General features: G+C 42.5%; 1 protein-coding gene and 1 long non-coding RNA gene across 5 annotated transcripts; one reads left to right on the forward strand and one right to left on the reverse strand.

Annotated features, from left to right (window-relative positions):
* Nucleotides 1-11,591: 11,591 nt before the first annotated feature.
* Nucleotides 11,592-34,079, reverse strand: LOC311253769 (uncharacterized protein). 4 transcript variants are annotated; one of them, XM_084384247.1, is made up of 4 exons: nt 15,629-17,279; nt 14,332-14,477; nt 13,155-14,209; nt 11,592-12,792 (listed from the first exon to the last, which is right to left on the reverse strand). In XM_084384247.1, exons 3-4 carry the CDS (start codon nt 13,248-13,250, stop codon nt 12,265-12,267), a joined length of 624 nt encoding a protein of 207 aa, XP_084240373.1. In that variant the 5' UTR covers nt 13,251-14,209; nt 14,332-14,477; nt 15,629-17,279; the 3' UTR covers nt 11,592-12,264. The 4 variants fall into 4 exon arrangements, 3 of the variants coding, with proteins under 3 accessions (XP_084240373.1, XP_084240372.1, XP_084240371.1); XR_014621887.1 differs by having other exon boundaries at nt 13,098-14,477; nt 15,629-17,302; XM_084384246.1 differs by lacking the exon at nt 15,629-17,279 and adding an exon at nt 34,067-34,079 and having other exon boundaries at nt 13,155-14,477.
* On the forward strand, nt 33,266-37,059 carry LOC311253773. The gene is made up of 3 exons (XR_014621889.1): nt 33,266-33,337; nt 34,777-34,920; nt 36,902-37,059. It is a non-coding gene; the product is annotated as an uncharacterized lncRNA (long non-coding RNA).
* Nucleotides 37,060-70,770: the final 33,711 nt, after the last annotated feature.

Genomic DNA, 70,770 nt, shown 5'->3' on the forward strand with positions numbered 1-70,770 from the left:
GATGTGTATTTCTACTATGTATTTCTACTGTGATTTGTATTTCTCTGTGTATGTCTATTGTCTCCTCCTTTTTTCTACTGTGTATTTCTATTGTGATGTGTATTTCTACTGTATATTTCGACTGTGTCCTATGTATTTCTAGTGTATTTGTACTGTGTGCTGTGTATTTCTACTGTGTATTTCTATTGTGATGTGCATTTCTACTGTGTATTTCTATTGTGATGTGTATTTCTACTGTGACGTGTATTTCCACTGTGTATTTCTATTGTCTGCTCTGTATTACTACTGTGATGTGTATTTCTACTGTGTATTTCTATTATCTGCTCTGTATTTCTAAAGTGTATTTCAACTCTGTGCTGTGTATTTCTACTGTGTATTTCTACTGTTTATTTCTATTGTTGGCTCTGTATTTCTACTGTGTATTTCTCTTGTCTGCTCTGTGTATTTCGACTGTGCTGTGTATTTCTAGTGCATTTGTACTGTGTGCTGTGTATTTCTACTGTGTATTTCTACTGTGATGCGTATTTCTACTGTGTATTTCAACTGTGTGCTATGTATTTCTAGTGTATTTCTACTGTTTGCTGTGTATTTCTACTGTGTATTTCTATTGTGATGTGTATTTCTACTGTGTATTTCTACTGTGATTTGTATTTCTCTGTGTATATCTATTGTCTCCTCCTTTTTTCTACTGTGTATTTCGACTGTGTGCTATGTATTTCTTGTGTATTTGCACTGTGTGCTGTGTATTTCTTCTGTGTTTCTACAGTGATGTGTATTTCTACTGTGTATTTCTATTGTGATGTGTATTTCTACTGTGATGTGTATTTCTACTGTGTATTTCTATTGTGTATTTCTATTGTGATGTGTATTTCTACTGTGATGTGTATTTCCACTGTGTATTTCTATTGTCTGCTGTGTATTTCTACTGTCTGCTGTGTATTTCTACTGTGTATGTCTATTGTGATGTGTATTTCTACTGTATATTTCGACTGTGTCCTATGTATTTCTAGTGTATTTGTACTGTGTGCTGTGTGTTTCTACTGTGTATTTCTATTGTGATGTGTATTTCTACTGTCTATTTCTACTGTGATTTGTATTTCTCTGTGTATATCTATTGTGTCCTCCTTTTTTCTACTGTGTATTTTGACTGTGTGCTATGTATTTCTTGTGTATTTGCGCTGCGTGCTGTGTATTTCTTCTGTGTGTTTCTACAGTGATGTGTATTTCTACTGTGTATTTCTATTGTGATGTGTATTTCTACTGTATATTTCGACTGTGTCCTATGTATTTCTAGTGTATTTGTATTGTGTGCTGTGTGTTTCTACTGTGTATTTCTATTGTGATGTGCATTTCTACTGTGTATTTCTATTGTGATGTGTATTTCTACTGTGACGTGTATTTCCACTGTGTATTTCTATTGTCTGCTCTGTATTACTACTGTGATGTGTATTTCTACTGTGTATTTCTATTGTGATGTGCATTTCTACTGTGTATTTCTATTGTGATGTGTATTTCTACTGTGACGTGTATTTCCACTGTGTATTTCTATTGTCTGCTCTGTATTACTACTGTGTGCTGTGTGTTTCTACTGTGTATTTCTATTGTGATGTGCATTTCTACTGTGTATTTCTATTGTGATGTGTATTTCTACTGTGACGTGTATTTCCACTGTGTATTTCTATTGTCTGCTCTGTATTACTACTGTGATGTGTATTTCTACTGTGTATTTCTATTGTGATGTGCATTTCTACTGTGTATTTCTATTGTGATGTGTATTTCTACTGTGACGTGTATTTCCACTGTGTATTTCTATTGTCTGCTCTGTATTACTACTGTGTGCTGTGTGTTTCTACTGTGTATTTCTATTGTGATGTGCATTTCTACTGTGTATTTCTATTGTGATGTGTATTTCTACTGTGACGTGTATTTCCACTGTGTATTTCTATTGTCTGCTCTGTATTACTACTGTGATGTGTATTTCTACTGTGTATTTCTATTGTGATGTGCATTTCTACTGTGTATTTCTATTGTGATGTGTATTTCTACTGTGACGTGTATTTCCACTGTGTATTTCTATTGTCTGCTCTGTATTACTACTGTGTGCTGTGTATTTCTACTGTGTATTTCTACTGTGTGCTGTGTATTTCTACTGTGTATTTCTCTTGTCTGCTCTGTATTTCTACTGTGTATTTCTATTGTGATGTGTATTTCTACTGTGATTTCTATTTCTCTGTGTATGTCTATTGTCTCCTCCTTTTTTCTACTGTGTATTTTGACTGTGTGCTATGTATTTCTTGTGTATTTGCAGTGTGTGCTGTGTATTTCTTCTGTGTGTTTCTATTGTGATGTGTATTTCTACTGTGTATTTCTATTGTGATGTGTATTTCCACTGTGTATTTCGACTGTGTCTTATGTATTTCTAGTGTATTTGTACTGTGTGCTGTGTATTTCTACTGTGCATTTCTACTGTGTATTTCTATTGTGATGTGTATTTCTACTGTGACGTGTATTTCCACTGTGACGTGTATTTCCACTGTGTATTTCTATTGTCTGCTCTGTATTACTACTGTGATGTGTATTTCTACTGTGTATTTCTATTGTCTGCTCTGTATTTCTAAAGTGTATTTCAACTCTGTGCTGTGTATTTCTACTGTGTATTTCTATTGTGATATGTATTTCTACTGTTTATTTCTATTGTTGGCTCTGTATTTCTACTGTGTATTTCTCTTGTCTGCTCTGTATTTCTACTGTGTATATTGACTGTGTGCTACAGTAGGTACTACTTCGTTGTGGCCGAGTTCACGCGTGATTCTCGCGTGAATCACACACCTTTTTAGTGGCGGATAAATTGTGTTTTCATGAGAAGCGGCAATGTGCCCAAACAACCACCAGGTGGCATCTGTGAGCAGGAGGACGACAACATGCAGCAGCAGGGAGCAGTGACCATGAACGGGAATGGACAGAGTTGCCTGATTTATGTTTCTGTTCATTGTTGCTTAAATACAAGAATGTAGCTAATAATACCTCACCCACTCCACACCTCATTCCAACTCCTTCCTTCAGCCTGTCGCTACAGGGTCCCTCTAGCAAGGACAAACTTAGTGAGTTGTTGATGATGTTGATGGCGGATGAGATGAATGATTTTTTTTCACTATGAAGCCTTTTAAATTACGCACAGCCTACAGAAGTTTCAACGTCCATATAAGCATTTAAGAAATGATTCTTATCAGTTCCATAATTCAGAGAGGATTTTTACTCAACGAAAAAGTGTATAAAGATCAGCTTTTAGGTTGAAGACACGACAGCAGCACGTATGTCCAGACGCTGGTGTGTCAGCTGGGGCAGCGGGTCGGTGAAAGATAAGGCACATGAAAACATTGTGACTGACGTATAGCTCCCCTGGTAGAGTAGCTCCCTCAGTAAGCAGAATCACCCGCTGATACGAGTTCGAATCTCTGTGTAGGCTGTAACTTAAGTTAATGTGTTTTCTTTTCTCATCATCATTATGATCACATATGGCTCCAAGTTTGCGCAAATAAATGAGCAAATGAGCATTAATTCTCCGCCGGCCGCGGCACCAGCTTTCCTGCTTGTGTACATAGATTCTGACACCACAACTGTAGCGTACCGAATATCAATAGATGATAACCAGAAAAAAAACGTTCTATTGATCTGATTCACCGGCTTCATGGACGTCGGAACTATTTTCTGAGAGGGGGGGCGGGGGAAGCACGCACTTTTATCAATGATTAAGGATTTGATTTGAAGTTATTTTATAATGGCGTGCAGTTATAAGAGAACTAGATGGATGAACACGGCATCTTTATTGTTAAGAAAATGAAACTTTGATCACTAAATCAAGCCATTTAAGGAACATAACGGCATTATGAAAAAAAGAAAAGTCTGCGCTCCTGACTCAGGGCTTTCATGCATATCCAAAAGTGGACCTTCTCTCAGTTGACCCACTGATGAAGATTTTAAGCAGGGTCGAGACATCGCTTTCATCCATAAGGTCACTGTGAACGTTCATAACGGTCAAATGTGTTGGTCTCTCCTGCGTCATGGTGTGCAGCCAGGTTTTCAGCCTGCGCAAGGCTGAGAAAGAGTGCTCGGATGCCGCGACAGATATTGGCAGGGCCAGGCACAGCTTAATGAGCTTCTCCACCTCTCTCGTGGAAAGGGGGTCAGTTCCGAGGAACCCACATCCACTCGTTTCCCCTGAGCCGCCTCAAGAACTGCCTGCTCTCGCCCTGCAGCTATGCGGAGTCCTTCCTGATCAAAACGCCGCTCCGCCTCGGAGCGCACCAGGTCCATATGCACATCCTGGATGGTGCTTACTTCTCGTATCTTCCCGTGGGTAGGGTGGCTGATGGGGTGCGTGAGTTCCGACGTCTATGACCGGCTTTCTTTATTTCAGTTGTGGTGTCAGAATTTAACACAAATATTTGTGCTTTCTATTCCTTATATTTTCTACAACAGGCTTATAGAAAGAAGAACGACGCCACGTCATGTCAGACAGTTTTCTCTAGCTTTATTAAAATACATAATCAGCAGCTTCACAGTAGTCGGATATACAGAAGGTTATTTAAAGCGGACTGAGTCCCTGAAGCCGTCTCCCTGCAGGAGGAGATCCCTTGGCCAAGTGATCAATGTATTTGTTGCAGACCTCTTTGCTGTCCTCAGCGCGCGGGGGTGGGGGTGGGGGCGCTGGCGTAGCAAGCTTTTCAAAAGTGTGGGGGATGGATGTGGTCTTTCCAGTTAAGCAACTTGTTCCAGATGCCTTAACATTTGCATTCCCCCATACTGAGGAATGTGTGTAGGGGACGAGAAGTAAGCACCATCCAGGATGTGTCCATCCTGCATTCGGAGGTGGAGAAGCTCATTAAGCTGTGTCTGGCCCTGCCAATGGCCGCGTTTCTCAGATTCGTTAAGGAGCTCTTAAGTGCTAAGATCTTCTTAGGAGCGCTCTTAAGAACGCTGTGAAAGAAGGATGTGTTTTCCAGAGTCGCTCTTAGCTTAAGAAGATCTTTCACTAAGAAGGAAATGTAAGATCGAGCTGACCCACTCTTAACAGCCTTCTTACAGCCAAATGCTCAGTGATCAAGCCGCGTCAGGGAAATTTACATCCTCCACTTTTCGAAATAATAAAACAATGCTCAATGTTGAAATGCGCTCATAGCTGTGGACCACTGGCGCAAGAAACATAGGCTAATAGAAGAAGAAGAAAAAACCTTGTTATTGAATTACACGTTTAAGTTTTCCACACATATCTGCATATGAGTTTATAGTAGGCTGCTACACATAAAAATACAACAACCCTGTGGCATTTCACAGATATCAAGGAAACAGATGTAATTAAACTCAACTGAACCTCATCCAGAGAGGCTTCACCTGCTACTCTACAGTATATAAATGCGTTGCCAAAGTCCGCGCGTGTGAGAAACGATGGCTACAATACAGCACATTCTCGCTGCGAACCAACAGCGTCGCCGTGCGCGAAGCCAGACGGTTTACATAAATGCATACGTGCGTCAGCACTTCTCCCCACTGGACGTGCTGTCAGACCGGGCTGTCCAGGCAAAGTACCGGCTGCCCCGTGCGGAGATCCAACGGCTGATCACTCTGTCTCCACACATCCAGAGAGCAACCCGCTGCAATTTTGCCCTCAGCCCGGAGGTGCAGCTCCTGGCTGCGCTGCGTTTTTACGCAGTGGGGAGCTTCCTGGAGTTTCATTTTCTTAACAATAAAGATGCCGTGTTCATCCATCTAGTTCTCTTATAACTGCACGCCATTATAAAATAACTTAAAATCAAATCCTTAATCATTGATAAAAGTGCGTGCTTCCCCCGCCCCCCCTCTCAGAAAATAGTTCCGACGTCCATGAAGCCGGTGAATCAGATCAATAGAACGTTTTTTTTCTGGTTATCATCTATTGATATTCGGTACGCTACAGTTGTGGTGTCAGAATTTAATGTATTTTATGTACACAAGCAGGAAAGCTGGTGCCGCGGCCCGGCAGAGAATTAATGCTCATTTGCTCATTTATTTGCTCAAACTTGGAGCTATATGTGATCATAATGATGATGATGATGAGAAAAGAAAACACATTAACTAAAGTTACAGCCTAAACTGAGATTCGAACTCACACTAGCGGCAGATTCTGCTTTCTGAGGGAGCTGCTCTACCAGGGGAGCTATACGTCAGTCATAACACACACCAGCGTCTGGACATACGTGCTGCTGTCGTGTCTTCAACCTAAAAGATGATCTTTATAAATTTTTTCGTTGAGTAAAAATCCTCTCTGAATTATGGAACTGATAAGAATAATTTCTTAAATGCTTGTATGGACGTAGAAAATTCTGTAGGCTGTGCGTAATTGTTTCTGCCTCCGCTTATTAGCCATGGCTGCAGCGAGCGAGCAAGCGAAATCACAACCTCAGATGTCTTTAGGGTATCAGATATTTTTATTGGCTATTCTTATATTTAAGCAACATCCAGTCAGGCCGTGATATATGCTCACGGGGGCGGACTGGGACAATAATTCAGGTCGGCAATTTTACCAGTAAACAAATGTTCCTTAAAAAACGACTAATGTAGTTTAGCTCTACTGTAAAACAAAGAAAGCACAAGTGATTATCCAAGGTCACCCAGATAACTGAGGTGTCCCACCGCTGTGAAACAATCAGTCTGAATCAATATGATACGGTTTAGCAGTCCCCCTCTCCATTCACTCTACCTGTAGCCTAAAACAGTGCCACTCTCCATTGCAGCTACATTGTGGTCAAATGTGGAATTGTCCCAAAATCGTTTCAGCTGCAATTCAGTACTATGCTTCCACCTAGTGGCTACAGTTGTCACTGACATTTCACGCGTTGCGTGAATCTCGCTCCCCGCGAGTGAAATGGCCACTTTGAAGTAGTACCTACTGTATGTATTTCTATAGTATTTGTACTGTGTGCTGTGTATTTCTACTGTGATGTGTATTTCTACTGTGATCTATATTTCTATTGTGTATTTCCACTGTGATGTGTATTTCTACAGTGTATTTGGACTTTATGATGTGTATTTCTACAATGTATTTCTACTGTCTGCTATGTATTTCTAGTGTATTTCTACTGTGTGCTGTGTATTTCTACTGTGTATTTCTACTGTGTGCTGTGTATTTCTACTGTGTATTTCTCTTGTCTGCTCTGTATTTCTACTGTGTATTTTGACTGTGTGCTATGTATTTCTAGTGTATTTGCACTGTGTGCTGTGTATTTCTACTGTGTATTTCTATTGTGATGTGTATTTCTACTGTGATTTCTATTTCTCTGTGTATGTCTATTGTCTCCTCCTTTTTTCTACTGTGTATTTTGACTGTGTGCTATGTATTTCTTGTGTATTTGCAGTGTGTGCTGTGTATTTCTTCTGTGTTTCTACAGTGATGTGTATTTCTACTGTGTATTTCTATTGTGATGTGTATTTCTACTGTGATGTGTATTTCTACTGTGTATTTCTATTGTGATGTGTATTTCTACTGTGATGTGTATTTCCACTGTGTATTTCTATTGTCTGCTGTGTATTTCTACTGTGTATTTCTATTGTGATGTGTATTTCCACTGTATATTTCGACTGTGTCTTATGTATTTCTAGTGTATTTGTACTGTGTGCTGTGTATTTCTACTGTGTATTTCTACTGTGACGTGTATTTCCACTGTGTATTTCTATTGTCTGCTCTGCATTACTACTGTGATGTGTATTTCTACTGTGTATTTCTATTGTCTGCTCTGTATTTCTACTGTGTATTTCTATTGTGCTGTGTATTTCTACTGTGTATTTCTATTGTGATATGTATTTCTACTGTGTATTTCTATTGTCTGCTCTGTATTTCTACTGTGTATATTGACTGTGTGCTATGTATTTCTATAGTATTTGTACTGTGTGCTGTGTATTTCTACTGTGATGTGTATTTCTACTGTGATCTATATTTCTACTGTGTATTTCCACTGTGATGTGTATTTCTACTGTGTATTTCTACAGTGTATTTGGACTTTATGATGTGTATTTCTACAATGTATTTCTACCGTCTGCTATGTATTTCTAGTGTATTCCTACTGTGTGCTGTGTATTTCTACTGTGTATTTCTCTTGTCTGCTCTGTATTTCTACTGTGTGCTGTGTATTTCTACTGTGTATTTCTCTTGTCTGCTCTGTATTTCTACTGTGTATTTCAACTGTGTGCTATGTATTTCTAGTGTATTTGCACTGTGTGCTGTGTATTTCTACTGTGTATTTTGACTGTGTGCTGTGTATTTCTACTGTGCATTTCTATTGTGATGTGTATTTCTACTGCGTATTTCTATTGTCTGCTCTTCATTTCTAAAGTGTATTTCGACTCTGTGCTGTGTATTTCTACTGTGTATTTCTACTGTGTATTTTGACTGTGTGGTATTTCTAGTGTATTTGCACTGTGTGCTGTGTATTTCTACTGTGATGTGTATTTCTACTGTGATGTGTATTTCTACTGTGTATTTCTAGTGTCTGCTCTGTATTTCCACTGTGTTTTTATATTGTGATGTGTATTTCTACTGTGATGTTTATGTCTGCTGTGTATTTTTATTGTCTGCTCTGTATTTCTAAAGTGTATTTCGACTGTGTGCTGTGTACTTCCACTGTGTGATGTGTATTTCTACTGTGCATTTCTACTGTGTGCTCTGTATTTCTACAGTGTATTTCTACTGTGATAAGTATTTCTACTGTGCATTTCCATTGTCTGCTCTGTATTTCGACTGAGTATTTCTATTGTGAGGAGTTATTCTGCTGTGATGTGTAATTCTACTGTATATTTATACTGTGTGCTGTGTATTTCCACTGTGTATTTCTACAGTTTTCTGTATATTTCTACTTTGTTATGTGTATTTGTACTGTGTGCTCTGTGCACTGTACAGTAGCATAAGCTGTATTTGACTGCAAAAAGGTTTCTCAAGCAAGTTTCCTAGCCTGGACTGGCTACTATTGTTCTGAAATGCTAAAAATTGACATAAGCCAGTTTTCACCCTCAATGAATTAAAGATCAGGTAAAACCTTGTTTGTCATGAAATAGATCCACATTCAACCAGTTCAGGCAAGGAAACTTCAGTGAAAGACCTTTTTTCAGTCAAATACAGCTTATGCTACACTGTAAACCCGAACGTTCAAATTAATTAAATAGATTAAGTACTGCATACTCAATGTTTTAAAAAAGTTCTACTAACTTAATTATGTCAAGTTTGTGTAACATGTTCTTTCTTTTTGAGTAATTTATACTAATAATGTTTGATTAAATTGAAATATTTCTTTATTAAGTAAGCATAAATTAAAAACACAACTTAAGTACAAGTTAATAGAATTAAGGCCTACATATAAGAATGGTAAAGTCTTCTTATTTCTATTATTTCAAATAGGTGGAATTTAATAATAGGCCTTGTACATGCTAAAATGCAATAAAAGGGGGGGAGCACCGAAGACAGGCAGCACGGAGGACTGCAGAAAGTTGGACCTACGTGGCAACAGTCAGCCTCACTGGACTTACTGTAAGTTTTGAATGTTCATATATTGTTAATATACTAACATTTAGTTGTATTTTGGGTGCGTGTCGAAAAAAATAGCAGAAATGGCGGGTCCCTATTTTTTATGTGCTTTGCCACGCTTCCAGAAGGAAACATTGTGCTAGCAAGCCTAGCAGGTGTTCAGTTGTGTGTTACCTGTTTTAATGAGGCAGTTTAAAATGTTGGATACTTGTCCTAGAGGAGGTTGCAGGGCCGGCTCTTGGCATAGGGGGTATAGGCAGTCGACTAGAGCATAAAACAAAGTGTTTTAATCTTTATAAAATGTAATTGAATCCCCCCCTCTCATGTCTCATGGTGCAACCAACCCCGCTGTGCCCGCAGTCACACACACAGCAGAGGTGTGTGCAGTGAGATTGTTTTCAAGCCGTTTTCTTGTTAGAAATGCCAGCCCCACATAGCAAGCGGGTCAGGGCCAGATCCGGCATCAAGCCGGCACCTCTGGCCTACATCTGGCATGGCAATAGTATGTTAGCCAGATGTGGGCCAGGTCTGGCAGTGATGGCACCGTTTATGAAATGGCATGCCAAATGTGGGCCAATTGTGGTTAGGTGTATGTGGCCCAGGTCTGTACAGTAGCAGACAGGTCTGGGCCAGATCTGGCATCAAGCCGGCACTTCTGGCCTATTTCTGACCTGGTAAATAGTATGTTAGCCAGGTGTGGGCCAGGTCTGGCAATGATGGCACCGTTTATGTAATGGCATGCCAAATGTCGGCCATTTGTGGTTAGTTGTATGTGGCCCAGATACGTAGCAGACAGGTCTGGGCCAGATCTGGCATCAAGCCGGCACTTCTTGTCTATTTCTGACAAGGCAAATAGTATGTTAACCAGATGTGGGCCAAGTCTGGCAATGATGATACCGTTTATGTGATGGTACGCGATACATGGGCCAATTGTGTGTGAGTTTATTAGACCCTAGAGTGACTTTGACTAGGGTCAAAGGGGACTATTTAAGGTTAAAAAAAAAAGAGACAGGTTTTACACATTTGAATTGGTTTTTTTTTAAGTATATTTTTGGGGCTTTTATGCCTTTAATTGATAGGACAGTTCAGAGAGTGACAGGAAATGGGAGGCAGAGAGGGGGAATGACAGGCAGGATAGGGCCGCTGAATGTGGGATTCGAACCAGGGCCGCCTGCTCTACACATGGGGCGGGTGCTCTACCAACTGAACTAAACACCGCCCCAACACATTTGAATTTTAAAAAGGCAGGACAGTCCCTTTTCTTTAATAAATGATCAAAGCTTTGTCCGAGAAGGCTGAAATCCTGACATGGCCTCTGCAGTTTGTAAAGTCCCCAGCCCATACAACCTTCAGAAACTTGAAAGGTCATCCTGGTGCATGTGAGGTCTTCAAATAAACCCCTTTATTTTTATAAATTTTCACATTCTAAAAGACTTAAAGAGCATATTGCAGGTTAGACCCCCCCCTTAAACCAATGCTTAGAAATATAATGTAGGAACAAGTTTTTCTTAAAATTATATTTATAAATATAAATTTATAAATAAGACTTCCGTTTTTGGGAGAAAATTTTACTTCCGCATCGAAAAACCCTTAACGGAAGTGACGTAGGCAGAGGGAGAGCGGTCGGTTTGAACAATAGGAAAACAATGGATTGTGGTGCTGGTTCTGACCCCGAGGGAACTTTACATGTGTATAATTACAAATACGACAGACCACAACCGTATAACTAGGAGTCCATTATGCACATTAGAGAGCAGAGAGACACCAGGAGGAGAATTGATGGCCAGAGGAGAGAGAAATTGAGCTGTGGTGTCAGGACAGTCAGTGCAGAGTTGGTCAGAGACTGGTGGCTTAGCTTACTGTATACGCATTAGCTACGGATATGCTTACATCACAACATCGTACAGATTACTACCATGTATCATGCAATAAAAAAACTAGTATTGATTATCTAATACATGTCGGAGTACTGATACTTACCAATGACAGAATATATAGAATATTTAGATTGACTACAGTAACATTATGACACAAGTTTGGTGAGAGAACATACATTTTATTAAAAACTGACTCATGAAAGTCATGACGTCAATTCTTCCCCTCAACAGCCAGCAGATGTCACTATTTTGACTGTATCGAATGCTTCGAAGCAGTGCATCATTTTCCAGGCAACTTTGTCAAAGTGGTTCAGTGCTTCAGAAAGCTTCGGTTTCACCACCACTAGGCAAAAGTTGCAATGATGGCTAAGGTGACCCATTCAATGGGTAAAATAATAATAAATAAAAGTCAGATAGCCAGCTTTACAGTGTCACATTTCATTGATTAATTTGGTGTTCCTGTTCAACCACTAGATGGCAACACCAGACATAAAATATTCATACTATTCAGTATTTTTTGTATAGCTAGGCTATTTAAATGTCTCAAATACAATAAATTTGGTTCCACAATAAAACACACATTAACAGATACATTGTCATCTAATAGTTTGCCCATGAAATCACATTTAGCACAGTCTACAATTTATAGCCATCATGGATGCCATAGCGATAATCAAATCAAATTACACTATCATCAAAACTGTAATTAATCAAAATTTTCCAGAACATATTCAGTTTATATTTGGCTGGCAATATGCAATCAATACAACTATTTACAATTCAACATTTGGAGAGTACAACATAACACAACTCACCATTTAAGAACACACTCACTCATCACTTGTATTGGAATTTAGCTCGCCTCTCTTTCAAGCAAGCAAAGCGATCAATCACCCTCTCATTGAAATCAGGCATGTTCCTGACAAGTTCCCTCTCCATGGAAAGCAGGCCCAATGCATTCAGACGTTCCTGTCCCATTGTATTTCTCAGGAATGTCTTGAACCTCTTTAAGGTGGAGAAACACCTCTCAGCTTCAGCTGTTGTCATTGGAGTGATTATGAGGATGTTCAACAGCGCCACAGTCTCAGAGAAGGTTTCCTGGAGGTTGTAGCTCTGTAGAACCTGGTACAGAGCCAGTGCACTGCAGGAGCCCCTGAAGTCTGGACTTTCGTAGATGAGAGAAAGCTCAGTCCTGAGCCTCTCCTTGTGTAGCATGGGGTATGCCCTCATGGTGGTATTCAGAGCCTCTTCAGGGAATGTTTTCAGATGCCGGTCAAACAGCTCTGCCTCTAGCAGCACGGCACTCACAAGGTAGCTGGTGAAGGAGAACCTGTCTTTGGCATGGCCCAGGATTGTTTCACAGATCTGTTAAAATGATAAAAATGTATAGTCAGTAACACACAATTGTAAAAAAAAAAATTCTACTGGTGTTGGCATGAATGTGGCCATGATCTACTGTATCTACTGTCTCACAGTTCCAAAGTATGCATTTTATTATTCATGCAGACTTATTACTGTATCCTTGTGTGAGTATAATGGACAAGTAATGGGTGAGTAAAACAAATGACTACCATCCATTACTGAATTACTGAAAAAGAGATTGTGACTTTATCACTTGGTTCCAACACTTGAGTATGCCTACATCATTGGTCAGTAGTGAATGCAGATACCTCTTTTGACAGCCTCTGCTACTCTTGTTCATAAGGCTCTCCTTGATCTTGTGGTACCTGGTGCTTCTTGCTGCTGCTGTTGAGAGGAGCTTTGGTCCCTGAAGGGAGACAGATCAAAAGTGTGAGAATATGATGACAGTATGTCAATGCCATTATCAATAATTACTCTCTTTAAAAAAAACAGTAATACTAGTAAGTAATAAAAAATTGCCGCGAAACTCTTTCATTCACCAATATTTTGTTATGATACGCTAGTGCTATTCCCCTCTGAGTCCGGGGGTTAGCGGTTATCAACACCCGGGGTCTGTAGGTTGACCTACTGACCTCTGACCTGGACGATATCATCTCCGACCGCTGCCCGGCTCATTCTGATAATAATCATTCCGCTTCGGCATTCGGGTCCATTTTTAGTGCAACTAGCCAGAGCTTTAGTAAGTCTAGGTTGCGGAGAGGAAGCTGAACTTCGTCCAGCTGCTCATTTTGTTCAGACAAGTCGGACACACGCAGAAACGAACCGTAGCATTAGCGATAGCAACAAGGCGCGCCGCAGTCGGAGATGACATCATCCAGATCAGAGGTTAGTAGGTCAACCTACAGACCAACAGCTAACCCCGGACTCAGAGGGGAATAGCAGTAGCGTATCATAACAAAATATTGGTGAAATTAACGAATTTTGCGGCAGATAATGTGTTATTTAGAGGCTACATTGCACTGCCCTGTGTACTTGCATTATACAGATATACGCGGCTCTCAGCTGGATCTAATTTCGTTGGAACGACTTGTAATGACACCAAAGTTATCTGGGTGAGTAAATGATCGTATTTTATGCTAGAAATAAGGTCCAGATTGTAAAAAACGGTTATTATCCATTAATAATCAAAAGAAATATACCATCTGACCCATTTAAAAAAAAAAAAAACAGTGTTATGAGTATGAAAAGCCTCAGAGTTATCAATGTCCTGTATCAAATCATGAATGCTGGCAGTGAATATGCCAACAGCTTCCTCCTTGTTGATCTTCTGGAGGGATCTGGAAAGGGGAGCCGCAGCAGACGAGGACAGGACAGTGCTGCACTCTCGCACTCTCAGAGAATCCATGAGGAGCCAAAAATGCTGACAGACATGAAAGACATATGTGAAAGGCAGAAGATTACAGTACATAAATAACACAAGATATACAAACTGAAATACAAGTTATGATACTTTTTCATCAGAAATCACAAGAAGACCCTTACCTGCTTTATTTTTGCACAAGTTCCCTCCTGCGTCTCAATGTTTCTTTCCGTTGGAGTTACTTACTTCAGTTTCTCCACAACAGGCTGAGCAGTTAGTAAATAGAGACATAAGCTGGCTTTGGCACACAATGAACTTGTCAGTAGCCCTGAAAAAAGAAAATTACCTATTAATTTGCACCATGACACATCTTGGGCTGTGCCTGGAAAGCTAGGATAATAAGAGGTCAATCTTTATACAAATATGTAACTTAATACATTCAATGGTTGGTTTACTACATATACCCTTGTCCAACCTGCAATCCCATACAACAGCTCTGTCACAGAATGTGTTCAAGTGTGTTAAAAATGGAGGTCAGATAGTGTTGGAGTTGTACCGCCTGTATGCATATAGATAGCATATATAACTCGAAAAATTGTATTTCCTGCGAAAATACAGCGTGAATGCTGACGGCTGAAGTGATTTCGGAAATCTGCTGAATGTGCTGGAAAACACTTGCCTAATGCATAAAAAATGCATACAACTATGAGAATGAATGGTCAAGAATTTGCAGAAAAAGCTGTCTTTTTTCAAAAGCTGAAAAGTCAAAGGCGGAAAAGTAATAGGTTCAAAGAGCTTAAAAAGCTGAACATTTTGATAATTGGATGGTTTCTCTAGCTGAACATGAAGCTGAATATTTGAAAAGGATGAAAAGGCTGAAAAGCTGAAAAGTAATAGGCTGAAAGAGCTTAAAAAGCTGAACAGTTTGACAGCCAAACAGTTTCTGTAGCTGCATATGCTGGAGCAATAGCAGAACCAAAGTTGAAAATGTCCCCATAAGAATGAATGGGAAAACACCTCCCAAACTCCTGCAGGTTTAGAAAAAAGTGTAATGGTTATGGCCAAAATATGTATACAGTGAGTAACAGGAGACATTGCTGAACCATGTGATGTCTTTTTTATTTCTGTAAAGTGAAAAATGAGGGAGCCAGAGCGAGAGACAAAACCGGTACCGTCTGCTCCACTCCAGAAATTTAGGCTCAAAGTTAACACTGCAGCTTATGGGGGAGTTGCTGGAGTGCTTGTCGCTCGAGGGCTTCTACAGCCAAAAGTTTAAGTCCTACATCTGAAATAAGAACATCACCTGAAAGCCAACAAGATTTCCTACATTTCTATGTATATATTGTCTATGTGAAGTAAAAGCTGTGGGACCCAAATCAAGATGAAGAGAGTTTTTTCTCAAGTTTTTGCAGCTGCTCTCCACTCTAGCGATGATGTCACCCACTCTAGCTCACGCAAATGTTATAAAACAAGACTTACAAGTGGCTGTTCACGTTCAGCTGAGTCTCTGTCTGATCCGTTACTGTCTCCTGCCGGGGCGGCAGCACCAGCAGCTGCTGACAGACAGCGGTCCGGATGAGGCTGTCGGCACCGAAGGCACCGCACCGCACCGGGGGTTGGAGGGGAGAGGGGGGCGGGGGGTCGCACAGTTCTTGCTTCGGAATCCCAGTTGAACTCCATCAGATCGCTGGAGTGATAATCCTCTGGTTTAAACTGAGCGACACACAACCGAGTTTTTCGTAGCTGACGCAGAGGTCAAGCCCCGTCTCTTCAGCTGCACAACACGCACCCAGGCACGGAAGATAGCACCGTTTTTTTTCTGGTGGACCGGTGGACTCGATGTCGTGACAGGCTGGAGTTTGTGAAACCACCACAAACTGAATAATTTACCATGTCCATGATAACGCAATCCAAACCTGCTGTAAACACACTGACTCACGATAAGACGACCGCTCTGACAAATAGCCATCTGCTCCCACACTAAGCTATGGCAGCTGCTAGCATACAACTCCCTCTTGTGACGTAATATGACGCGATGTTGGAAAAAAAAAAAGAGAGAGACAGAGAGAGTTTTTAGGCGCTGTGCTCACTTTTTCGGTTAAATTTGTGCTCTTGTGTCTTGAAAAAACATTTCAAATCCTCACTCAACTTTTCAAATGGTATTTTTCACACATTACATTTATTTTGTAAACCAGTATAACCTGCAATATGAAAAATCCTTAGGCACACTTGTATTGGGGGGTCAACCACCGTGCAAAATTTAGGGTCTCTAGGGTCAAAGGGGGCCATTTAAGGCCAAAAAAGACATGTAAAACTGTTTAACAAAAATATCAAAACTTTATTCTAAATGAATACGATTTGAGTATGTTGCTCAGCTAAAATTGTAATACAAGAACATTTTGGTCCCATAATTGGAGCGTTCTTCGCTTTCCTAGTGGCCAGCAGTTGTGAGCTTTTGGAATAGATAACAAGTTTCAAGTCATTCAGTTTGTTGGAATGGTGAGCCTCATTTGGTTTAAAAATGTGAAAGTTTGAAGGCCCGCCTACCAAAAAGTAGATGTTTAATCAAAGCCAAACCAATGCTTATCTACTCATCTGGGGCTACAGAACAACATATCAAAAGCTCAGACTTCCACGACCTCTATAAAAAAAATGCTATAAATTTGTCAGTATGTCAGAGGGTGTAACACCCTTGGGTTTTTGAAAAGGACCTTTTTTCTAAATGACTTATATTTTGCTTTCGTATTCTTGTGTAGGGGCCCCAAGACAACCTCCATGCAAATTTTGGGGTCTCTAAGGTGAAAGGGGGCTGCATGGCAGCCAAAGAGACAGGGGGTATTAAAGGTGAAAAAACAGGATTGAAGGGATTTAGCCAGATTTTTATGTTGCTCACTTATAAGTGTCATACAAAAATATTTTTGTCCCATAATGATTAGAGCTTTCTAAAGCTACTTAGCTTTCCTATTCAAAACACTCTGTACACATTCAGGATGACAAACTCTGTTATTCCTCTTAATCTGCACACAAATGCACCAGTCTGCTTCGAGTCGGATTATGCTGACCACTGGGGCATACCTTTTATGCAAGAGTGTTACTGTTCTGTGCATGTTTAAAATACTTTTATTAAAACATGTTACTGTATATCCTACTGTATAGCCTCCCCTTTCACCCCCTCCATGCCCCCGGCTTTACTGTGCGGTCCCGGCCGGTGGAGCCCCCGCTGCACCATCCACCGGGCCGCCGGTAATGCTCCACTGTCACACCAACTGGGGTAAAAGTCCTCGCAGACATTTCATGGGACACATAAATAATCAAAGTGCACGTGCAGCTAGTGGAAACGAGCCAGGAAAGAGCATGCATGACAGCGTGACGTGAGCATTTCCTCAGAATGATTGACATGTTGGAGGACAAATAAGATGATCCACCCGGGGTGCTGCATTTGCAATGTTATAAAAGGTTGGCCACCAGAAAAATATCTATGACCCAGTAGGATTACAACCTATATGGACAAGCAAGTTAATTTTTTGCTGGAAATCCAATATGGCCACCACAATATTAGCCCCTGTATAATTGAGGTGAATAGGGCAAAAATTTAAACTAAGAGATATATCCATGAAACTTCACAGGTTGATCACTGACATGAATAAGAACATCCTTTGTATTGGAGGTTTCCATGAATATATATTTAAATATGCAAATAGGGCATTATTTGATTACATTTGCCTTAGCCTAACCCTAACACTGTAAAGTAACTCGGATTAATGGGTAGTCGGACTTTTGGGTGGTCGGACTGACGTATGCTCCCCCAATTCTGTATGGAGGCAATTTCCCGAGCAGCATCAGAAATCTCTCTAGTGAGAGGGAGAAGACAGACTTCAAAGCTAAGGCTGTTAAGAGAGGACTCAGGGTGGGGGAGGGGATGCCACCATAGGATGCCACTCAACAGGCTTAGAAACTGACCTTCAGTGTCACTACAATGAGCTGCCAGAGCTAAAATATCAGTCTTTCCTAAATATTGTCTCAATATTCAGCCTTCCATGATAAGTCATTTCTTACAAGTTACAAAATTTAATAGAAAAGAAAAATTCTAATTGTATTTTTTATTTTATTTTCAATAGTAATTTAAATATACATATCTGGTATAAAATATGTGAAAATCCCTATTAAAGATAAACAGCATTTAAAAAGTTCAGACTTGTGCTGCTCTGTATCTCAGATTGAATAAGTGCCATACTACATGCTCCTCTGAAAGTTCACAGTCAGGTCAGGTGCAAGTCAGGGTGGGGGAGGGGAGCTTTCAATGCACCTGCACCTCCAAACTCCCTCCAAAAACACTGCTGCGTTCAAGGCAGGCAGGAATTACTGATTTCCTGGAACTGAATAAATAATGATTATTAATACATGTTTAACTTCTTAATCCCTTTATGATTTGAAATTATTTGAAGATAAAAAAATATTTTAACTCATTTTTACTAATCAAAACCATCCCATGGCTTGCATGACTGAGAATATTAAGATTATTTCATTTTTAATAGGCAGTTTTCGTAGTATTCACTCTGCTTAAAACTATATTTGAAGTAATTATTTAATATGGGAGTAATTACCTCAATCTGTAGTATTTTTGCATTGAAACATTTGATAAAAGTTTCCTTTCAATTTGAGGCCATAACAGTAGTGAAGTTTCCCACTGCCTGTGAATGCAATCGGAGAAGCGGATCGTGCAGAGAAGTTGACTGAGGACTGGAGGTATGTTTGCGATACTATTTTTTTTAAATTAATTTTTGCATGTTATCTTGTCGACATTCAAATTACCCCATTTACTAAATGTTTGAAACCTTAATTACTATCGTCTATTGTATCCTCGTAGCATGAAGTCCGCGAATAAAGCCAAGCCGTATTAGGTCGATTGTAAAGTTACAAAATACATAAATTACGAGATTGAAACAAACAGTGAAAGTGATTCAGATTTTAATGATTAACATCTGTGATAGACTGCCATGAGCTGTTCTGATGGCACAATCCTTTGTGCATATGGTGGCATGCAAGGTTAGCCACAACCACTAGCCACAGCTGTAGTCACCATGGATTTTATTTCAACCAGTATGTAACAAATTACATTTCCATGCTCAACGCTTTTTTTTTTAATGTCGACTTACTCGATTGTGATTTTATACAAAGACGTATTGAAAATGTCAAGATTAAACTCTGCAGGGGACGTCAGCGCCGTTTTGGGAGGAACGCGCATAGTCAAAAATGACCTCCTAGTGTTTACCAAACCACACCTTGACCTTGTTGGAAAGCGTCATGAGGTCAAAGAAAGATGTGAATGAGAATTCAAAAGGACTGAACTGTCTGCGGTGCTCAGAGAATCCGACTACACTATGTCTTCGGGTGTTATTGACATGGTCTGCGAAGGAACAGAAGCACATGGCTAATTCATATGCAAAATAATGTCATCAGACTGTTCGGACCTTCTCTTGAATTATAAACTGTAATTATAAACTTGAGAGGCAGAAGAAACTTTCCTGGAGAAATATACTTAACCATGGGCGAAACTTTAGTTTCAGAAGTGGGGGGGACACAAGTAGGAACGGCAAATTTGTGTACGCATAGCGCGTGTTGTGTTCTGTAACGCTGTTACGTTGGAGTGTCACTAGATGGCACCACTGAATAAGACAGGACTATGTATGTAGGTGAAGAGAAGAAGAAGGAGCTGTTGTTATGAAGCTGTACTTCCTGCTGAAGATGTTGAGTAAAGTCCCTTGAGCTTACAAGTTGGTTTTCATTCTTCACTACACCACAGTGCGCTCGATTTCTGCCTGCGTAGAGCTTAAATCATGCCATTTCTATTTAACCCTAGCCTACTATTTTGTCATTAGCCATACTGCCAGTGGTGGAGCGTGGGTCTCAGCACAGAGAGGGAGGAGCATTCTCGATGGGCCCTTGTGATAGTTATTTAAACATTGCATTTATTCCATTATTTAAACATGCTAGTCACACTAAATATTTCTGCAGAAGACAATGCCACAGATCACCCCCTCTGACACACACACACACACAGGTCACTGTCTGAGTCAGTGGCTACCATGTCTAAGCCATGTAGCTACCATGTTAATTGTAGACTGTCTGTGTCCATTTAATGTTTGTGTTGTACCAAAGACATGGTAGCTACTGACTCAGCCAGACATCAACCTGCTTGAGCTTTCAGCACCATAGACAGTGTTGGTCACAGACTGACAGTCAGACACAAATCAACTCAACTCAGTAACCAATCACACAAGCAGCTCCATGGCTCCATGTTGTCCCTGTGTGATGTTCAGGACAGGTGAGGACAGTCTGAGGACAGAGAGCTCTGAGGTTGAAGTTTATAATTATGAAATGCACCGTGAGACTGTGACAGGTCTGTACGTCTTGACCACATGTCAGCTGTTCAGCTGTAGTAGAGGAAACTCCGCTGTTCTCAGCTCCACCGCAAGGAGCGCTTTTATTTTTATTTTTATTTATTTTTTTAATTTAGCTCCGGTAGCGACCCGGCTGAAATGCATGAGGATGCGCGGATCCGGTGTATTTATCAAGGCTTGGTCATCCTGCTGAGGCACCGGGTTGGTTTGAGCTGCGTTCATGAAGCCAGTCTTTAATCTCGCGTCTCCAACTTGTTCAGAACGCTGCTGCCCGATTTTTAACAGGCACGTCCAGGTGTGAACACATTACCCCTGTGCTGTCGTCACTCCACTGGCTTCCAGTTCGTTTTAGAATTGATTTTAAACTTTTATTGTTTGTTTTTTACTCCATTAATGGCCTGGCTCCCTCCTACCTGTCAGAGATTTTAACTGTCCGCGATCATGGCAGGGCCCTCCGTTCTTCCGGCCAGCTCCTGTTAGAGGTACCAAGGTCAAGACTTAAACAGTGGGGCGATCGTTCTTTTGCTGTCACAGCTCCCAGGCTGTGGAACAGACTGCCCCCTGACATTCGCACCACTACTGACCTCAGCCTTTTTAAATCGAAGCTGAAGACACACTTTTTTAGATTGGCATTTAACTCTGACTAGGGTAGTCCTGCTCTTAGGTGTACTTATTTTGCCTGTTTTTTACTTAATGCACTTTTGGAGGGCCTTTAACACCCTGCAGCACTAGTAGTACTTTCTTGTGTTTTCTTGCAGCACTGTAGCACTTTCCTGTGTTTTTTATGTATTGCTTTTATGTATTATTTTATTGTTTTGATGTAAAGCACTTTGGGTACCGTCTGGCTATTGTAAAGTGCTATACAAATAAAATGTGATTGATTGATTGATTGATTAAGTTAGAGGCTACTTTCAAACTCGTTACTCACTGGTCGTCAGCGTTTTAGCGATCGTACAGCCTGAGGCCAGTATACAACAGGTAACGGTGTTGTTGTCTCTTTTCACCTCCTCTCTTCCTTGTGTGATCAGTGCGCTGCATACACGTTTTAAACAGAGATGGCTAAGCGCCTGGTTTAACATATTAGTTAGCTAACGTTAGCTACAATAGTGTATAGAGTAAAGTTAGAAATACCAGTAATGACTAATCAACTCACATTTTCTTTCTTCCTTTTTAGTCCCGTTCCAAATAAGGACTTTAAGTTGAGCTGTCGGCTCCTTTTCATCTTTTTGCTGCTGTGCCGCGTCCTGTCTGTGTCTTTGATTGAGCACGTAGTGTGAGGGGGGCTTCCGAGCGGTCAGTTTACGCAGGGTTTCTTGTTGTTTTGCAATTACAGCCTGTGCCTACTGTTAGTTTTCAAAGTGTAAAAAGTGGGGGGGACAAAAACATGATTTTGAAAAGTGGGGCGGACATGTCCCCCCTGTCCCCAGTGGAAATTGCGCCCTTGTCTTCATAGCAAACAAGTTTTTACCTGGAATTTAATTCATTAAGGGTGAAAACTGGCTTATGTCAAAAATGAGCCTTTCAGAGCGAGAGGAGCCTATTTTTGTCTAAGCTGCATTTCACTGAAAAAAGGTCTTTCAAAGAAGTTTTCTAGCCTGAACAGGTTGAATTTGGATCTTCTTCATGGCAAAGGAGTTTTTACCTGGAATTTAATAGATTAAGGGTGAAAACTGACTTATGTCAAAAATGAGCATTTCAGAGCGAGAGGAGCCTGTTTCTGCACTGTACAGTAGCCTAAGCTGCATTTCACTGAAAAAAGGTCTTTCAAACAAGTTTTCTAGCCTGAACTGGTTGAATTTGGATCTTCTTCATGGCAAAGGAGTTTTTACCTGGAATTAAATTCATTAAGACTGAAAAGTGGCTTATGTCAAAAATGAGCGTTTCAGAGCGAGAGGAGCCTGTTTTTGCACTAAGCTGCATTTCACTGAAAAACGGTCTTTCAAACAGGTTTTCTAGCCTGAACTGGTTGAATTTGGATCTTCTTCATGGCAAAGGAGTTTTTACCTGGAATTTCATTCATTAAGGCTGAAAAGTGGCTTATGTGAAAAATGAGCGTTTCAGAGCGAGAGGAGCCTGTTTTTGCACTGTACAGTCGCCTAAGGCTGAAAAGTGGCTTATGTGAAAAATGAGCGTTTCAGAGCGAGAGGAGCCTGTTTTTGCACTAAACTGCATTTCACTTAAAAAAGGTCTTTCAAACAGGTTTTCTAGCCTGAACTGGTTGAATTTGGATCTTCTTCATGGCAAAGGAGTTTTTACCTGGAATTTAATTCATTAAGGGTGAAAACTGGCTTATGTCAAAAATTAGCATTTCAGAGCGAGAGGAGCCTGTTTCTGCACTGTACAGTAGCCTAAGCTGCATTTCACTGAAAAAAGGTCTTTCAAACAAGTTTTCTAGCCTGAACTGGTTGAATTTGGATCTTCTTCATGGCAAAGGAGTTTTTACCTGGAATTTAATTCATTAAGGGTGAAAACTGGCTTATGTCAAAAATGAGCATTTCAGAGCGAGAGGAGCCTGTTTCTGCACTGTACAGTAGCCTAAGCTGCATTTCACTGAAAAAAGGTCTTTCAAACAGGTTTTCTAGCCTGAACTGGTTGAATTTGGATCTTCTTCATGGCAAAGGAGTTTTTACCTGGAATTTAATTCATTAAGACTGAAAAGTGGCTTATGTCAAAAATGAGCGTTTCAGAGCGAGAGGAGCCTGTTTTTGCGCTGAAAAGTGGCTTATGTGAAAAATGAGCGTTTCAGAGCGATAGGAGCCTGTTTTTGCACTGTACAGTCGCCTAAGGCTGAAAAGTGGCTTATCTGAAAAATTAGCGTTTCAGAGCGAGAGGAGCCTGTTTTTGCACTAAACTGCATTTCACTTAAAAAAGGTCTTTCAAACAGGTTTTCTAGCCTGAACTGGTTGAATTTGGATCTTCTTCATGGCAAAGGAGTTTTTACCTGGAATTTAATTCATTAAGGGTGAAAACTGCCTTATGTCAAAAATGAGCATTTCAGAGCGAGAGGAGCCTGTTTCTGCACTGTACAGTAGCCTAAGCTGCATTTCACTGAAAAAAGGTCTTTCAAACAAGTTTTCTAGCCTGAACTGGTTGAATTTGGATCTTCTTCATGGCAAAGGAGTTTTTACCTGGAATTTAATTCATTAAGACTGAAAAGTGGCTTATGTCAAAAATGAGCGTTTCAGAGCGAGAGGAGCCTGTTTTTGCACTAAGCTGCATTTCACTGAAAAAAGGTCTTTCAAACAGGTTTTCTAGCCTGAACTGGTTGAATTTGGATCTTCTCCATGGCAAAGGAGTTTTTACCTGGAATTTAATTCATTAAGGCTGAAAACTGGCTTATGTCAAAAATAGACGTTTCAGAGCGAGAGGAGCCTGTTTTTGCGCTGTACAGTAGCCTAAGCTGCATTTCACTGAAAAAAGGTCTTTCAAACAGGTTTTCTATCCTGAACTGGTTGAATTTGGATCTTCTTCATGGCAAAGGAGTTTTTACCTGGAATTTAATTCATTAAGGGTGAAAAGTGGCTTATGTGAAAAATGAGCGTTTCAGAGCAAGAGGAGCCTGTTTTTGCACTGTACAGTCGCCTAAGCTACATTTCACTGAAAAAAGATCTTTCAAACAGGTTTTCTAGCCTGAACTGGTTGAATTTGTGTGGCGGAGCGCTGTTGAACGCCCGTCATTTCCTGACCGGCGCGCTCTCTCTCTCAGAGAGTGCCGGTGGGGCGCCTCATTGTTCCGGCAGAGCCAAGCTCCTTATCAACTGTTTCCCCGCCGGCCGCATGTCGCGGTCCAGCAGTGACATAAACTTTTTACCCTGAACTCTGTTCTCCCCTCCGTGGGTTGTCGAGGGTGCACACTCGGCGCCTACGCGACACGTACACACACACACACACACACACACACACACACCTACACACATGCTCACCTGCTGTTGCTGCGGAGGTCTGTCTCGGGTTCACGGGCCGAACCGAGGCAGTTCCGGGCCACGTCATAAGTAGCGCACTGTGGCATGCTTCCATGGGTCAGGCGACCATGGACTAAACTATGTGTGTTAATTGTTTTGAAATATTGTTAATGTATGTGTTCTGTGGGAAAAGTGGCACAGCCATATGAGGGGTTATTAGTGCCACAGTACTGGGGTTATATTTAAAGGGGTTCTGTTAGTTTTGTGCTTTGTTTCCCAGTTTATGTTTCTTAACCCCTGTGTTTTGTTAATTGGTTTGCCCGGGGGAGGGGCCAAGGGGGTTTTTAAAGAGAGCTCGGCTCACTTGAAGGAAGGATTCGGCTGAGTGGCATGTGGATAACAGTTGCTGCCTGTTCCTTGTAAATATTTTTTTTACTCTGTCATATTGTAAATATTCCTGCGTTTTTTTTGTTGCTTTGCCACCTGTGGGTATTTTTGTCTTTGGGTTTTTGGTGTAATAAAAAGAAAATCACCAAACTAAAGTTTGCCGACTGGGCCATCATCTTTCCAAACCAGCGTTTCAAAGTATCGAACCCCGACATTTGGTGTCAGAAGTGGGATGGCCAGTCGACAAGGGCGCATCCGGTACACAGGAAGACGGGTACTGGGTTGCGCTCACAAAAGGAGGAACCAGTGCAGGACAAAGATGGCGAGGAGGGAGCCTGGTCCACAGCCGAGGAGGACGAAGGGGGTGCGGCGGCCCCAGTCCGGCAGGCCGGCCCTGGAGCTCCAAGTCCAGGAGAGGAGCTGGTGGCGGTCATGAGGACCTTCCTGGAGGGACAGCAGAGAAGAGAGGAGGGGTTCCTGGCAGAGCTCAGGGGACTCCAGGCTTCGTGGCCAGCCCCGCAACTGGATCAGGCAGTGGCAGGGCCGAGGCCGGTAGCACCTGTCCCTGCACCTGGGTCCCTATCACCATCTGAGAGGTCGCTGATGAGCCTTAGAATGGACTTACCTACACCTGCTGCACCGCGCCGCAGTTCACCCTTAAGGGCGGCAAGGTTTGGGGTGAGCAGTGGGACAGAACCTCCGAGGCCGGAGAGCAGACCCTTTGGTGACCCCAAGATTCCCCAGTACCTGGCTGGGGAGGACATTGGAAATTACCTGCTTCGCTTCGAGCGGATTGCCAGAACGTGTGGTTGGCCAGATGGTGAGTGGGCGTGTCGCCTGGTGCCGCTACTCACTGGGAAGGCGCTAGAGGCGTACACCGCTATGGACGAGGAGAGGGCTCATTCATACCCGGACCTGAAGGCGGCACTCCTGACCAAGTTTGACGTCTCACCGGAGACGTATCGCCAGCAGTTCCGGGCCATGGCAGTTCCACCGGGAGAGAACCCAACAGAAACTTACCACCGCTTAAAGGGTCTCTACCGTCGATGGATTCGGCCAGAGCAGCATACCAAGGAGCAGATCGGTGAGCAGGTCATCTTGGAGCAGCTGCTGCGAGTCTTCCCAACAGACATCCGCACCTGGGTGAAGGAGCACAAGCCAACGGATGGGTTAGCTGCAGGCAAGCTAGCGCTGCAGTACCTCAACGCACGGAGGGGAGGCCCGCCTGCTTATCACGGTGGTCCCAGTCGCCAGGTTTCGTCGCAGCCCAGACCAGCAGCCAGAGCCAGCCAGCATCCGCCTGGAGAATCCCGGCCCACACCTCGCCAGCGCAGCCCCGGTAAGGAGTTCATCTGTTTCTACCGCCAGCAAGCAGGGCACAAGGCTTCGTTGTGCCCCATCAGAAAAGCTAAGCTTAGCGGGGCATGCTACACTCCTCGGGCTGAGGTTGCAAGTGCTGGGGGAGGGCAACAGCGTTTTAAGGACGTTACCATTAATGGTGAGTCTGTGACTGCTCTGGTTGACTCGGGGAGCTTCCTGACGCTGGTCCGAAGGGAGTTGGTGCCAACGGGCGTGGTGGATTATAGCAGACAGGAAGACATTTTGTGTGTGCACGGGGACAGCCATTCCTACCCCACAGCTGAGGTGACGGTGGTGGTGGATGAGCAACCTTACCTGCTGACGGTCGGGCTGGTGGAAAGGTTACCTGTTGCTGCTATCCTGGGGTGGGACTTACCTGTGCTGCTGGACGTGCTGCTGGAGGCCGGCCCCAAAGACAGTGACCTGGGGAAGGGTTTGTCCGGTTATGTGATCACCCGCACCCAGGCCAGGGCGGGGGTGACAGCCGACCCAGGGCCGAAAAAGGGGCCCGATCCAGAACTCTTTTCAACCCTGGACAGCAGTTTGTTTGAGGGGCCCATGAAGGGGCCCAGGAAGTCTCGCCGCCAGCGGCGGTTTGAAAAGGGGCTGAAGTCCCGGGAGCCGGACTGTGCAAAGGGACTGGCAAAGGGCATGTGGGAGGTGCCAGAGGACATTGGGGCCCTGCAAAGGGAGGATGGGACTCTGAAGTCCTTGTTCGCCAAGGTGGTTGGGGGGCTGGATATGTCAAAAGGGGAGAAAGAATGTTTTGTTGTTGACAGTGATGTTTTGTATGCAGTGGCGGAGGGGGTCAAACGCCTTGTGGTTCCTGTGTCATGCCGGCCGATGATAATGCACCTGGCACACACCTTGCCTTGGGCAGGTCATCTTGGCCGCAACAAAACCTATTTGCGCATATCCCCCAGGTTCTATTGGCCTTCCATGTATGTTGATGTGCAAACCTTCTGCAAAACCTGTCCCACCTGTCAGAAAACTTGCTATGTCTGCCAGTCCGACCGAGCCTACCTACAACCCCTGCCCATGATCTCCACTCCGTTTAGGCGTGTGGCCATGGACATTGTGGGCCCATTGGTGAAGAGCAGTGGGGGGCACCAGTACATCCTGGTGCTCTGTGACTACGCCACACGGTTCCCAGAGGCTTTCCCCCTGCGCACGGTCACTGCTCCTGCTGTTCTGCGTTGTCTTGTTCAGTTGTTTTCCAGGGTTGGTGTACCGGACGAGATCATCACAGACCAGGGGACCAACTTCACCTCCAGACTCCTGCAGCTCTTCCACCGGCACTGGGGATTTCGGCGATCAAGACCACCCTCAGACGGACGGCCTGGTCGAGCGCTTCATTCAGACCCTGAAGAAGATGCTGCAGAAGTTTGTGGCCGACACTGGGAGAGACTGGGACCAGTGGCTGCCCTACCTGCTTTTCGCCTACCGGGAGGTTCCCCAAGCGTCCACAGGGTTTTCCCCGTTTGAGCTTCTGTATGGCTGGGAGGTACAGGGGCCATTGGATCTGCTGCGGAAGACCTGGGAGTCTCCCGCAACCGGCACCAGTGACCGTGGTGTGGTCCAGTTCGTGCTGGAGATGAGGGACCGGTTGGCAAGGTACCGAGACGAGGCCGAGGTCAACCTTCGTGAGGCCAAGCAGACCCAGAAGGCGTGGTACGACCGACAGGCCAGGCACAGAGAGTTCCAGCCTGGCCAGAAGGTCCTACTCCTCCTGCCATCCTCCAACAGCAAGCTGCTGGCCAAATGGCAGGGCCCGTACACCGTCCTCAGGAAGATGGGCCCGGTGACCTACGAGATCCACCACCCGGACAAGAAAAGGGCAAAGCAGGTTTACCACGTCAACCTGCTGAAGGAGTGGAGGGAGGCTCGGGTTCCCGTGGCGTCTCTGCTGGTGACGGCGGTGGACAGCGCGGGGGAGGAGGAGTCTACCCTCGCCGACCTGAGCCAGTCTGCGGAGCCTGCTCTCGGGCACCTCTCTGCCGCCCAGTCCAGCCAGCTGTGCCAGGTGTTCCAGCGGGTCGCCAAGCTCTTTGCGGCCAACCCGGGGAAGACTGACCTCGTGGAGCATGTGGTCCGGCTGAAAGACAAGGGGCCGGTTCGTCAGAGGGCCTACCGGGTGCCCCAGCACCTGGTGGCCAAACTTCAGAAGGAGGTGGAGGAGATGCAGCGCTTGGGGGTGATCGAGCCGTCGCAGTCTGAGTGGTGTAGCCCGGTGGTCATTGTGGGGAAGAAGGACGGTTCCCTGCGCATCTGCATGGACTTCAGGAAGGTCAACGCCATGTCAGAGTTCGACGCCTACCCGATGCCCCGGATCGACGACCTGCTGGAGAGGATTGGTCGGGCTAGGTTCATCACCACCCTGGACCTCTGTAAAGGGTACTGGCAGGTACCCCTGGAAGCGTCCAGTCGTCCCTGCACAGCGTTCCAGACACCTGCTGGCCTCTTCCAGTTCACGGTGATGCCCTTCGGCCTACATGGAGCACCAGCAACTTTCCAGAGGCTGATGGACCGTGTCCTGCGGAGGTGTGAGGACTGCAGTGCTACCTACCTCGATGACGTGGTCATCTTCAGTGCCACCTGGGAGCAGCACCTGCATGATCTGGAGCGAGTCCTGGGCCAGATCCAGCAGGCAGGCCTGACGCTGAATCCAGCCAAGTGTCAATGGGCCTGGGAGGAGGCGAAGTACTTGGGGTACCGGCTTGGACGAGGGGAGGTCCGACCACAGGTGGACAAGGTCGAGGCCATCCGTAGCTGCCCACGCCCTCGCACGAAGAAGGAGGTGAGGTCCTTCTTGGGCTTGGCCGGCTGGTACAGGAGGTTCGTCCCACAGTTCGCCACCCTCGCAGCACCTCTGACAGCACTGACGGCGAAGGACCAGAGGAACCCGGTCATCTGGAACGAGGACTGCGAGGCGGCGTTCCAAGCTCTCAAGGCCTGTTTGTGCTCTTCGCCAGTTCTGAGGAGCCCTGACTTCAGCCAGCGGTTCCTGGTTCAGACCGATGCCTCAGCGGTGGGACTGGGGGCAGTCCTGGCCCAAGGTGAGCCTGGTGACGAGCGACCGGTGCTGTACCTGAGCCGGAAGCTGCTGCCACGGGAGACCAGGTACTCCACTGTGGAGAAGGAGGGCCTGGCCATCAAATGGGCCCTGGAGAGTTTGAGGTACTACCTGCTGGGGAGAGAGTTTGACTTAGAGACTGATCACAGGGCTCTGACCTGGATTAACTCCATGAAAGACCACAACAGTCGTCTCACCCGCTGGTACCTCTCTCTCCAGCCGTTCCAGTTCCAGATCCGACACCGAGCGGGCAAGACCAATGTTGTGGCAGACTATCTCTCCAGGTTGCCGCACATCGTCAACCTCGGGGAGGAGGGGGATAATGTGGCGGAGCGCTGTTGAAAGCCCGTCATTTCCTGACCGGCGCGCTCTCTCTGTCAGAGAGTGCCGGTGGGGCGCGCTGCGCCCTCATTGTTCCGGCGGAGCCAAGCTCCTTATCACCTGTTTCCCCGCCGGCCGCATCTCGCGGTCCAGCAGTGACATAAACTTTTTACCCTGAACTCTGTTCTCCCCTCCGTGGGTCGTCGAGGGTGCACACTCGGCGCCTACGCGACACGTACACACACACACACACACACACACACACACACCTACACACACGCTCACCTGCTGTTGCTGCAGAGGTCTGTCTCGGGTTCACGGGCCGAACCGAGGCAGTTCCGGGCCACGTCATAAGTAGCGCACTGTGGCGCGCTTCCATGGGTCAGGTGACCATGGACTAAACTATGTGTGTTAATTGTTTTGAAATATTGTTAATGTATGTGTTCTGTGGGAAAAGTGGCACAGCCATATGAGGGGTTATTAGTGCCACAGTACTGGGGTTAGATTTAAAGGGGTTCTGTTAGTTTTGTGCTTTCCCAGATAGCATACGGATGTGGGCCACTTCAGGCAACAATCCGGCACTGTAGGCATTCTTCTGGCCCGCACAAAACAGATGTGAGCCTAAACTGGCCCATGTGGTAAATGCTACATTCGGCCCTTATATCACAAAACAGATATGGCCCATCTTTGGCAAATACGTGGCAGAGTAGGGAATGGTTATTCCTTAAGTGAACCAAGGCTGGGCCACATATGGTTCAGCACACGTGGCCCACCTTTGCTGAAACACATTTGGGCCAGTTTTGGGCAAAAGACGGCAAATTAGCATCGACTAATCTGGATGTGAGCCTAAAGTGGCCAACATATGAGAAAATACAAGTGGCCCACCTTTGCTGAAACACAATTGGGCCAGTTTTGGCCGAAAGACGGCAAGTAAGCATCGACTAATCTGGATGTGAGCCTAAAGTGGCCCACATGTGGTTTAGCACACGTGGCCCACCTTTGTTGAAACACATTTGGGCCAGTTTTGGCCGAAAGACGGCAAATTAGCATCGACTAATCTGGATGTGAGCCTAAAGTGGCCCACATATGAGAAAACACAAGTGGCCCACCTTTGTTGAAACACATTTGGGCCAGTTTTGGCCGAAAGACGGCAAATTAGCATTGACTAATCTAGATGTGAGCCTAAAGTGGCCCACATATGGTTTAGCACACGTGGCCCACCTTTGTTGAAACACATTTGGGCCAGTTTTGGCCGAAAGACGGCAAATTAGCATCGACTAATCTGGATGTGAGCCTAAAGTGGCCCACATATGACAAAACGCAAGTGGCCCACCTTTGTTGAAACACATTTGGGCCAGTTTTGGCCGAAAGACGGCAAATTAGCATCGACTAATCTGGATGTGAGCCTAAAGTGGCCCACATATGGTTTAGCACACGTGGCCCACCTTTGTTGAAACACATTTGGGCCAGTTTTGGCCGAAAGACGGCAAATTAGCATCGACTAATCTGGATGTGAGCCTAAAGTGGCCCACATATGACAAAACGCAAGTGGCCCACCTTTGCTGAAACACAATTGGGCCAGTTTTGGCCGAAAGACAGCAAATTAGCATCGACTAATCTGGATGTGAGCCTATGTGGCCCACTTATGAGAAAACGCATGTGGCCCACCTTTGCTCAAACACAATTGGGCCAGTTTTGGCCAAAAGACGGTAAGTAAGCATCGACTAATCTGGATGTGAGCCTAAAGTGGCCCACTTATGGCTCCACACACGTGGCCCACCTTTATTGAAACACATTTGGGCCAGTTTTGGCTGAAAGACGACAAGTTAGCATCGACTAATCTGGATGTGAGCCTAAAGTGGCCCACATATGGTTCCACACAGGTGGCCCACCTTTGTTGAAACACATTTGGGCCATTTTTGGCCGAAAGACGGCAAGTTAGCATCGACTAATCTGGATGTGAGCCTAAAGTGGCCCACATATGGTTCAGTAACATTGTGGGGTCCATACTTTGTGAAGTACAAATGTGCCAGGACAAGAAAAGACAAGACAAGTTAAGTTAAGTTAGTTTGCTTCTCTCATTGAACCGCTGTCCACTATTCAGGGTATAGGGGATAACAGGACCCAAATGCAGACTCAAATGGAACAGTTTATTATTTTAGAAAGAGGTAAATAAACAGGTAATCAAAGTCCAACAGAAATAAAGTAGCAACAAAAGAGTCAACGAGCCTAAGTCTCGGACAGGGGAAAAAACAAGGAATCCAAAGTGCAAAGTGCAAGTAGATATTCCTTTTTCGGTGGAAATGTTCCATGATGGGCATGATTGGCAATGTTGCAGCATGAACGACCTGCAATATTGATCCTTCACTCATTCTGGAAGAAGCTCGCCACTAATGGAGCCCCCGTCCAGCTTCTTTGCTGGAGCTTGAAGCAGTTAGAGGACTGAAGACCTTTAGGCCTGAACTGCCTTAATTGTGTTCTCCACTATGGAGGTGAGAATTTTATCCAAGCTAATGTCTATCATGAACAACACATCCCCATGGCAAGCCCGGATGTTGCACCCATGATACAAAGAGAAACAAAACCGTTCATAAAAATCTGAGAGAAAAAAGTTAACACAACAAGCGGATGGTGAATTCTGAGAGTTGTTATCCGTCTGATACCAGCAGGAATTACATACAGTAGGCATAGTCAAGTTTAACTTGTTCTTCTCTTAGTGCAATATTATCTGTCAGTATAAATAATATGCTGACTGTGATGAATTTGTTGTTTGTTGATCAAAGTTAATTTATAAAAATATATATATATTGACCAACAATTCTGTGTTTTCTCTGATTTGAGTATATGCATTTTCATGTGTGGCCAATGGAATGTCCTTCCAGAACTTATTCTATGTACAAATCCCTACATGTTCTCATGCTTGTCAAAGCGCTGGTTACTGAGGAAGCGAGTTTGCACACATTGTTGAGTTACATGTGTGTATACGTGTCTGGTTATTAATATGTGTATGAATGTGGTTATTAGAGGAGGATAGTTGGACTGTTATCTGTTTGAATAAGAGTAAGAGAGAGTATGTGCTGTTGTGCACTTCATGATTTGGTGCTCTTGTTCCCTGCTTTTACTAGTGTATTCTGTCTATTTTTAAAATATTATGGTCATCATGTCACTCATATTTCAATGATTTTAATACTGTATCTGCTTTAACTTTACCTGCCCAGGGACTACAGGCGGAACTATAACCTGGCTCAAAGCATCTCTTCTTGTCTTACAAGATTAATGTTTTTTTGTGCATTGTCCCTGTTTTAAATAAATAAATTCAATTCAATTCATTAAATTCACAACATGCTGTACATTCCTTGACCGAGTGTGCCAATAAGAGCATAGCCTAGGCCAAGAGTGACAGTTCATTTGTGAACAGAAACCGCTCCCACCTGCTCTCTGTGTCACATAGAAAATGACTGGCAGGTCGACATTGGAAAATGTATTGACCTACATTTACCTGAACATATCACCCACAGTGACAGTGTTTTTTTTTTTTTTTTTTTTTTTTTATTAAGTCAACGCTATTAAGTCTGTAAGGATCGTATCTTTATTCAAACTCTACTTTCCGTTATGTTTTTTTCCGCTTTAAGTTGGAGTTTTCCAAATTACGAGTCTTTTGAATGCATCATATTCGAATTGACGAAAGGGAGCAAGGGAGCAAAAAGTGCGCGAGCCGGAGATCGAGGAGAGAAGTCACGGTGAGGTGAGTCCCTGAACGAAAAATAAATGAATGAATTTCTGTGGGAAACATTCAGCTCTTATTGTTGGAACTTCACATTGTTTTGTCAGGTTGCCAGTGCTGCGAAAAATGTTAGCTAGTTAACATTCAGTTTTTATACAAGGTTAATATGACCAGGCAGCAGGGCTCGAAATTAACGATGTCCCGGCGGGGACCATAAAAATTCCTGCTGGGACACACTTATATTTTGTCCGGGACAATTACGGGACAGTGAAAAAAAAAATGTCAAACGCTCACTCTCAAACAAAATGCTCAATTCCCTCCTCCGTATATCATTGCATTTCCCTGAGGTTGAGGACTATAATGCAGAGCAGGCAGTTGAGAAGTGGTGGCAAAGTGGTCAGAGAACATGCCGACCCATGTTCAACGACTCTGTGTGAGACAAGAAAAATAAATCTCTGTGGCAGTGAACTTTCCCTCCAGAAAACAGCATCCCTCCCCGCGAGTGAAATAGTCAGACAGCGTCCTGTTTACTGATGGTGATTATGTAATTGTGTACGAAAAACGTAACTTTGTCACTTTCCAGGATGTTTGGTGGGTCAGGATCTCAATCACAACACATTATAACAGCATCCATATGATTATAACAGTCAGAGGGTACATGTTTAAACACATGCCGCTGAAAGCCCCACTAGGATTCAGAGAAGCACAGTACAGAAGCACAGAATGTGTTGCTGCCGTTATTACTGGTACCGGTGCCGCGTCGAGTCTCCCTGATCCTCTCCCCAACACACAGCCGCTTCTAGCCGCAGCGGCAACCTGAGCGGGGTCGCTCTGCGAACTACGGCGCCGCGGAGCTACAGGCCCCGGTCTTCCTACTCCTCTCCCCCACATACAGCACCCTGTGCTGGGTCGCCCAGAGCGACGAGTCTCCCTCCAGCTCTGGAGCTCTCCACGGTGCTGCTAATGGCGGCTTCTCATCGTCTTTCAGACCTTAGACCATAGCTTTAAGTAAACCAATTAATTAAAAATGCTGATAGTCTAATACTCGTTATAAAATACTTATAATACAACAACATATACACCCAATCACATTTTATAAGGCACCAGTTTAAAGCTGCCATTCTTAAATTGCTCTGTTTGCTTTGAAGAAGACATACTCTGTGCCGAAATGTCAGCAACCTGCACCATAATAAAAATATCTAAAACTATGTGCTTCACCATCTTCTCCAGCTATTTATCTGCCCCCTGCTCTAAGATGCACCAGTCTGCAATCAGTTCGTCAGCTGAAGGCGAGAGTTTTCCTCCTACAATTTTAGTAATTGGCTGGTCATGGCTAGACTGTTTTCAAACTACATTCATTGCTGCCCAACTATGGGCAGGATATAGCATGTCATGCAGTTAGCCATTTCTCACCATTGTGTGCAATCTATCCAAAGCTTTACAGTTTTCTCAATTTTTAGGAACGGTCAGAAACAATCAATTGACGGCCACTGCAACAGACCAGGAGGTGGAGGCTTATATAAAAAGGTGGCTTCATCTCGCTGGAGACAGGGATGGTGGGAGGAGAGAGAGAGAGGAGAAAAGGCGTGCCACACAGCTCGCACGTAAGTCAGCTACAATACCTATTTTGCAATATATGTGTGATACTGTTCTACAGCAGAAATCAAGATGAAGCTGTCAGCATATGTAAAAAAAAAACGAGCACAAAGTACAGAACAAATCTCCCCAATTCTAAATGAGCAAATACAATTAAAAAAGGCAGTGTTGTGATTTTTGCCATTTTTTCCGCTATGGTCACTTAGGAATTAGAAGCTTGTTCAGCCACCATGCAGCAAGCATAGCCATTTTCTTGTAAATGTAAAGATTTCACTTGGCAGTGGTGGGACAGTAATGTAAACTGTAACTGGAATTGTCACCCATTGCCTTTCTTAAAAGCCAGTACATGGGTCTGAAAAGTAGGGAAATCACATTTCAGTTAGAAACACATCTTTAATGAAAACTGTATTTGACTTTAGTATAATATTCTATCTACAAAATAAATTAATGAATATGAAGCAACAGCTGAAATATATTTTTAAATATATTAATATTACATGCCATCTCCCTGCTAAATTGAGCTGGAATGAAAGAACCCCCTATCAAACACAAAAACATACTTCTAATGTTAACATGAGTGGATGAAGTTTTGAGTCTTAAGATGTGGTCTTATCTAACCTCAAACTTTTCCCTTTACTGCTGCATTCATGGTCTTCAGCTCCACCATGTGGGCAGGTCTGATGTAACTACACAGCGATTGTGTGAGTGAGGCTAGCTGACTCATTGTCATCTCAGACTTGATATGTGATAGGTTTAATATGTAGGATGGAGTTGCTTCCAACTGAGAGCCTCAGCCATGTTGCAATGGAATATAATACTTACCTTGGCATAATATATAAAGAATAAACCAGGACAGAGAGACCTCACCTCAACTTTTATCCCAACTCTCTCCTCTTGTGAGGGCTTTTAGATCTGAGTATGGCCCCAGTGTTCCGCCAGAGCACCGTGCCATAGCACACAGACCTCTGGTCCAGTAAATGTCCAGTTTTGTGGATACCTATTACGCACCACCAGACTGACAGCTATCTTGGGGGTCCCCATGGAGAGTCATTAAAGAGGAAATATTCAAGATTTTTACCTACTTTTTACTTAAAGCAGAAGTAAGCGATCCGGTCGTTTTGGCTAACTTCCTGTCAGCGGATGGAGTTAGCAGTCCCCGCCCTCTTCCCTACGTCAACACATGCGCGTGCATCCCTTGGCTGCACACACAGAGAGGACCGCCCCTTTATGCCGTTCTCTCTCCTCATTGGATAAAGGTTGTAGGATACAAGGAAAGTTTTCTCCTCGGCTTACAGCAGAGCAGGGTGACTGACAGACCCGTGTTTCGGACCAAACACTCTATATAAGTGATTGCTGTCGGAAGATATAACTATATAAGACTTATATTAACACAAACATTCCGCTTACTTATGCTTTAATGAAACAGCTTCAGAGTAATGTTGCTGGCTTGTTGCAGGGAGAATGGAGGCTCTCTGCCTTCCACCTAGCGTCACTTGGCTGAAAACCAACCTTGTAAGATCAGACCTTCCGACCCAGTATCCCAGCTCTCGTGCTGGCAGCATCATGACACACCAAAACACCCTGTATCCATTATCTTTTTATGAAAGGATAGAACCACACAAATACACACATTGCAACATGTATATGATATGCTCCATTAATTGCATTATGGCTGGCTTCAGTGAACCAACAAATGCTGAGGAAAGGTTAGCAAAATAGCAAAAAATCAAATGGCTGTGCACTATTCCCCTTTAACATGAAGACAAACTCAAATATACATTATGTTTTATTACTGTAACTTCAGGTTAAATGTGAAGTTTGTCAGAGTGTTTGATGAACACAATATTGTATAACTTTATATCACTTTACAGGGCCTTTTTTGTTTGGTCTCCTGATAAGGTTTTGTGTTTTGCACTGCAACCATATACAGTAACCACAGTACTGCTTTACTGAGTCAACAAAATATGTTCTTTTGTGCATTTCTTAAAGGGCCAGATGAAGAGGAGACAATGGTGGGGCCATGAGTGAGCGTGTTCCGCAACAGTGTTCCGCAGTCAGAATTTTCATGTTCATCTTCATGTTTGTTTTGTTTGTGTTGTGTTGTTGTTTGTGGCACATGTTAAAAAAATAAAATAGTTCTCTACTGTTCACAAGTTGTTTCTCGTGTCTGGTTTTTTCTTCAATTCTTCAGTAGGTATCTTCATCTTTGACTGAGACCAACAAGACTGGACCATTGCCACCATTTAACACAGTATCTGGAGGTACCATAATGACATGTACAGTAGCCACAAATTCAGACCAGTTCTGGTTTATTTATATGATGTGTTCATATTTGACATAGAACTTTGTCATGGTTTGGTTGTGACTCCAATGTGTACAGGCTAGACAAGATCATAGACTGTAAACCAGTTCTGATGTATTCAGCTCTTGGTTAATATGTAGCATTATGACTAGGCTGTGGGTCATATGTGAGAAACAAGTGTGGACCACTCATGTCATTCCATGTGGTAGGTGGGTCAGAATAAAAATGCATAGTGGCCCAAATTTGGGTGAGTGCTGGTTTATTTGGTCTATTTTTGGCTGACACTTGGCACTGTGTTGGTTTGGTTGTGGCCCACTTCTGGCAAACAACTGTGGACCACATTTGTGCCATCATTCCAAGTGGTATATGGGCCAGAATAAAAATGTACAGTGGTGGCCCACATTTGGGTGAGTGCTGGTTTATTTGGTCATGGCTGACATTTGGCACTGTGTTGGTTTGGTTGTGGCCCACTTCTAGCAAACAGCTGTGGACCACTCATGTGCCATCATTCCATGTGGGATGTGGGCCAGAATAAAAATGTACAGTGGTGGCCCACATTTGGGTGAGTGCTGGTTTATTGCGTGTCGGCTGACATTTGGCACTGTGTTGGTTTGGTTGTGGCCCACTTCTGGCAAACAACTGTGGACCACCCTTGTGCCATCTTCCCACGCCGTACTTGGGCCAGAATAAAAGTGTACAGTGGCCCACATTCGGTTGATTGCTGGTTTATTTGGCCTGTTTTTGGTTGACATCTGGCATTGTGATGGCTTGGTTGTGGCCCACTTTTGGCAAACAGGAGCGGACCTCCCAAGTGACATCATTCCATGCGGTATGTGGACCGGATGAACATGTCAGGTGTGGGCCAGATATGGGCCAAAAGAATTTTGCTATCTGGGTTGTTTCCCAGTTTATGTTTCTTAACCCCTGTGTTTTGTTAATTGGTTTGCCCGGGGGAGGGGCCATGGGGGTATTTAAAGAGAGCTCGGCTCACTTGAAGGAAGGATTCGGCTGAGTGGCATGTGGATGACAGTTGCTGCCTGTTCCTTGTAAATATTTTTTTTACTCTGTCATATTGTAAATATTCCTGCGTTTTTTTTGTTGCTTTGCCACCTGTGGGTATTTTTGTCTTTGGGTTTTTGGTGTAATAAAAAGAAAATCACCAAACTAAAGTTTGCCGACTGGGCCATCATCTTTCCAAACCAGCGTTTCAAAGTATCGAACCCCGACAATTTGGATCTTCTTCATGGCAAAGGAGTTTTTACCTGGAATTTAATTCATTAAGGGTGAAAAGTGGCTTATGTCAAAAATGAGCGTTTCAGAGCGAGAGGAGCCTGTTTTAGCACTGTACAGTCGCCTAAGCTGCATTTCACTGAAAAAAGGTCTTTCAAACAGGTTTTCTAGCCTGAACTGGTTGAATTTGGATCTTCTTCATGGCAAAGGAGTTTTTACCTGGAATTTCATTCATTAAGGGTGAAAAGTGGCGTATGTCAAAAATAAGCGTTTCAGAGCGATAGGAGGCTGTTTTAGCACTGTACAGTCGCCTAAGGCTGAAAAGTGGCTTATGTGAAAAATGAGCGTTTCAGAGCGAGAGCAGCCTGTTTTTGCACTAAGCTGCATTTCACTGAAAAAAGGTCTTTCAAACAGGTTTACTAGCCTGAACTGGTTGAATTTGGATCTTCTTCATGGCAAAGGAGTTTTTACCTGGAATTTAATTCATTAAGGCTGAAAAGTGGGTTATGTCAAAAATGAGCGTTTCAGAGCAATAGGAGGCTGTTTTAGCACTGTACAGTCGCCTAAGCTGCATTTCACTGAAAAAAGGTCTTTCAAACAGGTTTACTAGCCTGAACTGGTTGAATTTGGATCTTCTTCATGGCAAAGGAGTTTTTACCTGGAATTTCATTCATTAAGGGTGAAAAGTGGCTTATGTGAAAAATGAGCGTTTCAGATCGATAGGAGGCTGTTTTAGCACTGTACAGTCGCCTAAGCTGCATTTCACTGAAAAAAGGTCTTTCAAACAGGTTTACTAGCCTGAACTGGTTGAATTTGTATCTTCTTCATGGCAAAGGAGTTTTTACCTGGAATTTCATTCATTAAGGGTGAAAAGTGGCTTATGTCAAAAATGAGCGTTTCAGAGCGATAGGAGGCTGTTTTAGCCTAAGGCTGAAAAGTGGCTTATGTGAAAAATGAGCGTTTCAGAGCGAGAGCAGCCTGTTTTTGCACTAAGCTGCATTTCACTGAAAAAAGGTCTTTCAAACAGGTTTACTAGCCTGAACTGGTTGAATTTGTATCTTCTTCATGGCAAAGGAGTTTTTACCTGGAATTTCATTCATTAAGGGTGAAAAGTGGCTTATGTGAAAAATGAGCGTTTCAGAGCGAGAGCAGCCTGTTTTTGCACTAAGCTGCATTTCACTGAAAAAAGGTCTTTCAAACAGGTTTACTAGCCTGAACTGGTTGAATTTGGATCTTCTTCATGGCAAATGAGTTTTTACCTGGAATTTAATTCATTAAGGCTGAAAAGTGGCTTATGTCAAAAATGAGCGTTTCAGAGCGATAGGAGGCTGTTTTAGCACTGTACAGTCGCCTAAGGCTGAAAAGTGGCTTATGTGAAAAATGAGCGTTTCAGAGCGAGAGCAGCCTGTTTTTGCACTAAGCTGCATTTCACTGAAAAAAGGTCTTTCAAACAGGTTTACTAGCCTGAACTGGTTGAATTTGGATCTTCTTCATGGCAAATGAGTTTTTACCTGGAATTTAATTCATTAAGGCTGAAAAGTGGGTTATGTCAAAAATGAGCGTTTCAGAGCGATAGGAGGCTGTTTTAGCACTGTACAGTCGCCTAAGGCTGAAAAGTGGCTTATGTGAAAAATGAGCGTTTCAGAGCGAGAGGAGGCTGTTTTTGCACTGTGCAGTCGCCTATAAGGCTCAAAAGTGGCTTATGTGAAAAATGAGCGTTTCAGAGCGAGAGCAGCCTGTTTTTGCACTGTACAGTCGCCTAAGGCTGAAAAGTGGCTTATGTGAAAAATGAGCGTTTCAGAGCGAGAGCAGCCTGTTTTTGCACTAAGCTGCATTTCACTGAAAAAAGGTCTTTCAAACAGGTTTACTAGCCTGAACTGGTTGAATTTGGATCTTCTTCATGGCAAAGGAGTTTTTACCTGGAATTTCATTCATTAAAGGTGAAAAGTGGCTTATGTGAAAAATGAGCGTTTCAGAGCGATTGGAGGCTGTTTTAGCGCTGAAAAGTGGCTTATGTGAAAAATGAGCGTTTCAGAGCGAGAGCAGCCTGTTTTTGCACTAAGCTGCATTTCACTGAAAAAAGGTCTTTCAAACAGGTTTACTAGCCTGAACTGGTTGAATTTGGATCTTCTTCATGGCAAAGGAGTTTTTACCTGGAATTTCATTCATTAAAGGTGAAAAGTGGCTTATGTGAAAAATGAGCGTTTCAGAGCGATTGGAGGCTGTTTTAGCGCTGAAAAGTGGCTTATGTGAAAAATGAGCGTTTCAGAGCGAGAGCAGCCTGTTTTTGCACTAAGCTGCATTTCACTGAAAAAAGGTCTTTCAAACAGGTTTACTAGCCTGAACTGGTTGAATTTGGATCTTCTTCATGGCAAAGGAGTTTTTACCTGGAATTTCATTCATTAAAGGTGAAAAGTGGCTTATGTCAAAAATGAGCGTTTCAGAGCGATTGGAGGCTGTTTTAAGCGCTGAAAAGTGGCTTATGTGAAAAATGAGCGTTTCAGAGCGAGAGCAGCCTGTTTTTGCACTAAGCTGCATTTCACTGAAAAAAGGTCTTTCAAACAGGTTTACTAGCCTGAACTGGTTGAATTTGGATCTTCTTCATGGCAAAGGAGTTTTTACCTGGAATTTCATTCATTAAGGCTGAAAAGTGGGTTATGTCAAAAATGAGCGTTTCAGAGCGATAGGAGGCTGTTTTAGCACTGTACAGTCGCCTAAGGCTGAAAAGTGGCTTATGTGAAAAATGAGCGTTTCAGAGCGAGAGGAGGCTGTTTTTGCACTGTGCAGTCGCCTATAAGGCTGAAAAGTGGCTTATGTGAAAAATGAGCGTTTCAGAGCGAGAGCAGCCTGTTTTTGCACTAAGCTGCATTTCACTGAAAAAAGGTCTTTCAAACAGGTTTACTAGCCTGAACTGGTTGAATTTGGATCTTCTTCATGGCAAAGGAGTTTTTACCTGGAATTTCATTCATTAAAGGTGAAAAGTGGCTTATGTCAAAAATGAGCGTTTCAGAGCGATTGGAGGCTGTTTTAGCGCTGAAAAGTGGCTTATGTGAAAAATGAGCGTTTCAGAGCGAGAGCAGCCTGTTTTTGCACTAAGCTGCATTTCACTGAAAAAAGGTCTTTCAAACAGGTTTACTAGCCTGAACTGGTTGAATTTGGATCTTCTTCATGGCAAAGGAGTTTTTACCTGGAATTTCATTCATTAAAGGTGAAAAGTGGCTTATGTCAAAAATGAGCGTTTCAGAGCGATTGGAGGCTGTTTTAGCGCTGAAAAGTGGCTTATGTGAAAAATGAGCGTTTCAGAGCGAGAGCAGCCTGTTTTTGCACTAAGCTGCATTTCACTGAAAAAAGGTCTTTCAAACAGGTTTACTAGCCTGAACTGGTTGAATTTGGATCTTCTTCATGGCAAATGAGTTTTTACCTGGAATTTAATTCATTAAGGCTGAAAAGTGGGTTATGTCAAAAAAGAGCGTTTCAGAGCGATAGGAGGCTGTTTTAGCACTGTACAGTCGCCTAAGGCTGAAAAGTGGCTTATGTGAAAAATGAGCGTTTCAGAGCGAGAGCAGCCTGTTTTTGCACTAAGCTGCATTTCACTGAAAAAAGGTCTTTCAAACAGGTTTACTAGCCTGAACTGGTTGAATTTGGATCTTCTTCATGGCAAAGGAGTTTTTACCTGGAATTTCATTCATTAAAGGTGAAAAGTGGCTTATGTCAAAAATGAGCGTTTCAGAGCGATTGGAGGCTGTTTTAGCGCTGAAAAGTGGCTTATGTGAAAAATGAGCGTTTCAGAGCGAGAGCAGCCTGTTTTTGCACTGTACAGTCGCCTAAGGCTGAAAAGTGGCTTATGTGAAAAATGAGCGTTTCAGAGCGAGAGCAGCCTGTTTTTGCACTAAGCTGCATTTCACTGAAAAAAGGTCTTTCAAACAGGTTTACTAGCCTGAACTGGTTGAATTTGGATCTTCTTCATGGCAAAGGAATTTTTACCTGGAATTTCATTAATTAAAGGTGAAAAGTGGCTTATGTGAAAAATGAGCGTTTCAGAGCGATTGGAGGCTGTTTTAGCGCTGAAAAGTGGCTTATGTGAAAAATGAGCGTTTCAGAGCGAGAGGAGGCTGTTTTTGCACTGTGCAGTCGCCTATAAGGCTGAAAAGTGGCTCATGTGAAAAATGAGCGTTTCAGCGCGAGAGCAGCCTGTTATTGCACTAAGCTGCATTTCACTGAAAAAAGGTCTTTCAAACAGGTTTACTAGCCTGAACTGGTTGAATTTGGATCTTCTTCATGGCAAATGAGTTTTTACCTGGAATTTAATTCATTAAGGCTGAAAAGTGGGTTATGTCAAAAATGAGCGTTTCAGAGCGATAGGAGGCTGTTTTAGCACTGTACAGTCGCCTAAGGCTGAAAAGTGGCTTATGTGAAAAATGAGCGTTTCAGAGCGAGAGGAGGCTGTTTTTGCACTGTGCAGTCGCCTATAAGGCTGAAAAGTGGCTTATGTGAAAAATGAGCGTTTCAGAGCGAGAGCAGCCTGTTTTTGCACTAAGCTGCATTTCACTGAAAAAAGGTCTTTCAAACAGGTTTACTAGCCTGAACTGGTTGAATTTGGATCTTCTTCATGGCAAATGAGTTTTTACCTGGAATTTAATTCATTAAGGCTGAAAAGTGGGTTATGTCAAAAAAGAGCGTTTCAGAGCGATAGGAGGCTGTTTTAGCACTGTACAGTCGCCTAAGGCTGAAAAGTGGCTTATGTGAAAAATGAGCGTTTCAGAGCGAGAGCAGCCTGTTTTTGCACTAAGCTGCATTTCACTGAAAAAAGGTCTTTCAAACAGGTTTACTAGCCTGAACTGGTTGAATTTGGATCTTCTTCATGGCAAAGGAGTTTTTACCTGGAATTTCATTCATTAAAGGTGAAAAGTGGCTTATGTCAAAAATGAGCGTTTCAGAGCGATTGGAGGCTGTTTTAGCGCTGAAAAGTGGCTTATGTGAAAAATGAGCGTTTCAGAGCGAGAGCAGCCTGTTTTTGCACTAAGCTGCATTTCACTGAAAAAAGGTCTTTCAAACAGGTTTACTAGCCTGAACTGGTTGAATTTGGATCTTCTTCATGGCAAAGGAATTTTTACCTGGAATTTCATTAATTAAAGGTGAAAAGTGGCTTATGTGAAAAATGAGCGTTTCAGAGCGATTGGAGGCTGTTTTAGCGCTGAAAAGTGGCTTATGTGAAAAATGAGCGTTTCAGAGCGAGAGGAGGCTGTTTTTGCACTGTGCAGTCGCCTATAAGGCTGAAAAGTGGCTCATGTGAAAAATGAGCGTTTCAGCGCGAGAGCAGCCTGTTATTGCACTAAGCTGCATTTCACTGAAAAAAGGTCTTTCAAACAGGTTTACTAGCCTGAACTGGTTGAATTTGGATCTTCTTCATGGCAAATGAGTTTTTACCTGGAATTTAATTCATTAAGGCTGAAAAGTGGGTTATGTCAAAAATGAGCGTTTCAGAGCGATAGGAGGCTGTTTTAGCACTGTACAGTCGCCTAAGGCTGAAAAGTGGCTTATGTGAAAAATGAGCGTTTCAGAGCGAGAGGAGGCTGTTTTTGCACTGTGCAGTCGCCTATAAGGCTGAAAAGTGGCTTATGTGAAAAATGAGCGTTTCAGAGCGAGAGCAGCCTGTTTTTGCACTAAGCTGCATTTCACTGAAAAAAGGTCTTTCAAACAGGTTTACTAGCCTGAACTGGTTGAATTTGGATCTTCTTCATGGCAAAGGAGTTTTTACCTGGAATTTAATTCATTAAGGGTGAAAAGTGGCTTATGTCAAAAATGAGCGTTTCAGAGCGAGAAGAGCCTGTTTTAGCACTGTACAGTCGCCTAAGCTGCATTTCACTGAAAAAAGGTCTTTCAAACAGGTTTTCTAGCCTGAACTGGTTGAATTTGGATCTTATTCATGGCAAAGGAGTTTTTACCTGGAATTTCATTCATTAAGGGTGAAAAGTGGCGTATGTCAAAAATAAGCGTTTCAGAGCGATAGGAGGCTGTTTTAGCACTGTACAGTCGCCTAAGGCTGAAAAGTGGCTTATGTGAAAAATGAGCGTTTCAGAGCGAGAGCAGCCTGTTTTTGCACTAAGCTGCATTTCACTGAAAAAAGGTCTTTCAAACAGGTTTACTAGCCTGAACTGGTTGAATTTGGATCTTCTTCATGGCAAAGGAGTTTTTACCTGGAATTTAATTCATTAAGGCTGAAAAGTGGGTTATGTCAAAAATGAGCGTTTCAGAGCAATAGGAGGCTGTTTTAGCACTGTACAGTCACCTAAGCTGCATTTCACTGAAAAAAGGTCTTTCAAACAGGTTTACTAGCCTGAACTGGTTGAATTTGGATCTTCTTCATGGCAAAGGAGTTTTTACCTGGAATTTCATTCATTAAGGGTGAAAAGTGGCTTATGTGAAAAATGAGCGTTTCAGATCGATAGGAGGCTGTTTTAGCACTGTACAGTCGCCTAAGCTGCATTTCACTGAAAAAAGGTCTTTCAAACAGGTTTACTAGCCTGAACTGGTTGAATTTGTATCTTCTTCATGGCAAAGGAGTTTTTACCTGGAATTTCATTCATTAAGGGTGAAAAGTGGCTTATGTCAAAAATGAGCGTTTCAGAGCGATAGGAGGCTGTTTTAGCCTAAGGCTGAAAAGTGGCTTATGTGAAAAATGAGCGTTTCAGAGCGAGAGCAGCCTGTTTTTGCACTAAGCTGCATTTCACTGAAAAAAGGTCTTTCAAACAGGTTTACTAGCCTGAACTGGTTGAATTTGTATCTTCTTCATGGCAAAGGAGTTTTTACCTGGAATTTCATTCATTAAGGGTGAAAAGTGGCTTATGTGAAAAATGAGCGTTTCAGAGCGAGAGCAGCCTGTTTTTGCACTAAGCTGCATTTCACTGAAAAAAGGTCTTTCAAACAGGTTTACTAGCCTGAACTGGTTGAATTTGGATCTTCTTCATGGCAAATGAGTTTTTACCTGGAATTTAATTCATTAAGGCTGAAAAGTGGCTTATGTCAAAAATGAGCGTTTCAGAGCGATAGGAGGCTGTTTTAGCACTGTACAGTCGCCTAAGGCTGAAAAGTGGCTTTTGTGAAAAATGAGCGTTTCAGAGCGAGAGCAGCCTGTTTTTGCACTAAGCTGCATTTCACTGAAAAAAGGTCTTTCAAACAGGTTTACTAGCCTGAACTGGTTGAATTTGGATCTTCTTCATGGCAAAGGAGTTTTTACCTGGAATTTAATTCATTAAGGCTGAAAAGTTGCTTATGTCAAAAATGAGCGTTTCAGAGCGATAGCAGACTGTTTTAGCACTGTACAGTCGCCTAAGCTGCATTTCACTGAAAAAAGGTCTTTCAAACAGGTTTACTAGCCTGAACTGGTTGAATTTGGATCTTCTTCATGGCAAATGAGTTTTTACCTGGAATTTAATTCATTAAGGCTGAAAAGTGGGTTATGTCAAAAATGAGCGTTTCAGAGCGATAGGAGGCTGTTTTAGCACTGTACAGTCGCCTAAGGCTGAAAAGTGGCTTATGTGAAAAATGAGCGTTTCAGAGCGAGAGGAGGCTGTTTTTGCACTGTGCAGTCGCCTATAAGGCTCAAAAGTGGCTTATGTGAAAAATGAGCGTTTCAGAGCGAGAGCAGCCTGTTTTTGCACTGTACAGTCGCCTAAGGCTGAAAAGTGGCTTATGTGAAAAATGAGCGTTTCAGAGCGAGAGCAGCCTGTTTTTGCACTAAGCTGCATTTCACTGAAAAAAGGTCTTTCAAACAGGTTTACTAGCCTGAACTGGTTGAATTTGGATCTTCTTCATGGCAAAGGAGTTTTTACCTGGAATTTCATTCATTAAAGGTGAAAAGTGGCTTATGTGAAAAATGAGCGTTTCAGAGCGATTGGAGGCTGTTTTAGCGCTGAAAAGTGGCTTATGTGAAAAATGAGCGTTTCAGAGCGAGAGCAGCCTGTTTTTTCACTAAGCTGCATTTCACTGAAAAAAGGTCTTTCAAACAGGTTTACTAGCCTGAACTGGTTGAATTTGGATCTTCTTCATGGCAAAGGAGTTTTTACCTGGAATTTCATTCATTAAAGGTGAAAAGTGGCTTATGTGAAAAATGAGCGTTTCAGAGCGATTGGAGGCTGTTTTAGCGCTGAAAAGTGGCTTATGTGAAAAATGAGCGTTTCAGAGCGAGAGCAGCCTGTTTTTGCACTAAGCTGCATTTCACTGAAAAAAGGTCTTTCAAACAGGTTTACTAGCCTGAACTGGTTGAATTTGGATCTTCTTCATGGCAAAGGAGTTTTTACCTGGAATTTCATTCATTAAAGGTGAAAAGTGGCTTATGTCAAAAATGAGCGTTTCAGAGCGATTGGAGGCTGTTTTAAGCGCTGAAAAGTGGCTTATGTGAAAAATGAGCGTTTCAGAGCGAGAGCAGCCTGTTTTTGCACTAAGCTGCATTTCACTGAAAAAAGGTCTTTCAAACAGGTTTACTAGCCTGAACTGGTTGAATTTGGATCTTCTTCATGGCAAAGGAGTTTTTACCTGGAATTTCATTCATTAAGGCTGAAAAGTGGGTTATGTCAAAAATGAGCGTTTCAGAGCGATAGGAGGCTGTTTTAGCACTGTACAGTCGCCTAAGGCTGAAAAGTGGCTTATGTGAAAAATGAGCGTTTCAGAGCGAGAGGAGGCTGTTTTTGCACTGTGCAGTCGCCTATAAGGCTGAAAAGTGGCTTATGTGAAAAATGAGCGTTTCAGAGCGAGAGCAGCCTGTTTTTGCACTAAGCTGCATTTCACTGAAAAAAGGTCTTTCAAACAGGTTTACTAGCCTGAACTGGTTGAATTTGGATCTTCTTCATGGCAAAGGAGTTTTTACCTGGAATTTCATTCATTAAAGGTGAAAAGTGGCTTATGTCAAAAATGAGCGTTTCAGAGCGATTGGAGGCTGTTTTAGCGCTGAAAAGTGGCTTATGTGAAAAATGAGCGTTTCAGAGCGAGAGCAGCCTGTTTTTGCACTAAGCTGCATTTCACTGAAAAAAGGTCTTTCAAACAGGTTTACTAGCCTGAACTGGTTGAATTTGGATCTTCTTCATGGCAAAGGAGTTTTTACCTGGAATTTCATTCATTAAAGGTGAAAAGTGGCTTATGTCAAAAATGAGCGTTTCAGAGCGATTGGAGGCTGTTTTAGCGCTGAAAAGTGGCTTATGTGAAAAATGAGCGTTTCAGAGCGAGAGCAGCCTGTTTTTGCACTAAGCTGCATTTCACTGAAAAAAGGTCTTTCAAACAGGTTTACTAGCCTGAACTGGTTGAATTTGGATCTTCTTCATGGCAAATGAGTTTTTACCTGGAATTTAATTCATTAAGGCTGAAAAGTGGGTTATGTCAAAAAAGAGCGTTTCAGAGCGATAGGAGGCTGTTTTAGCACTGTACAGTCGCCTAAGGCTGAAAAGTGGCTTATGTGAAAAATGAGCGTTTCAGAGCGAGAGCAGCCTGTTTTTGCACTAAGCTGCATTTCACTGAAAAAAGGTCTTTCAAACAGGTTTACTAGCCTGAACTGGTTGAATTTGGATCTTCTTCATGGCAAAGGAGTTTTTACCTGGAATTTCATTCATTAAAGGTGAAAAGTGGCTTATGTCAAAAATGAGCGTTTCAGAGCGATTGGAGGCTGTTTTAGCGCTGAAAAGTGGCTTATGTGAAAAATGAGCGTTTCAGAGCGAGAGCAGCCTGTTTTTGCACTGTACAGTCGCCTAAGGCTGAAAAGTGGCTTATGTGAAAAATGAGCGTTTCAGAGCGAGAGCAGCCTGTTTTTGCACTAAGCTGCATTTCACTGAAAAAAGGTCTTTCAAACAGGTTTACTAGCCTGAACTGGTTGAATTTGGATCTTCTTCATGGCAAAGGAATTTTTACCTGGAATTTCATTAATTAAAGGTGAAAAGTGGCTTATGTGAAAAATGAGCGTTTCAGAGCGATTGGAGGCTGTTTTAGCGCTGAAAAGTGGCTTATGTGAAAAATGAGCGTTTCAGAGCGAGAGGAGGCTGTTTTTGCACTGTGCAGTCGCCTATAAGGCTGAAAAGTGGCTCATGTGAAAAATGAGCGTTTCAGAGCGAGAGGAGGCTGTTTTTGCACTGTACAGTCGCCTATAAGGCTGAAAAGTGGCTTATGTGAAAAATGAGCGTTTCAGAGCGAGAGCAGCCTGTTTTTGCACTAAGCTGCATTTCACTGAAAAAAGGTCTTTCAAACAGGTTTACTAGCCTGAACTGGTTGAATTTGGATCTTCTTCATGGCAAAGGAGTTTTTACCTGGAATTTCATTCATTAAGGGTGAAAAGTGGCTTATGTCAAAAATGAGCGTTTCAGAGCGATAGGAAGCTGTTTTAGCACTGCACAGTCGCCTAAGGCTGAAAAGTGGCTTATGTGAAAAATGAGCGTTTCAGAGCGAGAGCAGCCTGTTTTTGCACTAAGCTGCATTTCACTGAAAAAAGGTCTTTCAAACAGGTTTACTAGCCTGAACTGGTTGAATTTGGATCTTCTTCATGGCAAAGGAGTTTTTACCTGGAATTTCATTCATTAAAGGTGAAAAGTGGCTTATGTCAAAAATGAGCGTTTCAGAGCGATTGGAGGCTGTTTTAGCGCTGAAAAGTGGCTTATGTGAAAAATGAGCGTTTCAGAGCGAGAGCAGCCTGTTTTTGCACTAAGCTGCATTTCACTGAAAAAAGGTCTTTCAAACAGGTTTACTAGCCTGAACTGGTTGAATTTGGATCTTCTTCATGGCAAAGGAGTTTTTACCTGGAATTTCATTCATTAAGGGTGAAAAGTGGCTTATGTCAAAAATGAGCGTTTCAGAGCGATAGGAGGCTGTTTTAGCACTGTACAGTCGCCTAAGGCTGAAAAGTGGCTTATGTGAAAAATGAGCGTTTCAGATCGAGAGGAGGCTGTTTTTGCACTGTACAGTCGCCTATAAGGCTGAAAAGTGGCTTATGTGAAAAATGAGCGTTTCAGAGCGAGAGCAGCCTGTTTTTGCACTGTACAGTCGCCTAAGGCTGAAAAGTGGCTTATGTGAAAAATGAGCGTTTCAGAGCGAGAGCAGCCTGTTTTTGCACTAAGCTGCATTTCACTGAAAAAAGGTCTTTCAAACAGGTTTACTAGCCTGAACTGGTTGAATTTGGATCTTCTTCATGGCAAAGGAGTTTTTACCTGGAATTTCATTCATTAAGGGTGAAAAGTGGCTTATGTCAAAAATGAGCGTTTCAGAGCGATAGGAAGCTGTTTTAGCACTGCACAGTCGCCTAAGGCTGAAAAGTGGCTTATGTGAAAAATGAGCGTTTCAGAGCGAGAGCAGCCTGTTTTTGCACTAAGCTGCATTTCACTGAAAAAAGGTCTTTCAAACAGGTTTACTAGCCTGAACTGGTTGAATTTGGATCTTCTTCATGGCAAAGGAGTTTTTACCTGGAATTTCATTCATTAAAGGTGAAAAGTGGCTTATGTCAAAAATGAGCGTTTCAGAGCGATTGGAGGCTGTTTTAGCGCTAAAAAGTGGCTTTTGTGAAAAATGAGCGTTTCAGAGCGAGAGCAGCCTGTTTTTGCACTAAGCTGCATTTCACTGAAAAAAGGTCTTTCAAACAGGTTTACTAGCCTGAACTGGTTGAATTTGGATCTTCTTCATGGCAAAGGAGTTTTTACCTGGAATTTCATTCATTAAGGGTGAAAAGTGGGTTATGTGAAAAATGAGCGTTTCAGAGCGAGAGCAGCCTGTTTTTGCACTGTACAGTCGCCTAAGGCTGAAAAGTGGCTTATGTGAAAAATGAGCGTTTCAGAGCGAGAGCAGCCTGTTTTTGCACTAAGCTGCATTTCACTGAAAAAAGGTCTTTCAAACAGGTTTACTAGCCTGAACTTGTTGAATTTGGATCTTCTTCATGGCAAAGGAGTTTTTACCTGGAATTTAATTCATTAAGGCTGAAAAGTGGGTTATGTCAAAAATGAGCGTTTCAGAGCGATAGGAGGCTGTTTTAGCACTGTACAGTCGCCTAAGGCTGAAAAGTGGCTTATGTGAAAAATGAGCGTTTCAGAGCGAGAGCAGCCTGTTTTTGCACTAAGCTGCATTTCACTGAAAAAAGGTCTTTCAAACAGGTTTACTAGCCTGAACTGGTTGAATTTGGATCTTCTTCATGGCAAAGGAGTTTTTACCTGGAATTTCATTCATTAAAGGTGAAAAGTGGCTTATGTCAAAAATGAGCGTTTCAGAGCGATTGGAGGCTGTTTTAGCGCTGAAAAGTGGCTTTTGTGAAAAATGAGCGTTTCAGGGCGATTGGAGGATGTTTTAGCGCTGAAAAGTGGCTTATGTGAAAAATGAGCGTTTCAGAGCGAGAGCAGCCTGTTTTTGCACTAAGCTGCATTTCACTGAAAAAAGGTCTTTCAAACAGGTTTACTAGCCTGAACTGGTTGAATTTGGATCTTCTTCATGGCAAAGGAGTTTTTACCTGGAATTTCATTCATTAAGGGTGAAAAGTGGCTTATGTCAAAAATGAGCGTTTCAGAGCGAGAGCAGCCTGTTTTTGCACTAAGCTGCATTTCACTGAAAAAAGGTCTTTCAAACAGGTTTACTAGCCTGAACTGGTTGAATTTGGATCTTCTTCATGGCAAAGGAGTTTTTACCTGGAATTTCATTCATTAAGGGTGAAAAGTGGGTTATGTGAAAAATGAGCGTTTCAGAGCGAGAGCAGCCTGTTTTTGCACTGTACAGTCGCCTAAGGCTGAAAAGTGGCTTATGTGAAAAATGAGCGTTTCAGAGCGAGAGCAGCCTGTTTTTGCACTAAGCTGCATTTCACTGAAAAAAGGTCTTTCAAACAGGTTTACTAGCCTGAACTGGTTGAATTTGGATCTTCTTCATGGCAAAGGAGTTTTTACCTGGAATTTCATTCATTAAGGGTGAAAAGTGGCTTATGTCAAAAATGAGCGTTTCAGAGCGATAGGAAGCTGTTTTAGCACTGCACAGTCGCCTAAGGCTGAAAAGTGGCTTATGTGAAAAATGAGCGTTTCAGAGCGAGAGCAGCCTGTTTTTGCACTAAGCTGCATTTCACTGAAAAAAGGTCTTTCAAACAGGTTTACTAGCCTGAACTTGTTGAATTTGGATCTTCTTCATGGCAAAGGAGTTTTTACCTGGAATTTAATTCATTAAGGCTGAAAAGTGGGTTATGTCAAAAATGAGCGTTTCAGAGCGATAGGAGGCTGTTTTAGCACTGTACAGTCGCCTAAGGCTGAAAAGTGGCTTATGTGAAAAATGAGCGTTTCAGAGCGAGAGCAGCCTGTTTTTGCACTAAGCTGCATTTCACTGAAAAAAGGTCTTTCAAACAGGTTTACTAGCCTGAACTGGTTGAATTTGGATCTTCTTCATGGCAAAGGAGTTTTTACCTGGAATTTAATTCATTAAGGCTGAAAAGTGGGTTATGTCAAAAATGAGCGTTTCAGAGCGATAGGAGGCTGTTTTAGCACTGTACAGTCGCCTAAGGCTGAAAAGTGGCTTATGTGAAAAATGAGCGTTTCAGAGCGAGAGGAGGCTGTTTTTGCACTGTACAGTCGCCTATAAGGCTGAAAAGTGGCTTATGTGAAAAATGAGCGTTTCAGAGCGAGAGCAGCCTGTTTTTGCACTAAGCTGCATTTCACTGAAAAAAGGTCTTTCAAACAGGTTTACTAGCCTGAACTGGTTGAATTTGGATCTTCTTCATGGCAAAGGAGTTTTTACCTGGAATTTCATTCATTAAGGGTGAAAAGTGGCTTATGTCAAAAATGAGCGTTTCAGAGCGAGAGCAGCCTGTTTTTGCACTAAGCTGCATTTCACTGAAAAAAGGTCTTTCAAACAGGTTTACTAGCCTGAACTGGTTGAATTTGGATCTTCTTCATGGCAAAGGAGTTTTTACCTGGAATTTCATTCATTAAGGGTGAAAAGTGGGTTATGTGAAAAATGAGCGTTTCAGAGCGAGAGCAGCCTGTTTTTGCACTAAGCTGCATTTCACTGAAAAAAGGTCTTTCAAACAGGTTTACTAGCCTGAACTGGTTGAATTTGGATCTTCTTCATGGCAAAGGAGTTTTTACCTGGAATTTCATTCATTAAGGGTGAAAAGTGGCTTATGTCAAAAATGAGCGTTTCAGAGCGATAGGAAGCTGTTTTAGCACTGCACAGTCGCCTAAGGCTGAAAAGTGGCTTATGTGAAAAATGAGCGTTTCAGAGCGAGAGCAGCCTGTTTTTGCACTAAGCTGCATTTCACTGAAAAAAGGTCTTTCAAACAGGTTTACTAGCCTGAACTTGTTGAATTTGGATCTTCTTCATGGCAAAGGAGTTTTTACCTGGAATTTAATTCATTAAGGCTGAAAAGTGGGTTATGTCAAAAATGAGCGTTTCAGAGCGATAGGAGGCTGTTTTAGCACTGTACAGTCGCCTAAGGCTGAAAAGTGGCTTATGTGAAAAATGAGCGTTTCAGAGCGAGAGCAGCCTGTTTTTGCACTAAGCTGCATTTCACTGAAAAAAGGTCTTTCAAACAGGTTTACTAGCCTGAACTGGTTGAATTTGGATCTTCTTCATGGCAAAGGAGTTTTTACCTGGAATTTAATTCATTAAGGCTGAAAAGTGGGTTATGTCAAAAATGAGCGTTTCAGAGCGATAGGAGGCTGTTTTAGCACTGTACAGTCGCCTAAGGCTGAAAAGTGGCTTATGTGAAAAATGAGCGTTTCAGAGCGAGAGGAGGCTGTTTTTGCACTGTACAGTCGCCTATAAGGCTGAAAAGTGGCTTATGTGAAAAATGAGCGTTTCAGAGCGAGAGCAGCCTGTTTTTGCACTAAGCTGCATTTCACTGAAAAAAGGTCTTTCAAACAGGTTTACTAGCCTGAACTGGTTGAATTTGGATCTTCTTCATGGCAAAGGAGTTTTTACCTGGAATTTCATTCATTAAGGGTGAAAAGTGGCTTATGTCAAAAATGAGCGTTTCAGAGCGAGAGCAGCCTGTTTTTGCACTAAGCTGCATTTCACTGAAAAAAGGTCTTTCAAACAGGTTTACTAGCCTGAACTGGTTGAATTTGGATCTTCTTCATGGCAAAGGAGTTTTTACCTGGAATTTCATTCATTAAGGGTGAAAAGTGGGTTATGTGAAAAATGAGCGTTTCAGAGCGAGAGCAGCCTGTTTTTGCACTAAGCTGCATTTCACTGAAAAAAGGTCTTTCAAACAGGTTTACTAGCCTGAACTGGTTGAATTTGGATCTTCTTCATGGCAAAGGAGTTTTTACCTGGAATTTCATTCATTAAGGGTGAAAAGTGGCTTATGTCAAAAATGAGCGTTTCAGAGCGATAGGAAGCTGTTTTAGCACTGCACAGTCGCCTAAGGCTGAAAAGTGGCTTATGTGAAAAATGAGCGTTTCAGAGCGAGAGCAGCCTGTTTTTGCACTAAGCTGCATTTCACTGAAAAAAGGTCTTTCAAACAGGTTTACTAGCCTGAACTTGTTGAATTTCTTCTTCATGGCAAAGGAGTTTTTACCTGGAATTTCATTCATTAAAGGTGAAAAGTGGCTTATGCCAAAAATGAGCGTTTCAGAGCGATAGGAGGCTGTTTTAGCGCTGAAAAGTGGCTTTTGTGAAAAATGAGCGTTTCAGAGCGAGAGCAGCCTGTTTTTGCACTAAGCTGCATTTCACTGAAAAAAGGTCTTTCAAACAGGTTTACTAGCCTGAACTGGTTGAATTTGGATCTTCTTCATGGCAAAGGAGTTTTTACCTGGAATTTCATTCATTAAAGGTGAAAAGTGGCTTATGTCAAAAATGAGCGTTTCAGAGCGATTGGAGGCTGTTTTAGCGCTGAAAAGTGGCTTATGTGAAAAATGAGCGTTTCAGAGCGAGAGCAGCCTGTTTTTGCACTAAGCTGCATTTCACTGAAAAAAGGTCTTTCAAACAGGTTTACTAGCCTGAACTGGTTGAATTTGGATCTTCTTCATGGCAAAGGAGTTTTTACCTGGAATTTCATTCATTAAGGGTGAAAAGTGGCTTATGTCAAAAATGAGCGTTTCAGAGCGATAGGAAGCTGTTTTAGCACTGCACAGTCGCCTAAGGCTGAAAAGTGGCTTATGTGAAAAATGAGCGTTTCAGAGCGAGAGCAGCCTGTTTTTGCACTAAGCTGCATTTCACTGAAAAAAGGTCTTTCAAACAGGTTTACTAGCCTGAACTGGTTGAATTTGGATCTTCTTCATGGCAAAGGAGTTTTTACCTGGAATTTCATTCATTAAAGGTGAAAAGTGGCTTATGTCAAAAATGAGCGTTTCAGAGCGATTGGAGGCTGTTTTAGCGCTGAAAAGTGGCTTTTGTGAAAAATGAGCGTTTCAGAGCGAGAGCAGCCTGTTTTTGCACTAAGCTGCATTTCACTGAAAAAAGGTCTTTCAAACAGGTTTACTAGCCTGAACTGGTTGAATTTGGATCTTCTTCATGGCAAAGGAGTTTTTACCTGGAATTTCATTCATTAAAGGTGAAAAGTGGCTTATGTCAAAAATGAGCGTTTCAGAGCGATTGGAGGCTGTTTTAGCGGTGAAAAGTGGCTTATGTGAAAAATGAGCGTTTCAGAGCGAGAGCAGCCTGTTTTTGCACTAAGCTGCATTTCACTGAAAAAAGGTCTTTCAAACAGGTTTACTAGCCTGAACTGGTTGAATTTGGATCTTCTTCATGGCAAAGGAGTTTTTACCTGGAATTTCATTCATTAAGGGTGAAAAGTGGCTTATGTCAAAAATGAGCGTTTCAGAGCGATAGGAAGCTGTTTTAGCACTGCACAGTCGCCTAAGGCTGAAAAGTGGCTTATGTGAAAAATGAGCGTTTCAGAGCGAGAGCAGCCTGTTTTTGCACTAAGCTGCATTTCACTGAAAAAAGGTCTTTCAAACAGGTTTACTAGCCTGAACTGGTTGAATTTGGATCTTCTTCATGGCAAAGGAGTTTTTACCTGGAATTTCATTCATTAAGGGTGAAAAGTGGCTTATGTCAAAAATGAGCGTTTCAGAGCGATAGGAAGCTGTTTTAGCACTGCACAGTCGCCTAAGGCTGAAAAGTGGCTTATGTGAAAAATGAGCGTTTCAGAGCGAGAGCAGCCTGTTTTTGCACTAAGCTGCATTTCACTGAAAAAAGGTCTTTCAAACAGGTTTACTAGCCTGAACTGGTTGAATTTGGATCTTCTTCATGGCAAAGGAGTTTTTACCTGGAATTTCATTCATTAAAGGTGAAAAGTGGCTTATGTCAAAAATGAGCGTTTCAGAGCGATTGGAGGCTGTTTTAGCGCTAAAAAGTGGCTTTTGTGAAAAATGAGCGTTTCAGAGCGAGAGCAGCCTGTTTTTGCACTAAGCTGCATTTCACTGAAAAAAGGTCTTTCAAACAGGTTTACTAGCCTGAACTGGTTGAATTTGGATCTTCTTCATGGCAAAGGAGTTTTTACCTGGAATTTCATTCATTAAGGGTGAAAAGTGGGTTATGTGAAAAATGAGCGTTTCAGAGCGAGAGCAGCCTGTTTTTGCACTGTACAGTCGCCTAAGGCTGAAAAGTGGCTTATGTGAAAAATGAGCGTTTCAGAGCGAGAGCAGCCTGTTTTTGCACTAAGCTGCATTTCACTGAAAAAAGGTCTTTCAAACAGGTTTACTAGCCTGAACTTGTTGAATTTGGATCTTCTTCATGGCAAAGGAGTTTTTACCTGGAATTTAATTCATTAAGGCTGAAAAGTGGGTTATGTCAAAAATGAGCGTTTCAGAGCGATAGGAGGCTGTTTTAGCACTGTACAGTCGCCTAAGGCTGAAAAGTGGCTTATGTGAAAAATGAGCGTTTCAGAGCGAGAGCAGCCTGTTTTTGCACTAAGCTGCATTTCACTGAAAAAAGGTCTTTCAAACAGGTTTACTAGCCTGAACTGGTTGAATTTGGATCTTCTTCATGGCAAAGGAGTTTTTACCTGGAATTTCATTCATTAAAGGTGAAAAGTGGCTTATGTCAAAAATGAGCGTTTCAGAGCGATTGGAGGCTGTTTTAGCGCTGAAAAGTGGCTTTTGTGAAAAATGAGCGTTTCAGGGCGATTGGAGGATGTTTTAGCGCTGAAAAGTGGCTTATGTGAAAAATGAGCGTTTCAGAGCGAGAGCAGCCTGTTTTTGCACTAAGCTGCATTTCACTGAAAAAAGGTCTTTCAAACAGGTTTACTAGCCTGAACTGGTTGAATTTGGATCTTCTTCATGGCAAAGGAATTTTTACCTGGAATTTCATTCATTAAGGGTGAAAAGTGGCTTATGTCAAAAATGAGCGTTTCAGAGCGAGAGCAGCCTGTTTTTGCACTAAGCTGCATTTCACTGAAAAAAGGTCTTTCAAACAGGTTTACTAGCCTGAACTGGTTGAATTTGGATCTTCTTCATGGCAAAGGAGTTTTTACCTGGAATTTCATTCATTAAGGGTGAAAAGTGGGTTATGTGAAAAATGAGCGTTTCAGAGCGAGAGCAGCCTGTTTTTGCACTGTACAGTCGCCTAAGGCTGAAAAGTGGCTTATGTGAAAAATGAGCGTTTCAGAGCGAGAGCAGCCTGTTTTTGCACTAAGCTGCATTTCACTGAAAAAAGGTCTTTCAAACAGGTTTACTAGCCTGAACTGGTTGAATTTGGATCTTCTTCATGGCAAAGGAGTTTTTACCTGGAATTTCATTCATTAAGGGTGAAAAGTGGCTTATGTCAAAAATGAGCGTTTCAGAGCGATAGGAAGCTGTTTTAGCACTGCACAGTCGCCTAAGGCTGAAAAGTGGCTTATGTGAAAAATGAGCGTTTCAGAGCGAGAGCAGCCTGTTTTTGCACTAAGCTGCATTTCACTGAAAAAAGGTCTTTCAAACAGGTTTACTAGCCTGAACTTGTTGAATTTGGATCTTCTTCATGGCAAAGGAGTTTTTACCTGGAATTTAATTCATTAAGGCTGAAAAGTGGGTTATGTCAAAAATGAGCGTTTCAGAGCGATAGGAGGCTGTTTTAGCACTGTACAGTCGCCTAAGGCTGAAAAGTGGCTTATGTGAAAAATGAGCGTTTCAGAGCGAGAGCAGCCTGTTTTTGCACTAAGCTGCATTTCACTGAAAAAAGGTCTTTCAAACAGGTTTACTAGCCTGAACTGGTTGAATTTGGATCTTCTTCATGGCAAAGGAGTTTTTACCTGGAATTTAATTCATTAAGGCTGAAAAGTGGGTTATGTCAAAAATGAGCGTTTCAGAGCGATAGGAGGCTGTTTTAGCACTGTACAGTCGCCTAAGGCTGAAAAGTGGCTTATGTGAAAAATGAGCGTTTCAGAGCGAGAGGAGGCTGTTTTTGCACTGTACAGTCGCCTATAAGGCTGAAAAGTGGCTTATGTGAAAAATGAGCGTTTCAGAGCGAGAGCAGCCTGTTTTTGCACTAAGCTGCATTTCACTGAAAAAAGGTCTTTCAAACAGGTTTACTAGCCTGAACTGGTTGAATTTGGATCTTCTTCATGGCAAAGGAGTTTTTACCTGGAATTTCATTCATTAAGGGTGAAAAGTGGCTTATGTCAAAAATGAGCGTTTCAGAGCGAGAGCAGCCTGTTTTTGCACTAAGCTGCATTTCACTGAAAAAAGGTCTTTCAAACAGGTTTACTAGCCTGAACTGGTTGAATTTGGATCTTCTTCATGGCAAAGGAGTTTTTACCTGGAATTTCATTCATTAAGGGTGAAAAGTGGGTTATGTGAAAAATGAGCGTTTCAGAGCGAGAGCAGCCTGTTTTTGCACTAAGCTGCATTTCACTGAAAAAAGGTCTTTCAAACAGGTTTACTAGCCTGAACTGGTTGAATTTGGATCTTCTTCATGGCAAAGGAGTTTTTACCTGGAATTTCATTCATTAAGGGTGAAAAGTGGCTTATGTCAAAAATGAGCGTTTCAGAGCGATAGGAAGCTGTTTTAGCACTGCACAGTCGCCTAAGGCTGAAAAGTGGCTTATGTGAAAAATGAGCGTTTCAGAGCGAGAGGAGGCTGTTTTTGCACTGTACAGTCGCCTATAAGGCTGAAAAGTGGCTTATGTCAAAAATGAGCGTTTCAGAGCGATTGGAAGCTGTTTTAGCGCTGAAAAGTGGCTTATGTGAAAAATGAGCGTTTCAGAGCGAGAGCAGCCTGTTTTTGCACTAAGCTGCATTTCACTGAAAAAAGGTCTTTCAAACAGGTTTACTAGCCTGAACTTGTTGAATTTGGATCTTCTTCATGGCAAAGGAGTTTTTACCTGGAATTTAATTCATTAAGGCTGAAAAGTGGGTTATGTCAAAAATGAGCGTTTCAGAGCGATAGGAGGCTGTTTTAGCACTGTACAGTCGCCTAAGGCTGAAAAGTGGCTTATGTGAAAAATGAGCGTTTCAGAGCGAGAGCAGCCTGTTTTTGCACTAAGCTGCATTTCATTGAAAAAAGGTCTTTCAACCAGGTTTACTAGCCTGAACTGGATGAATTTGGATCTTCTTCATGGCAAAGGAGTTTTTACCTGGAATTTCATTCATTAAGGGTGAAAAGTGGGTTATGTGAAAAATGAGCGTTTCAGAGCGAGAGCAGCCTGTTTTTGCACTGTACAGTCGCCTAAGGCTGAAAAGTGGCTTATGTGAAAAATGAGCGTTTCAGAGCGAGAGCAGCCTGTTTTTGCACTAAGCTGCATTTCACTGAAAAAAGGTCTTTCAAACAGGTTTACTAGCCTGAACTGGTTGAATTTGGATCTTCTTCATGGCAAAGGAGTTTTTACCTGGAATTTCATTCATTAAGGGTGAAAAGTGGGTTATGTGAAAAATGAGCGTTTCAGAGCGAGAGCAGCCTGTTTTTGCACTGTACAGTCGCCTAAGGCTGAAAAGTGGCTTATGTGAAAAATGAGCGTTTCAGAGCGAGAGCAGCCTGTTTTTGCACTAAGCTGCATTTCACTGAAAAAAGGTCTTTCAAACAGGTTTACTAGCCTGAACTGGTTGAATTTGGATCTTCTTCATGGCAAAGGAGTTTTTACCTGGAATTTCATTCATTAAAGGTGAAAAGTGGCTTATGTCAAAAATGAGCGTTTCAGAGCGATTGGAGGCTGTTTTAGCGCTGAAAAGTGGCTTATGTGAAAAATGAGCGTTTCAGAGCGAGAGCAGCCTGTTTTTGCACTAAGCTGCATTTCACTGAAAAAAGGTCTTTCAAACAGGTTTACTAGCCTGAACTGGTTGAATTTGGATCTTCTTCATGGCAAAGGAGTTTTTACCTGGAATTTCATTCATTAAGGGTGAAAAGTGGCTTATGTCAAAAATGAGCGTTTCAGAGCGATAGGAAGCTGTTTTAGCACTGCACAGTCGCCTAAGGCTGAAAAGTGGCTTATGTGAAAAATGAGCGTTTCAGAGCGAGAGCAGCCTGTTTTTGCACTGTACAGTCGCCTAAGGCTGAAAAGTGGCTTATGTGAAAAATGAGCGTTTCAGAGCGAGAGCAGCCTGTTTTTGCACTAAGCTGCATTTCACTGAAAAAAGGTCTTTCAAACAGGTTTACTAGCCTGAACTGGTTGAATTTGGATCTTCTTCATGGCAAAGGAGTTTTTACCTGGAATTTCATTCATTAAAGGTGAAAAGTGGCTTATGTGAAAAATGAGCGTTTCAGAGCGATTGGAGGCTGTTTTAGCGCTGAAAAGTGGCTTATGTGAAAAATGAGCGTTTCAGAGCGAGAGCAGCCTGTTTTTGCACTGTACAGTCGCCTAAGGCTGAAAAGTGGCTTATGTGAAAAATGAGCGTTTCAGAGCGAGAGCAGCCTGTTTTTGCACTAAGCTGCATTTCACTGAAAAAAGGTCTTTCAAACAGGTTTACTAGCCTGAACTGGTTGAATTTGGATCTTCTTCATGGCAAAGGAGTTTTTACCTGGAATTTCATTCATTAAAGGTGAAAAGTGGCTTATGTGAAAAATGAGCGTTTCAGAGCGATTGGAGGCTGTTTTAGCGCTGAAAAGTGGCTTATGTGAAAAATGAGCGTTTCAGAGCGAGAGCAGCCTGTTTTTGCACTGTATAGTCGCCTAAGGCTGAAAAGTGGCTTATGTGAAAAATGAGCGTTTCAGAGCGAGAGCAGCCTGTTTTTGCACTAAGCTGCATTTCACTGAAAAAAGGTCTTTCAAACAGGTTTACTAGCCTGAACTGGTTGAATTTGGATCTTCTTCTTGGCAAAGGAGTTTTTACCTGGAATTTCAGTCATTAAAGGTGAAAAGTGGCTTATGTCAAAAATGAGCGTTTCAGAGCGATTGGAGGCTGTTTTAGCACTGTACAGTCGCCTAAAGGCTGAAAAGTGGCTTATGTGAAAAATGAGCGTTTCAGAGCGAGAGCAGCCTGTTTTTGCACTAAGCTGCATTTCACTGAAAAAAGGTCTTTCAAACAGGTTTACTAGCCTGAACTGGTTGAATTTGGATCCTCTTCATGGCAAATGAGTTTTTACCTGGAATTTAATTCATTAAGGCTGAAAAGTGGGTTATGTCAAAAATGAGCGTTTCAGAGCGATAGGAGGCTGTTTTAGCACTGCACAGTCGCCTAAGGCTGAAAAGTGGCTTATGTTAAAAATGAGCGTTTCAGAGCGAGAGCAGCCTGTTTTTGCACTAAGCTGCATTTCACTGAAAAAAGGTCTTTCAAACAGGTTTACTAGCCTGAACTTGTTGAATTTGGATCTTCTTCATGGCAAAGGAGTTTTTACCTGGAATTTAATTCATTAAGGCTGAAAAGTGGGTTATGTCAAAAATGAGCGTTTCAGAGCGATAGGAGGCTGTTTTAGCACTGTACAGTCGCCTAAGGCTGAAAAGTGGCTTATGTGAAAAATGAGCGTTTCAGAGCGAGAGGAGGCTGTTTTTGCACTGTACAGTCGCCTATAAGGCTGAAAAGTGGCTTATGTGAAAAATGAGCGTTTCAGAGCGAGAGCAGCCTGTTTTTGCACTAAGCTGCATTTCACTGAAAAAAGGTCTTTCAACCAGGTTTACTAGCCTGAACTGGATGAATTTGGATCTTCTTCATGGCAAAGGAGTTTTTACCTGGAATTTCCTTCATTAAAGGTGAAAAGTGGCTTATGTCAAAAATGAGCGTTTCAGAGCGATTGGAGGCTGTTTTAGCGCTGAAAAGTGGCTTATGTGAAAAATGAGCGTTTCAGAGCGAGAGCAGCCTGTTTTTGCACTAAGCTGCATTTCACTGAAAAAAGGTCTTTCAAACAGGTTTACTAGCCTGAACTTGTTGAATTTGGATCTTCTTCATGGCAAAGGAGTTTTTACCTGGAATTTCATTCATTAAGGCTGAAAAGTGGGTTATGTCAAAAATGAGCGTTTCAGAGCGATAGGAGGCTGTTTTAGCACTGTACAGTCGCCTAAGGCTGAAAAGTGGCTTATGTGAAAAATGAGCGTTTCAGAGCGAGAGGAGGCTGTTTTTGCACTGTACAGTCGCCTATAAGGCTGAAAAGTGGCTTATGTGAAAAATGAGCGTTTCAGAGCGAGAGCAGCCTGTTTTTGCACTAAGCTGCATTTCACTGAAAAAAGGTCTTTCAACCAGGTTTACTAGCCTGAACTGGATGAATTTGGATCTTCTTCATGGCAAAGGAGTTTTTACCTGGAATTTCCTTCATTAAAGGTGAAAAGTGGCTTATGTCAAAAATGAGCGTTTCAGAGCGATTGGAGGCTGTTTTAGCGCTGAAAAGTGGCTTATGTGAAAAATGAGCGTTTCAGAGCGAGAGCAGCCTGTTTTTGCACTAAGCTGCATTTCACTGAAAAAAGGTCTTTCAAACAGGTTTACTAGCCTGAACTTGTTGAATTTGGATCTTCTTCATGGCAAAGGAGTTTTTACCTGGAATTTAATTCATTAAGGCTGAAAAGTGGGTTATGTCAAAAATGAGCGTTTCAGAGCGATAGGAGGCTGTTTTAGCACTGTACAGTCGCCTAAGGCTGAAAAGTGGCTTATGTGAAAAATGAGCGTTTCAGAGCGAGAGGAGGCTGTTTTTGCACTGTACAGTCGCCTATAAGGCTGAAAAGTGGGTTATGTCAAAAATGAGCGTTTCAGAGCGATAGGAGGCTGTTTTAGCACTGTACAGTCGCCTAAGGCTGAAAAGTGGCTTATGTGAAAAATGAGCGTTTCAGAGCGAGAGCAGCCTGTTTTTGCACTAAGCTGCATTTCACTGAAAAAAGGTCTTTCAAACAGGTTTACTAGCCTGAACTGGTTGAATTTGGATCTTCTTCATGGCAAAGGAGTTTTTACCTGGAATTTAATTCATTAAGGCTGAAAAGTGGGTTATGTCAAAAATGAGCGTTTCAGAGCGATAGGAGGCTGTTTTAGCACTGTACAGTCGCCTAAGGCTGAAAAGTGGCTTATGTGAAAAATGAGCGTTTCAGAGCGAGAGCAGCCTGTTTTTGCACTAAGCTGCATTTCACTGAAAAAAGGTCTTTCAAACAGGTTTACTAGCCTGAACTTGTTGAATTTGGATCTTCTTCATGGCAAAGGAGTTTTTACCTGGAATTTAATTCATTAAGGCTGAAAAGTGGGTTATGTCAAAAATGAGCGTTTCAGAGCGATAGGAGACTGTTTTAGCACTGTACAGTCGCCTAAGGCTGAAAAGTGGCTTATGTGAAAAATGAGCGTTTCAGAGCGAGAGGAGGCTGTTTTTGCACTGTACAGTCGCCTATAAGGCTGAAAAGTGGCTTATGTGAAAAATGAGCGTTTCAGAGCGAGAGCAGCCTGTTTTTGCACTAAGCTGCATTTCACTGAAAAAAGGTCTTTCAACCAGGTTTACTAGCCTGAACTGGATGAATTTGGATCTTCTTCATGGCAAAGGAGTTTTTACCTGGAATTTCCTTCATTAAAGGTGAAAAGTGGCTTATGTCAAAAATTAGCGTTTCAGAGCGATTGGAGGCTGTTTTAGCGCTGAAAAGTGGCTTATGTCAAAAATGAGCGTTTCAGAGCGAGAGCAGCCTGTTTTTGCACTAAGCTGCATTTCACTGAAAAAAGGTCTTTCAAACAGGTTTACTAGCCTGAACTTGTTGAATTTGGATCTTCTTCATGGCAAAGGAGTTTTTACCTGGAATTTAATTCATTAGGGCTGAAAAGTGGGTTATGTCAAAAATGAGCGTTTCAGAGCGATAGGAGACTGTTTTAGCACTGTACAGTCGCCTAAGGCTGAAAAGTGGCTTATGTGAAAAATGAGCGTTTCAGAGCGAGAGGAGGCTGTTTTTGCACTGTACAGTCGCCTATAAGGCTGAAAAGTGGCTTGTGTGAAAAATGAGCGTTTCAGAGCGATTGGAGGCTGTTTTAGCGCTGAAAAGTGGCTTTTGTGAAAAATGAGCGTTTCAGAGCGAGAGCAGCCTGTTTTTGCACTAAGCTGCATTTCACTGAAAAAAGGTCTTTCAAACAGGTTTACTAGCCTGAACTGGTTGAATTTGGATCTTCTTCATGGCAAAGGAGTTTTTACCTGGAATTTCATTCATTAAAGGTGAAAAGTGGCTTATGTCAAAAATGAGCGTTTCAGAGCGATTGGAGGCTGTTTTAGCACTGTACAGTCGCCTAAAGGCTGAAAAGTGGCTTATGTCAAAAATGAGCGTTTCAGAGCGATAGGAGGCTGTTTTAGCACTGTACAGTCGCCTAAGGCTGAAAAGTGGCTTATGTGAAAAATGAGCGTTTCAGAGCGAGAGGAGGCTGTTTTTGCACTGTACAGTCGCCTATAAGGCTGAAAAGTGGCTTATGTGAAAAATGAGCGTTTCAGAGCGAGAGCAGCCTGTTTTTGCACTAAGCTGCATTTCACTGAAAAAAGGTCTTTCAACCAGGTTTACTAGCCTGAACTGGATGAATTTGGATCTTCTTCATGGCAAAGGAGTTTTTACCTGGAATTTCCTTCATTAAAGGTGAAAAGTGGCTTATGTGAAAAATGAGCGTTTCAGAGCGAGAGCAGCCTGTTTTTGCACTAAGCTGCATTTCACTGAAAAAAGGTCTTTCAAACAGGTTTACTAGCCTGAACTGGTTGAATTTGGATCTTCTTCATGGCAAATGAGTTTTTACCTGGAATTTAATTCATTAAGGCTGAAAAGTGGGTTATGTCAAAAATGAGCGTTTCAGAGCGATAGGAGGCTGTTTTAGCACTGTACAGTCGCCTAAGGCTGAAAAGTGGCTTATGTGAAAAATGAGCGTTTCAGAGCGAGAGCAGCCTGTTTTTGCACTAAGCTGCATTTCACTGAAAAAAGGTCTTTCAACCAGGTTTACTAGCCTGAACTGGATGAATTTGGATCTTCTTCATGGCAAAGGAGTTTTTACCTGGAATTTCCTTCATTAAAGGTGAAAAGTGGCTTATGTCAAAAATGAGCGTTTCAGAGCGATTGGAGGCTGTTTTAGCGCTGAAAAGTGGCTTATGTGAAAAATGAGCGTTTCAGAGCGAGAGCAGCCTGTTTTTGCACTAAGCTGCATTTCACTGAAAAAAGGTCTTTCAAACAGGTTTACTAGCCTGAACTGGTTGAATTTGGATCTTCTTCATGGCAAATGAGTTTTTACCTGGAATTTAATTCATTAAGGCTGAAAAGTGGGTTATGTCAAAAATGAGCGTTTCAGAGCGATAGGAGGCTGTTTTAGCACTGTACAGTCGCCTAAGGCTGAAAAGTGGCTTATGTGAAAAATGAGCGTTTCAGAGCGATTGGAGGCTGTTTTAGCGCTGAAAAGTGGCTTTTGTGAAAAATGAGCGTTTCAGAGCGAGAGCAGCCTGTTTTTGCACTAAGCTGCATTTCACTGAAAAAAGGTCTTTCAACCAGGTTTACTAGCCTGAACTGGATGAATTTGGATCTTCTTCATGGCAAAGGAGTTTTTACCTGGAATTTCCTTCATTAAAGGTGAAAAGTGGCTTATGTCAAAAATGAGCGTTTCAGAGCGATTGGAGGCTGTTTTAGCACTGTACAGTCGCCTAAAGGCTGAAAAGTGGCTTATGTCAAAAATGAGCGTTTCAGAGCGATTGGAGGCTGTTTTAGCGCTGAAAAGTGGCTTATGTCAAAAATGAGCGTTTCAGAGCGAGAGCAGCCTGTTTTTGCACTAAGCTGCATTTCACTGAAAAAAGGTCTTTCAAACAGGTTTACTAGCCTGAACTTGTTGAATTTGGATCTTCTTCATGGCAAAGGAGTTTTTACCTGGAATTTAATTCATTAAGGCTGAAAAGTGGGTTATGTCAAAAATGAGCGTTTCAGAGCGATAGGAGGCTGTTTTAGCACTGTACAGTCGCCTAAGGCTGAAAAGTGGCTTATGTGAAAAATGAGCGTTTCAGAGCGAGAGCAGCCTGTTTTTGCACTAAGCTGCATTTCATTGAAAAAAGGTCTTTCAACCAGGTTTACTAGCCTGAACTGGATGAATTTGGATCTTCTTCATGGCAAAGGAGTTTTTACCTGGAATTTCCTTCATTAAAGGTGAAAAGTGGCTTATGTCAAAAATTAGCGTTTCAGAGCGATTGGAGGCTGTTTTAGCGCTGAAAAGTGGCTTATGTCAAAAATGAGCGTTTCAGAGCGAGAGCAGCCTGTTTTTGCACTAAGCTGCATTTCACTGAAAAAAGGTCTTTCAAACAGGTTTACTAGCCTGAACTTGTTGAATTTGGATCTTCTTCATGGCAAAGGAGTTTTTACCTGGAATTTAATTCATTAAGGCTGAAAAGTGGGTTATGTCAAAAATGAGCGTTTCAGAGCGATAGGAGACTGTTTTAGCACTGTACAGTCGCCTAAGGCTGAAAAGTGGCTTATGTGAAAAATGAGCGTTTCAGAGCGAGAGGAGGCTGTTTTTGCACTGTACAGTCGCCTATAAGGCTGAAAAGTGGCTTGTGTGAAAAATGAGCGTTTCAGAGCGAGAGCAGCCTGTTTTTGCACTAAGCTGCATTTCACTGAAAAAAGGTCTTTCAACCAGGTTTACTAGCCTGAACTGGATGAATTTGGATCTTCTTCATGGCAAAGGAGTTTTTACCTGGAATTTCCTTCATTAAAGGTGAAAAGTGGCTTATGTGAAAAATGAGCGTTTCAGAGCGAGAGCAGCCTGTTTTTGCACTAAGCTGCATTTCACTGAAAAAAGGTCTTTCAAACAGGTTTACTAGCCTGAACTGGTTGAATTTGGATCTTCTTCATGGCAAAGGAGTTTTTACCTGGAATTTCATTCATTAAGGGTGAAAAGTGGGTTATGTCAAAAATGAGCGTTTCAGAGCGAGAGCAGCCTGTTTTTGCACTAAGCTGCATTTCACTGAAAAAAGGTCTTTCAACCAGGTTTACTAGCCTGAACTGCATGAATTTGGATCTTCTTCATGGCAAAGGAGTTTTTACCTGGAATTTCATTCATTAAAGGTGAAAAGTGGCTTATGTCAAAAATGAGCGTTTCAGAGCGATTGGAGGCTGTTTTAGCACTGTACAGTCGCCTAAAGGCTGAAAAGTGGCTTATGTCAAAAATGAGCGTTTCAGAGCGATTGGAGGCTGTTTTAGCGCTGAAAAGTGGCTTATGTGAAAAATGAGCGTTTCAGAGCGAGAGCAGCCTGTTTTTGCACTAAGCTGCATTTCACTGAAAAAAGGTCTTTCAAACAGGTTTACTAGCCTGAAGTTGTTGAATTTGGATCTTCTTCATGGCAAAGGAGTTTTTACCTGGAATTTAATTCATTAAGGCTGAAAAGTGGGTTATGTCAAAAATGAGCGTTTCAGAGCGATAGGAGGCTGTTTTAGCACTGTACAGTCGCCTAAGGCTGAAAAGTGGCTTATGTGAAAAATGAGCGTTTCAGAGCGAGAGGAGGCTGTTTTTGCACTGTACAGTCGCCTATAAGGCTGAAAAGTGGCTTATGTGAAAAATGAGCGTTTCAGAGCGAGAGCAGCCTGTTTTTGCACTAAGCTGCATTTCACTGAAAAAAGGTCTTTCAACCAGGTTTACTAGCCTGAACTGGATGAATTTGGATCTTCTTCATGGCAAAGGAGTTTTTACCCTGGAATTTCCTTCATTAAAGGTGAAAAGTGGCTTATGTGAAAAATGAGCGTTTCAGAGCGAGAGGAGGCTGTTTTTGCACTGTACAGTCGCCTATAAGGCTGAAAAGTGGCTTGTGTGAAAAATGAGCGTTTCAGAGCGAGAGCAGCCTGTTTTTGCACTAAGCTGCATTTCACTGAAAAAAGGTCTTTCAAACAGGTTTACTAGCCTGAACTTGTTGAATTTGGATCTTCTTCATGGCAAAGGAGTTTTTACCTGGAATTTAATTCATTAAGGCTGAAAAGTGGGTTATGTCAAAAATGAGCGTTTCAGAGCGATAGGAGGCTGTTTTAGCACTGTACAGTCGCCTAAGGCTGAAAAGTGGCTTATGTGAAAAATGAGCGTTTCAGAGCGAGAGCAGCCTGTTTTTGCACTAAGCTGCATTTCATTGAAAAAAGGTCTTTCAACCAGGTTTACTAGCCTGAACTGGATGAATTTGGATCTTCTTCATGGCAAAGGAGTTTTTACCTGGAATTTCCTTCATTAAAGGTGAAAAGTGGCTTATGTCAAAAATTAGCGTTTCAGAGCGATTGGAGGCTGTTTTAGCGCTGAAAAGTGGCTTATGTCAAAAATGAGCGTTTCAGAGCGAGAGCAGCCTGTTTTTGCACTAAGCTGCATTTCACTGAAAAAAGGTCTTTCAAACAGGTTTACTAGCCTGAACTTGTTGAATTTGGATCTTCTTCATGGCAAAGGAGTTTTTACCTGGAATTTAATTCATTAAGGCTGAAAAGTGGGTTATGTCAAAAATGAGCGTTTCAGAGCGATAGGAGACTGTTTTAGCACTGTACAGTCGCCTAAGGCTGAAAAGTGGCTTATGTGAAAAATGAGCGTTTCAGAGCGAGAGGAGGCTGTTTTTGCACTGTACAGTCGCCTATAAGGCTGAAAAGTGGCTTGTGTGAAAAATGAGCGTTTCAGAGCGAGAGCAGCCTGTTTTTGCACTAAGCTGCATTTCACTGAAAAAAGGTCTTTCAACCAGGTTTACTAGCCTGAACTGGATGAATTTGGATCTTCTTCATGGCAAAGGAGTTTTTACCTGGAATTTCCTTCATTAAAGGTGAAAAGTGGCTTATGTGAAAAATGAGCGTTTCAGAGCGAGAGCAGCCTGTTTTTGCACTAAGCTGCATTTCACTGAAAAAAGGTCTTTCAAACAGGTTTACTAGCCTGAACTGGTTGAATTTGGATCTTCTTCATGGCAAAGGAGTTTTTACCTGGAATTTCATTCATTAAGGGTGAAAAGTGGGTTATGTCAAAAATGAGCGTTTCAGAGCGAGAGCAGCCTGTTTTTGCACTAAGCTGCATTTCACTGAAAAAAGGTCTTTCAACCAGGTTTACTAGCCTGAACTGCATGAATTTGGATCTTCTTCATGGCAAAGGAGTTTTTACCTGGAATTTCATTCATTAAAGGTGAAAAGTGGCTTATGTCAAAAATGAGCGTTTCAGAGCGATTGGAGGCTGTTTTAGCACTGTACAGTCGCCTAAAGGCTGAAAAGTGGCTTATGTCAAAAATGAGCGTTTCAGAGCGATTGGAGGCTGTTTTAGCGCTGAAAAGTGGCTTATGTGAAAAATGAGCGTTTCAGAGCGAGAGCAGCCTGTTTTTGCACTAAGCTGCATTTCACTGAAAAAAGGTCTTTCAAACAGGTTTACTAGCCTGAAGTTGTTGAATTTGGATCTTCTTCATGGCAAAGGAGTTTTTACCTGGAATTTAATTCATTAAGGCTGAAAAGTGGGTTATGTCAAAAATGAGCGTTTCAGAGCGATAGGAGGCTGTTTTAGCACTGTACAGTCGCCTAAGGCTGAAAAGTGGCTTATGTGAAAAATGAGCGTTTCAGAGCGAGAGGAGGCTGTTTTTGCACTGTACAGTCGCCTATAAGGCTGAAAAGTGGCTTATGTGAAAAATGAGCGTTTCAGAGCGAGAGCAGCCTGTTTTTGCACTAAGCTGCATTTCACTGAAAAAAGGTCTTTCAACCAGGTTTACTAGCCTGAACTGGATGAATTTGGATCTTCTTCATGGCAAAGGAGTTTTTACCCTGGAATTTCCTTCATTAAAGGTGAAAAGTGGCTTATGTGAAAAATGAGCGTTTCAGAGCGAGAGGAGGCTGTTTTTGCACTGTACAGTCGCCTATAAGGCTGAAAAGTGGCTTGTGTGAAAAATGAGCGTTTCAGAGCGAGAGCAGCCTGTTTTTGCACTAAGCTGCATTTCACTGAAAAAAGGTCTTTCAACCAGGTTTACTAGCCTGAACTGGATGAATTTGGATCTTCTTCATGGCAAAGGAGTTTTTACCTGGAATTTCCTTCATTAAAGGTGAAAAGTGGCTTATGTGAAAAATGAGCGTTTCAGAGCGAGAGCAGCCTGTTTTTGCACTAAGCTGCATTTCACTGAAAAAAGGTCTTTCAAACAGGTTTACTAGCCTGAACTGGTTGAATTTGGATCTTCTTCATGGCAAAGGAGTTTTTACCTGGAATTTCATTCATTAAGGGTGAAAAGTGGGTTATGTCAAAAATGAGCGTTTCAGAGCGAGAGCAGCCTGTTTTTGCACTAAGCTGCATTTCACTGAAAAAAGGTCTTTCAACCAGGTTTACTAGCCTGAACTGCATGAATTTGGATCTTCTTCATGGCAAAGGAGTTTTTACCTGGAATTTCATTCATTAAAGGTGAAAAGTGGCTTATGTCAAAAATGAGCGTTTCAGAGCGATTGGAGGCTGTTTTAGCACTGTACAGTCGCCTAAAGGCTGAAAAGTGGCTTATGTCAAAAATGAGCGTTTCAGAGCGATTGGAGGCTGTTTTAGCGCTGAAAAGTGGCTTATGTGAAAAATGAGCGTTTCAGAGCGAGAGCAGCCTGTTTTTGCACTAAGCTGCATTTCACTGAAAAAAGGTCTTTCAACCAGGTTTACTAGCCTGAACTGGATGAATTTGGATCTTCTTCATGGCAAAGGAGTTTTTACCTGGAATTTCCTTCATTAAAGGTGAAAAGTGGCTTATGTGAAAAATGAGCGTTTCAGAGCGAGAGCAGCCTGTTTTTGCACTAAGCTGCATTTCACTGAAAAAAGGTCTTTCAAACAGGTTTACTAGCCTGAACTGGTTGAATTTGGATCTTCTTCATGGCAAATGAGTTTTTACCTGGAATTTAATTCATTAAGGCTGAAAAGTGGGTTATGTCAAAAATGAGCGTTTCAGAGCGATAGGAGGCTGTTTTAGCACTGTACAGTCGCCTAAGGCTGAAAAGTGGCTTATGTGAAAAATGAGCGTTTCAGAGCGATTGGAGGCTGTTTTAGCGCTGAAAAGTGGCTTTTGTGAAAAATGAGCGTTTCAGAGCGAGAGCAGCCTGTTTTTGCACTAAGCTGCATTTCACTGAAAAA

The sequence above is a fragment of the Pagrus pagrus genome (assembly GCF_965226575.1).
Source record: "Pagrus pagrus genome assembly, contig: HAP1_SCAFFOLD_43, whole genome shotgun sequence".
Classification (NCBI taxonomy): Eukaryota; Metazoa; Chordata; class Actinopteri; order Spariformes; family Sparidae; genus Pagrus; species Pagrus pagrus.

Coding starts and splice junctions, on each gene's coding strand:
- LOC311253769 (XM_084384246.1), bottom strand. CDS start 13,250: ATGGCATTGACATACTGTCATCATATTCTCACACTTTTGATCTGTCTC. Junction 12,793..13,154: donor GCAGCAGCAAGAAGCACCAG/GTACCACAAGAT, acceptor TCATTTTAACAG/ATCTGTGAAACAATCCTGGG.